Source organism: Theobroma cacao, chromosome 6 (genome assembly GCF_053813885.1).
Source record: "Theobroma cacao isolate CCN51 chromosome 6, ASM5381388v1, whole genome shotgun sequence".
Taxonomy (NCBI): Eukaryota; Viridiplantae; Streptophyta; class Magnoliopsida; order Malvales; family Malvaceae; genus Theobroma; species Theobroma cacao.
The window spans coordinates 4531919-4592866 of record NC_142644.1 but is presented as its reverse complement, the minus strand read 5'-3'; the positions used below and the strand labels follow the sequence as shown (position 1 = coordinate 4592866).

At 34.1% G+C, this 60948-nt stretch overlaps 11 protein-coding genes across 16 annotated transcripts in view; 7 read left to right on the top strand and 4 right to left on the bottom strand.

Moving 5' to 3' along the window:
- Positions 1-2685: 2685 nt before the first annotated feature.
- Positions 2686-5384, bottom strand: LOC18595448 (GAG1At protein). Its single transcript, XM_007023395.3, has 2 exons — positions 5033-5384; positions 2686-3040 (listed from the first exon to the last, which is right to left on the bottom strand). Exons 1-2 carry the CDS (start codon positions 5205-5207, stop codon positions 2961-2963), a joined length of 255 nt encoding a protein of 84 aa, XP_007023457.3. The 5' UTR covers positions 5208-5384; the 3' UTR covers positions 2686-2960.
- A 720-nt stretch (positions 5385-6104) lies between these two features.
- Positions 6105-9504, top strand: LOC18595447 (Tetratricopeptide repeat (TPR)-like superfamily protein). The gene is made up of 2 exons (XM_007023394.3): positions 6105-6730; positions 7811-9504. The coding sequence occupies exons 1-2, from the start codon at positions 6123-6125 to the stop codon at positions 8865-8867; spliced, it is 1665 nt and encodes a 554-aa protein (XP_007023456.3). The 5' UTR covers positions 6105-6122; the 3' UTR covers positions 8868-9504.
- A 448-nt stretch (positions 9505-9952) lies between these two features.
- LOC18595446 (putative 12-oxophytodienoate reductase 11) lies at positions 9953-12196 on the bottom strand. The gene is made up of 5 exons (XM_088807482.1): positions 11952-12196; positions 11513-11653; positions 11236-11366; positions 10915-11091; positions 9953-10786 (listed from the first exon to the last, which is right to left on the bottom strand). The coding sequence occupies exons 1-5, from the start codon at positions 12050-12052 to the stop codon at positions 10188-10190; spliced, it is 1149 nt and encodes a 382-aa protein (XP_088663608.1). The 5' UTR covers positions 12053-12196; the 3' UTR covers positions 9953-10187.
- Positions 12197-14447: 2251 nt separating this feature from the next.
- On the top strand, positions 14448-16776 carry LOC18595444 (12-oxophytodienoate reductase 2-like). The gene is made up of 5 exons (XM_007023390.3): positions 14448-14710; positions 15021-15161; positions 15308-15438; positions 15582-15758; positions 15898-16776. Exons 1-5 carry the CDS (start codon positions 14610-14612, stop codon positions 16410-16412), a joined length of 1065 nt encoding a protein of 354 aa, XP_007023452.3. The 5' UTR covers positions 14448-14609; the 3' UTR covers positions 16413-16776.
- Positions 16777-17629: 853 nt separating this feature from the next.
- Positions 17630-18661, top strand: LOC18595443 (early nodulin-like protein 19). The gene is made up of 2 exons (XM_007023388.3): positions 17630-17913; positions 18229-18661. Exons 1-2 carry the CDS (start codon positions 17748-17750, stop codon positions 18573-18575), a joined length of 513 nt encoding a protein of 170 aa, XP_007023450.3. The 5' UTR covers positions 17630-17747; the 3' UTR covers positions 18576-18661.
- A 1033-nt stretch (positions 18662-19694) lies between these two features.
- Positions 19695-21994, top strand: LOC18595445 (putative 12-oxophytodienoate reductase 11). The gene is made up of 5 exons (XM_018123992.2): positions 19695-19947; positions 20243-20383; positions 20530-20660; positions 20805-20981; positions 21116-21994. Exons 1-5 carry the CDS (start codon positions 19847-19849, stop codon positions 21712-21714), a joined length of 1149 nt encoding a protein of 382 aa, XP_017979481.2. The 5' UTR covers positions 19695-19846; the 3' UTR covers positions 21715-21994.
- A 4416-nt stretch (positions 21995-26410) lies between these two features.
- Positions 26411-27497, top strand: LOC108660460 (early nodulin-like protein 19). The gene is made up of 2 exons (XM_018122635.2): positions 26411-26695; positions 27017-27497. The coding sequence occupies exons 1-2, from the start codon at positions 26530-26532 to the stop codon at positions 27361-27363; spliced, it is 513 nt and encodes a 170-aa protein (XP_017978124.1). The 5' UTR covers positions 26411-26529; the 3' UTR covers positions 27364-27497.
- Positions 27498-30849: 3352 nt separating this feature from the next.
- Positions 30850-33495, bottom strand: LOC18595442 (Protein kinase superfamily protein). The gene has a single exon (XM_007023387.3). The coding sequence runs from the start codon at positions 33270-33272 to the stop codon at positions 31107-31109; it is 2166 nt and encodes a 721-aa protein (XP_007023449.1). The 5' UTR covers positions 33273-33495; the 3' UTR covers positions 30850-31106.
- A 10024-nt stretch (positions 33496-43519) lies between these two features.
- LOC18595441 (Pentatricopeptide repeat (PPR) superfamily protein) lies at positions 43520-46058 on the top strand. The gene has a single exon (XM_007023386.3). It carries the CDS (start codon positions 43611-43613, stop codon positions 45540-45542), a length of 1932 nt encoding a protein of 643 aa, XP_007023448.3. The 5' UTR covers positions 43520-43610; the 3' UTR covers positions 45543-46058.
- A 546-nt stretch (positions 46059-46604) lies between these two features.
- Positions 46605-54973, top strand: LOC18595440 (putative cyclic nucleotide-gated ion channel 8). Its single transcript, XM_088807759.1, has 8 exons — positions 46605-46779; positions 48460-48591; positions 49386-49971; positions 50907-51119; positions 51831-52144; positions 52544-52655; positions 53361-53597; positions 54067-54973. The coding sequence occupies exons 2-8, from the start codon at positions 48533-48535 to the stop codon at positions 54802-54804; spliced, it is 2259 nt and encodes a 752-aa protein (XP_088663885.1). The 5' UTR covers positions 46605-46779; positions 48460-48532; the 3' UTR covers positions 54805-54973.
- A 700-nt stretch (positions 54974-55673) lies between these two features.
- LPA3 (Low PSII Accumulation 3) overlaps positions 55674-60948 on the bottom strand; it is an 8341-nt gene continuing 3066 nt past the window's right edge. The window contains exons 2-12 of one of the 6 annotated variants that reach the window (XM_007023379.3): positions 60166-60196; positions 59723-59815; positions 59581-59643; positions 59084-59195; positions 58784-58869; positions 58071-58129; positions 57878-57980; positions 57721-57781; positions 56512-56594; positions 56343-56423; positions 55674-56019 (exon numbers count right to left, since the gene is read on the bottom strand). In XM_007023379.3, the coding sequence (XP_007023441.3) occupies positions 55960-56019; positions 56343-56423; positions 56512-56594; positions 57721-57781; positions 57878-57980; positions 58071-58129; positions 58784-58869; positions 59084-59195; positions 59581-59643; positions 59723-59815; positions 60166-60196 (832 nt within the window). In that variant the 3' untranslated portion in view covers positions 55674-55959. Of the gene's footprint in view, positions 56159-56342; positions 56424-56511; positions 56606-57720; positions 57782-57877; positions 57998-58070; positions 58130-58783; positions 58870-59083; positions 59196-59580; positions 59644-59722; positions 59816-60165; positions 60197-60948 lie in introns of those variants that run through there. The other 5 variants (XM_018123852.2, XR_016027178.1, XR_001928570.2 and 2 more) reach the window with 5 other exon arrangements.

Sequence of the window (60948 nt, the reverse complement as noted above, 5' to 3'; positions counted from 1 at the left end):
TACAAAAGATATTGACATTAAAAAAAATTTTGGTATTACACCTTATACAAGGCAGTAACGTGTTACTACCTAAAGCATTACTAACTAAGGTGTTACTGTCTAAAGCAATACTGCCCAAGGCATTACTGCTCAAAGTGATACAGTACAATATGTTATAGTACAAAAAAAAATTTATACTTTAAATTAATACATAAGAATTTTTTTTGACAAAGAATTCTTATGTAGGGGGTAAAATGTAAATACTTGATTTTAGTTAATAGCTATTCTCTAAAGAATTATGTTACAACATAATATTGTACAAAGAACAATTAAAACAAGTGAAGTGTTACTTCACACAGAATAACTAGAACAAGTGAAGCGTTACTTCACGCAGAATAACTAGAACAAATGAAGTACTACTTAGAGTATAACAATTAGAATGAGTAAAGCATTACTCAATATGGAACAACTAATACAAGTAAAACAGCTATTTCGAATAGAATAACCACTTCACTTGGATGACAGTGAAAGTAACTCAAAATAAGTGGCAAGGTTCATGGGTTACTTTTATCTTGGGATGTTCCGGAGAGTTTGGCTTGGTGGCTTAGATATGGAGGTAGTTAAGAGGTCTTCTTTTTAACCCTTTCCTGAAGTACAAGTATTTCATCCTCTTACCTTGTTCTTGTATACTTATTTATATACAGCTTCTTCTCTTGTACTTATTCTCGTACAGCTTCTTCTCTTGTACACATTCTTGTACACCTCTTTTCTATTACCTTTACTTGAGAACAAGTCTTATTACATCCAATTACAGTAACGGTTACTCACATTAATATTCTTCATAATAATATCATTCATTATGCGCATTAAAACCTATTCTTGTATAACCGTCACTTTTGGCACTATATATAGAGCCTCACAATTCATTTGGAGTGACTCTTCTCTTCCCCTCCTCTAAGCTAACACATTCTCGGCTTGACAATTTCTCTCTCTAAATTTTCTCTTTCTAATTCTTTTCTACTCTTTAATTCTCTTCTTACTTTATTCTACTTGCCATTACACTCAGTACTTCAAAAACTGTTTCAATTTTCCTCTCCGTCGTCTTCGACACATTCTTTTACTTATTTGCAATGTTTTCTCTCTCTATCACAAGAACCCTCTTTACAGTTACAAAGAAGAAAAATTAGTAAAGGTAGTTAGTAACTAACGTCCTATTTACAACAGGTAAACACAAAAGTAAAACTGTAAAGTTCGGTAAATAAGCTTAAATATTGAACACGTGTCTATCTCCTTCACACGCATCCTTTTTTAATTGAACACAAAAGCTGCACATGCTTTCTTCTTTACTCAATTTTGCAACCATTTCTCCACAGTTGTAATCAAGTTATTCACAATCTTTAGCCTAGATTAATAAAAAGTAATAAACATATGTGATACTTACAATTAAAGTACAGACAAAAAAAATAAATAATCATCAAAATAATATAAAATACAAAATTCATAATAAGAATGATCACTTTAAAATTTAACAAATACAATTACATCAATCATCATCAAAATAATATTTACTATAACAACCCTATCACATACATTAAATTCATTATCTAACAAAATAATTCTACATATACATTTTATTCATAAAAACATCCATCGGCCATACAACAAACATCTTTTTACGGTCCATCGTTTTCTACTGCCTGAATTGATTACATTTGGAGCAATTTTAGCAACTCATTTGGTGTTCCAAAGGAAAAAGATTTAGAAATTGAAGCATATCCATTGCTAGAGGCGCTTACATCAAAGATCAATACCTTAAACTTGGAACGTGCTCGCAGATTAAAGAGCAAAGTTGTTGCATTGACTCGTAAAGTTCAGAAGGTTTAGAATGTTCACATCTCTCTCTTTTCTTCCCTTTTGTACATGCAAGTGAACGTAGGTGGTTACATGTTTTTATACATTTTCCACTTTGGCAACCCATTTAGATTAGAGATGAGATAAGTAATGAATGATGATCGTAGATATGGCAGACATGTGTCCTGCTGATAGGAAGAGAAGGATGGAGTCATCGTTTTCTGATGATCAGTCTTTCATGGGATTCGGATCAAATGAAGGAGTTCCTGTTTCCTCAACCTCTGAATCCATCAGGCCAGAGACAAGCTTAAGCAGTTTCGAGAAGCCGCCACAAGAGAATGAGAAGTTCTGACAGCTCTGTAGAGAGTGTAGAAGAGCTGGAGATGTTACAGGAAGCATACTTTGTTTCCTTCGATAGCAGCCTGCAATAGCTCGATATCGGTATGAAGAGAGTACCTTTCAACGTGTTTAAATTCTCCTTAGCTTCCTTTGTCTATAATGGAATAATTTATTTTTCATCTTCTTCCTCTGTTTCAGTATTAATGACTCAGAAGATTTCATCAACGCTAGAAGTAGGAAAAGGAGTAACACATTGCTTCAATTGGAAAACTGTAGCACATTTTCCAAAATGTTATCATGCTTGGTTTTTGACACAGCGAGCATGACAAAAAATATGAACCAGATAGTCAGCTGGAAGACAAATTGGTACTTTATAAAGTTAAACCAATCTTTTAAGGTTTTTTTTTTATAGGTAAGAAAAAAATATTCGAATTCTACTCTTTATGCAAGAAGATCATGCACTAATTAATAACCTAAATATTCGATAAATTCTTGAAAGAAATAACAAACTCCAGGGGCAAAACTTTTGATTCATAATCAAATTTATAATCACAAATATGAAACAAATGTTCACCTTGAAGGTGACCTTCTATTACTACTTTCCACAAGTCAAAAGCAGCATCTAGTAGTATATTATTTCTTTGACCTTTACCTTTTTTAGCATTCCAGGTTTTACAGTTTTAGTGCATCAAGGATATAAAAGAACAGAGTAGCATGCAGCACGAGCTTCTATGCTGACTATCAAAAGGTTGATGAAGGAAACTCTTTAACTTGATCAAAGAACTCAACTATTATTTAGAAGAAGAAAGCCGTTGACTCCGTGCTTTGTCAGCTTTTTCCAAGTAATCTTGGTGTGACTGATGCTTCGTTCCTACAAGGAATCAGGCATTTGTTAGATTAATTTTAAGTGATCAACCTACCAACATAAAATTTACAAGGAAATGAAACAAGCACCCATGAATCTGCTCATGCAGCTGTTGGACTAAACACTAAGAATGCGACATCTTGAAAGACCACTAAATTTGTTAGCCTGGAATAACTTTCCTGCAGTTATCCACTTATAGCGTCAAAAACGTTTCATACTGACTCTGAAAAGCATATATAGCAAAAACCAAACGGTTTAGGTAACAGTAGCCCCCTTCCATTGGGTTAATATGCAATATTTAAAGGCAATCTACAGTTAGTGTAGTTAACTAGCAAGTGGCACTTTATGTTGACAGCAGCCAACAGCCAACAGCATTATCATAAACCTAAATATATTATAAGTTATGGGCATGTTATGATCAATTGCAATTTCCACAATACCTGGAACAGTTGATCTGAGAAAAGCCAAAGAAGGAAAGTTAAATTTACATCATCAAAAGATTGAAGATAAATGGTTTTAAACATTTTTACTTAGAAAATGAAAATTCAAGTTTAATAGAACGAAACACAATTTCTGAGAAATAGTTCAGACCAAAAACAAAAGTAAACAGGCCCCCCAAATAAATTTGTAATGAGGTAAACCCAGAATTTATCAAGAAATAATAAAAATGATCACTGTATTCCTTGAAAGTTACAAATATATTCTCCACCAGAGTCCTAAGACACACCTTAGAGTAACCACATTTACTATCTGCTTAAAAATGAGAAAGACCTACCATGAATGGGTTTCTCTATTAAAGTGAAAACTATCTCCAAAGAACTAGAGATTACTTGTAAAATGAGCCAATAATCAAATAATACTCTCATGAGAAAGAAAGAACAAGACAATTTCCTCTAATGATCATGGCAAAGTAAAAGTTTTTCCCCTTCAGAAAAAACTTTACCTCACAATTCTAATAGTGAACTCACATAAAAAATGTGATTTCTAAGGACAGAGCAGGAATTGCCATAGAGGCACACCCTTGCTAATCCTAGCCAAGAAAAGCATTTTCAAGGTCTGCTAAGATGTGATAAAGAAATACAATAGGCAACCTCTTTCAGATTTAAAATTTGCCTTCATTGTCCTCCTGCTAAATTTATCAACTTGTTTATAATGTCAATTTTCTAGAAAAGGAATATATATATGTATGTATGTATTTATAAAATTTATTTATTTATAAACCAGCAACCAGTTCCATCAAGACGAGTACTGCTATTTCCATACGAGTTTTAATTACCCATGTCAACAAAAACCAACACATTCTTTTTATTTTAAGATAAAAACAGAAAATTTAAAAACATTTAAAATCAACAATAAAATCATAAAAATGAGAGTGATTGAAGGAAATCACTCTGCTATCAGCTGATTGAAGGAAAAGTAGCCTCTACTGCTAACAGAAATGAGTTAAAAAAATAGTCACAATTGAGCTTCAGTATAGCTCTCCAACAACCTTAACTTTCATACAATCATTTTCATTTTCATTTTTCTTCTTCTTCTTTTCATTTTCTTTTTCAAACCCCAGTCGTTGATAAAATGAAGGCGCCAATAAAGCAACTTCAAAGAAATGACGTGTTGCCATTGCAGCAATTTGATTGATTCCTTAACAAATTCTTTAGCATCACTGAATGGTTAGAATCATTCCCAAAAACTGCAGATTCGTTCACTCAAATCACGCAGGAAATTTTTCCCACCAAGAAAATTTCCTGTTCTCAACTACTAACCATTCTTTAACTCAATAGATAAAAGGGGGACAAGGCATTTTTTTCACTTAACAAGAAAATCAGTCAAGCAAATGATGCTATATGTCTAGCTTTCATTAGTTCATTACATATATATAAATCATAAAAACTTTTCATTCATTCCAAAAAATAAACCCAAATCCTTAAACCCCCAGAAAAGTAAATGCAAAGCTGGAAAAAAAAACAAACAACCCAAGGAAGAAGAAAAGAGAAAACGAACCTCGGTTCATGAGAAACCAAGGTGCACCAAAAACGACGGCGATGATGGCGATGCCAGCCATCACGTGCTTCTTCTCACCGCTGTAAATGTAATGCTCCATTCTCGCCCTGAATCCTCCTCCTCCTACGTTGCTGCCGCTGGCGGTGGTAGGGGTGGTTTTTGCTTCGTTTCCCATTTTGCCCCTAAACCCACTAATTAATTGGCTCAGGTTGTGTTTTTTTCTTTTTTTTTGGCTTTCCTTGCTTTCTCTCTCCGTCTGCTGCTCTCTGCTTCAGCAAAATGCTTTTGCTACTTGGAGGTTTTAGGCAATGGGCATTCTCTTGGTGGAGTGTTTGGTTATTAGGTTAGGTTATGCCAGCCAAGTGTAGCCTTATGCTGGGTGGACAAGTTGGGCTTTATTTCTTTTTTTTTTTTCTATGTTGGATTATTAACATTTAAATATATGCAAAAAATAAATAAATAAAAATTCAATAACAAAAAAAAAAGAAGAGGGAAAAGCTTACTTTAATATTTAGTAAATATTATGACAACAACATTTGTTAGTATAGATTTTAATAGAATTTAAAAAAGGCAGATACAGTATATGGTTCTATTAATAAAAATCAATAAGGTCCATATACCAAAATTATGTAACAGCAATATATCTTAAATATAAAGATATTTAAAACTACATTGGTTAAATGTATTCTATAATATATCTAGTTACTTTCAAAGCTTTTTACTGCCCTACATTACAATTTTACTTCTTATTGTCATATGATAAGGCATTATATGGTTTAATTATTATAAAAATAAATTATATGGTCTAATTAGAAATATAAATTTTGTTTTTCTAACATAAAATAGCATTTCTTTTCTTTTTATTTATCCACAATTTGGAAAAACTTTTTCCACCATTTCCTCCAATTATTAAAAATCTCCTCTTAATACAAATTTAAATAAATTTTGACATCATTTACCATAAATTTATAATTTTAATGTAAGAAATATAATAAAATTATTTATAAATTCAAAAGTCATTGCCATATAAATATCCATGGGTTAAAATTTCCACAGCAAAATGTCACTCGCCTTGATACACTCTGTATAAATGCTCATGGCTCTCCTTTCTCTAGCAAGAAGGCTCCAAAGAACCCACTCTCAAATCCTGTTCCCGTTTCTTCTCCACCACCCTGCCGCCATTTCCTCACCTTCTCCTTCTCCCTCAACCCAACAACTCTTGTTTCCTTCTTTGGCATTTCATCAAACACTTTTTATATCCTCTCGGACCCTCCTTTTCACTTCTCGTTTCTCCACTCTACAATCCCTCTCAACCCAAACTCTCAACTACCCATTTGAGTTCACTCCACCAGCAATCCATGGCCCCGACTCGCAAGAACAAGCTCTGCTACATTTGCTCAAACGGGTTGCCCATTTTAGCTCTGAAGCTGAGGCCATGGCTTCTCTTGATGAGTCAGGGATCAAGGCAACTCAAGATTTGGTATATTCAGTAATTGGGACATTGAGGGAAGAGTGGAGACTTGCGTTTTTGGCTTTTAAATGGGGTGAGAAATGTGGAAATACTGGTGAAAATACTTACGAGTTGATGATCTGGGTGTTGGGCAATCATAGGAAGTTCAACATGGCTTGGTGTTTGATTCGTGACTTATTTCGCTCTTCCATGGATACAAGACGAGCAATGTTTATTATGATTGATAGGTGAGCTTCTCTTGTGATTCTTTTAATCTTGGCCTGGTATGGCTATGTTTGTTTGCCTGTTAGTTAGCATATAAGTGGTTGTACAGCATAGCCTATATTATGCATACTGCTGTGATTGCTATTTTTGGATACAACTATGATTTTTATTTTGATATGATTACATGCATAGGTAGAAATTACAGTTACAATCAAATAACAATTAACATTTATGACTCAATTATTACATACAAGAGAAAAAACCAATAAAGAACGAAACTAAACCAACCAGTATATTACTGGAGAAAATCCATGTAAAGTGGGACTTACTTGAGAATGCTAGATCCAAGGGCCTTCAATTTACTGTTGAGGCAAGACCTCATTGATACAGTTAGAATTGATATGAACTGAATTAAGTTACAAACTTATAATGCTGTTAATAAGCGTACAAGGTAATTATAATGCGTCCAGTATATATGTCACTGTAACTCTATGTTGCTTGCTACAAAATGTGTTCTTTTCTGGCCAATAGATCTACAATTATACTTGAAGCTTGATGTCATTGTTGACTCAATGCCTTGTGATCATTCTTGTTGTATTCACTCCCACCTCCCAATCCTCTTCTTCACTTTTTGGCTGTGTTCTTCATTCATTGATGTTAATTTAGTAGTGGGCCACATTGATAACTTGATTCAAATCAGATGTTTTTGGACTTTGGTATGTGTTTTGAATCTGATTGAAATCGATGGATTCTGTTATGCTTTCGCAACATCATAATATGTTTGATTTTCTCCTTTCAACTTTTGGTTTTTAACAGCTTAGAGAATTGGAAATTTTCTCTGTGAATTTGCTGCAACTTTGTCTATAACTTTTCATTGTTGATATCCTCTTTTGATGGAATGAGTTCCTTGCTTTTTTTTTATTATTATTATTTCTACTTTCGGTTTTGAAACATTTAATATGTACGTTTCCAAAGAGTAGCTATTCACAAGAGTTACCATTTACTCGCCCATAAGTTTATTTCATGAATATTCATATAGGGTATATCATTCTAACTTTTACTCGCCCATAAGTTTCTTTTCCTTTCCATTTGATGTCAATTAGATATGCTGCTGCAAGTGATCCATGCAAGGCTATTCAAACTTTCCATACCATGGAGAAGTTCAGAATGACTCCAGATGAAGAAGCATTTCGTACCCTCCTAAATGCTCTGTGTAGATATGGCTATGTTGAAGAGGCTGAAGAGATAATGCTTCAAAATAAGAAGCTCTTCCCTCTGGAGACTGATGGCTTTAACATTGTTCTGAATGGTTGGTGTAATATTTTGGTTGATGTAGTTGAAGCAAAGAGAGTTTGGAGAGAAATGTCAAAATACTGCATTATGCCAAATGGTACTTCTTATACTCACATGATTTCCTGTTTCTCAAAAGATGGGAATCTCTTTGACTCACTGCGACTCTATAATGAAATGAAGAAAAGAGGTTGGGATCCAGGCATTGAGGTATACAAGTCTTTGGTTTATGTCCTAACTCGTGAAAATTGCTTAAATGAAGCGCAGAACATCCTGAAGAAAATGAAAGAAACTGGGTTGCAGCCAGATTCTGCCACTTACAACTCAATGATACGTCCTCTTTGTGAAGCAGAAAAGCTTGAGGAGGCAAGAAATATATTGTCCACCATGAAAGAAGAGAATCTTAGCCCAACCATTGAAACCTACCATGCATTTCTTCATGGTGTTGGTTTTGAAGGAACTTTGGAAGTTTTTAACCGTATGAAGGTTGCCAATTTAGGTCCTACCAGAGATACCTTTCTTTTAGTTCTTGGTAAGTTTTTCAAAATGGAGCAACCCGAGCAAGCATTGAAGATTTGGGCGGAAATGAAGCATTTTGAAGTACTCCCTGATTCCAGTCACTACATAGCATTGGTGGAAGGTCTAGTGACATCTGGATGGTTAGATAAAGCCAGGGAATACTATGATGAGATGAGATCATATGGTTTTTGGGATGATCCAAAGCTTAAGAAGCAATTAGAGGAGCCAAAGCAATGCAGTGGCAGTAAGAGACAGAGGGGTCCAAGAGAGGGTAAGAGAAGTAAGAAAGTAAATCTGTGGAAAGGAAATAAAGTGAGACGGAAAGAAGAGGTCAATGCTAATAAAAAATGAGAAGAGCTCTGAAAAGGATTCTATTTAAAGTCTACATGTTCAAAGCTAAAAATTTCTGTGCAAGTTTTTATTAGAGGCTGAAAATTGCATTTCTTCCATTTGGGGATACTTACTGATGCCTAGGACATGAGGAGCTACTGGTGGTGCATCTGAAGTAGGTGGAGTTTATGAAAGGGATACTGCTGCAATATGTCAGATTTAGAGAGGGAGGTTGAAAGTGATGAGATGTGTGGTTCTGGTCAAGGATGTTTATTTCTTCTATTAATGAGATAAAAAGATCTGGAATGCCTCACAAACTCACCCACTTCTTGGTGTAGCCTAAAGAAAAGAGTTCCAAAATGGATGTTTAGGCAGGCATGTTAATAGAGAGGTACAAGTTACATTGTTGGCGGCTAAGAACAGCATGAAGCATGTGAAATGATGGGCAGTCATATAATGTCGACTGTTCTACCCACTAAGAGAATGGGCAAAATAAGCATTTTTGCACTTTGAGAAACAAATTAAAGCCAGGGCCAGGTGCATGGTTCAAACTGACTTGATTGCAGAATGCATTTTGCTTTCTTCTAGATATTTATCTAGAATTTTTACTCCCATTTATAAAATATCCTGGGCTGCTTGTTGCCTTGCTTTTCTGGTATTCACCTGTTCAAGCAAATGTGGCTTATATTATGGTACTAGGAGAAAACTGAATGCTTTTAACACTATGGGTCACCATAAGTCACATTACTCATGATGCTCTTTTTGGTTTCATCAGTAAAACTATTTTTGCAAACATATGGTGACAAGCCATGACTAGAAAACAGAAACATCTAAATATAGTCACCTCTACAAGATCATCAGTAACTATCTATGAAGCTGCTTCGACCTTTTCTTTTTTATCTTTGATTGTTTTTCACACAAATTTTTTCTAGGTCTAGTTACTATCTAAGTTTTTTCACTTGCATCGGCATTGCAAGTATGTCATTTTTTTTAGTAGATGTGATTAGCTTGTAAATATCAGAGGAGAAGAAAGAGAAAAAGAAAGAACAAAGGAAACTAAGTGACAGGCATTGCCAAATGCTTTTTTTTTTGTTTGACAAATGAGGTACAAAGCTCATAAAAGATGCACGAGTTTGGATTAAAATTCAGACCACTCCATGAATCACTTACAGAAACCCATAGCCTCTACTAATTACTTGGTAATTGGCACTCGGATTTTACTAGTAATACTGCATGTATTGTGATACACATGATTTTATCACTAAGAAAAATGAAAAACAAAAAGAAACATACATTCCTGGAATTCAACTGGACTAATGATTGTTATCTCCTGCTGTGAACTTAAGCATCGCCATTGGCTTCAAGAAACGGGTAATCAGTGTAACCAATGACTGGATCTGAGGTGTAGAAAGTATTTCTGTCATACTTATTAAGAGGCGCATTAAGCTCAAATCGCCTTGGCAAATCAGGATTTGCCAAAAACAATCGACCATAAGTAACCAGATCCGCACGGTTTTCAGCCACAGCTTTGTTTCCATCTTCTTTGGTGTAGCCCCCGGCAGCAATGAAAGTGCCATTGAAAGCTTTTCTCATAGGCAGAAGAGTATGAGAACATTCACTTACATCTCCCATCATTTTCAACCTTGGCTCGATCATATGGCAGTAGAGAATTCCATATTTGTTCAAGGCCTCAACCATGTAGAGGGCTAACGCTTTTGGATCAGAGTCTACTGCTTCAATAAAGTCTGTAAAGGGAGATAACCTTATTCCAACTCTATCTGCACCTATTTCATTGGCAACAGCTTCAACTATCTCTAATGCAAATCTGCAACGGTTCTCGAGTGATCCACCGTATTCATCTGTTCGATCATTCACTTGATCTTTCAAAAACTGGTCTATAAGGTACCCATGAGCTCCATGAATCTCAACCCCATCAAAACCTATAAATCAGAAGGTAGCATTCTAAGAAAGTAGGACATCAAAAGGGAAGCATTTATTGTTCCATTATGTCTGGAAGAATTTGAGAATCCTCAAATATTTGTTCACAATCTAGGAGAAAAAAACTTACCAGCTTCCATAGCATTCCTTGCTGCAGTTCTGAAATCATTGACAATTTGAGGGATTTCATCTGTCCTTAATCGCCTAGGAGGTGAGAACTGAGCAACATCCACTCCATTAGCTCGAATTTGTGGTGTCAATGACTTGTCTGTAGAAGAGATTGGAGCTTGTCCATTTGGCTGAAAACCTGTACGTATATAGACATTGACAAGGGATAAGAAATTAATTGGGGCCAATGTCATCACATGAATATGGGAATAAATATTAAGCATATAATTCCATCATAGAATCAGAAGAGAAGACAAAATGGAGGTCTAAGGCAAGAACTGACCGTAGTTTGAAACCCTTCCAACATGCCAAATCTGACAAAAGATAATTCCACCTTTGGCATGAACAGCATCAACAATGGGTTTCCAGGCCTCAACTTGCTCTTTTGTCCATATACCAGGTGTATGGGCGTACCTTCATAAATTAGAAAGAAACAATTAAAGAAAGTCTCATTAAATTAGTTTTTGAGGTATAAAAAAATGTAAAATTTTAACTGTTTAAGTAGTTGCGGTACATATGTTATCTTTTTTATTTAAAAAAGAAACAGGTTTAAAAATTACCCTTGAGCCGTGTCAGAAACTCCAGTAGCTTCAGATATCATAAAACCTCCTCTGGAAGTTCTCTGGGAGTAGTATAGAATGGCATGTGGTTGAGGAACATTATTGTAAGATCTTTGTCTTGTCAATGGTGCCAATACAACTCTGAGAAAAAAAGAAGAAGAAAAAGAAAGAGGTAAATGATAGAGTAAGTTATTTATGCATCAAAATTTCCCAGACGAAGAACAAAGTGATGCACATAGTCAGCCAATTACCATTGGTTTTCCTAATGAACAACATTCAAGTTATGCAAACTTGGATTTTTCAACTAATCAACTAGCCATGGCTTGACAAAGAAAAACAATATGCTGACGGGGATTATCCAAAAGTTATACAAATATCTACTTGGACGAAAGTAAAAGTTGTGCTATGAAAAATGCAGGAAAATTTATGCCTTTATTACCTATGAGAAAGATTGAATTTGCCAAATTTGTAGGGAGTGAGAAGAGGTTGAGTGGTGACATTTTCTTGCTGTTGTTGTTGGGTTTGCTTTGTGCCTCCCATATCTGAAACTAACTGATTTGCTTGCCTTTGGCTTTGGATATTATGTAGTTGAGCAGCAGTGCAGTGGAAATGGGTAGAAGTTGTTTCTGCTACCAGAAGAAAAGAACTTTGGTTTTGGTTTTGGTCTTGGTTTGGGATATTTGCTGAGTTGAGTTGTGTAGCGAGAATGGAGTATATATAGCCTTAGGATGGGCATCTGATGACGTGCGAGTGTACGTGAGCCGTGTCACTTCACAGTCTGCTCGGCTTCACCTTCCTTTGGCACACTCCTGTTGACCAAGAAACAGACACACAGTTTCCTTCCGTGTTAATTCCTGTCCTGCCCCTTTCGTTTCTTTGGTCAAACATAAAAATATTTTGAGTTTAAGATAAAATTAATAAAGGGTGATTAATGATCACGGCACAGTTTAATAATAATAATAAAAAGCTTAGCTTGAAATTCTAATAACTGCTAAAGTAAATCGAGACGTTGTCGTCATGCATGAGGCATCCGCCAAAGCCCACAGGCAGTCATGCAGTGTGACTGAAAATGAAATGTCAAACCCTGGCATTATGAATTTGGTCATTAAAACTTCAATTCAATGCATTCTGACCAAAAAGTGTTTCATAGTGTGAAGATGCTTTGCTGCCTTCTACCACCGTGACCACGACGTCACTTGCATGGTCCAATGTGCATCAAAACTTCAAAACCTATTTTTCTTCATTATAACTTTGTAATGATCAAGTAATAGGATCAAATACAAATGTTCTCCTCAATATTTTGTGTTACCAAAACCTAAGCGATCTCGCACTCTTTCCAAAAGTAAAACCACTAATTAAGTATGAAAAAGATATATATCATTAATTGATGAAATAAATAAACTCAAATACAAAATAAATACTTATATTTAATTAAATCTATAGCATGAATTCATATCTTTTTATTACAATCAATCAAATTCTTAATCAATTAGTTACAATCAATTGAAGTCTTATTTAAGAGAAAATTTTAACACCATTAATTTTTTGAATATCCCAACATCAAGCATCGTTTCTTTTTTTGAACCCCTCATTTCTATCTTTTAATTTATTTTTCATGAATTTTTTATTTTTTTAACATTAAAAATCATGAAATAACAAATTTAGAAAAAAAATTAAAATTTTAACATAAAATGGATTGGCTTATGGGGTGCCTATAAGCAATATTAAATAGTGTATGATACAACCAGAAGTTTTGGAAATAAAGGTGCAAGATTTCTAAAGTTATCGTGGCACACTTTAATTAAAAAAAAAAAAAACTGCTCAACTACTATAGGATTAGTCAGTTACTATTGCAATAATTTTTATTAATTAATGCCAACAAAAAAATAAAATTTTGATTTTCTATGTATAAAAAGAACACAAGAAATTAATACCTTGGCATCCAAAATTAAAATATAAGTTATAGAACCCTAGAACAAACTAAACATGACTTTTATCTATTTGTTATATAATTAAATAAATAATGGATGCACAGACAGTTTTATTTTTTACTCATATTTCCAGAAGATTATGTCCCTCTCATCTTATTTGCACTGTTGTTAGATTTACTAAAGAAATATATAAACATTTTCGTTTTTATTAATTAAAAAAAACACACACAAAAGTTCAAAAGCAGATAAAATGGGCACAAGAAAACAGATTTTCTAGTACACTTTATGGTCGGCATGCATTAAATTGAACCTTTTATATATATTATATATTATATATTATATTATATTGAGATGACCAAATTAATTATGGGATAAATTGACCCTTTTTATTTTTGTTGAGTGTGCATAAATTCAAGGCTCAACCTTTTGCTGCTGCCGGCTTGTAGGGCCCTGCAGCGGCCATCCAGTGAGGAATATATGATGTCTCCTGCATGACGACGTTTGGAATCACTTTGGCACTTACAGAAAAACTTTTGTAATTACAAAAAAAAAATTTGTAATTCATCGAGTAGCTAAATTAATCATACTAGACTAGACTAGACTAGACTAGGTATATCCATTATTAATTTATGAAATTATAAAAGATTTTCTCTGCATAAAATGTGTAATTTTCTTCATATTTAAATTTTTTCTATACATAACTTTTTTTACTCTTGCTTTTTAAGTTTCTATTTTTTACAATCATCCAATACCCTTTTATAAGTTATAGCATTTATTTCGTTGGAATTTAACTTTTATAATTTTTATAAATTACAAAATAATTGTTATGATTTACCAAAGAAAAAGAAAGAAAAAAAGGGGCAGGAATTAGCATATGGAAAGAAACTGAGTGTCTGTTTCTTTGGTCAAGAGCGGTGTGCCATGACGATGACATGACACTTCTCATCACGTACACTCGCACGTCATCAGATGCCCATCCCAAGGCTGTATACACTGCATTCTCGCTGCACAACTCAACTCGGCAAATATCCCAAACCAAAACCAAAACCAAAGCTCAGCAAAGTTCATTTCTTCTGGTAGCAGAAACAACTTCCACCCATTTGCACTGCACTGCTGCTCAACTACATATCCAAAGCCAAAGGTAAGCAAATCAGTTAGTTTCAGATATGGAAGGCAAAAAGCAAACCCAACAACAACAGCAAGAAAATATCACCACTCAACCTCTTCTCACTCCCTACAAATTTGGCAAATTCAACCTTTCGCATAGGTAATAAGAGCACTCTTTTCTTCATAAATTTTCCTGCTTTTTCCATGGCACGACTTTTGCTTTCGTCCAAGTAGATATTTGTATAACTTTTGGATAATCCCAGTCAGCATATTGTTTTTCTTTGTCAAGCCATAACTAATTGATTAGTTGAAAAATCCAAGTTTGCATAACTTGAATGTTGTTCATTAGGAAAACCAATGGTAATTGGCTGACTATGTGCATCACTTTGTTCTTCGCCTGGGAAATTTTGATGCATAAATAATTTACTCTATCATTTACCTCTTTCTTTTTCTTCTTCTTTTTTTCCCAGAGTTGTATTGGCACCTTTGACAAGACAAAGATCTTACAATAATGTTCCTCAACCAGATGCCATTCTATACTACTCCCAGAGAACTTCCAGAGGAGGTTTTATGATATCTGAAGCTACTGGAGTTTCTGACACGGCTCAAGGGTAATTTTTAAACCTGTTTCTTTTTTAAATAAAAAAGATAACATATGTACCGCAACTTCTTAAACAGTTGAAATTTTACATTTTTTTATACCTCAAAAACTAATTTAATGAGACTTTCTTTTATTATTTCTTCCTAATTTATGAAGGTACGCGCATACACCTGGTATATGGACAAAAGAGCAAGTTGAGGCCTGGAAACCCATTGTTGATGCTGTTCATGCCAAAGGTGGAATTATCTTTTGTCAGATTTGGCATGTTGGAAGGGTTTCAAACTACGGTCAGTTCTTGCCTTAGACATCCATTATGTCTTCTCTTCTGATTCTATGATGGAATTATTTGCTTAATGTTTATTCCCATATTCATGTGATGACATTGGCCCAACTAATTTCTTATCCCTTGTCAATGTCTATATACGTACAGGTTTTCAGCCAAATGGACAAGCTCCAATCTCTTCTACTGACAAGTCATTGACACCACAAATTCAAGCTAATGGAGTGGATGTTGCTCAGTTCTCACCTCCTAGGCGATTAAGGACAGATGAAATCCCTCAAATTGTCAATGATTTCAGAATTGCAGCAAGGAATGCTATGGAAGCTGGTAAGTTTTTTTCTCCTAGATTGTGGACAAATATTTGAGGATTCTTATATTGTTCCAGACATAATGGAACAATAAATGCTTCCCTTTTTGATGTCCTAGTTTCTTAGAATGCTAATTTTGCTTGCTGATTAATATATAGGTTTTGATGGGGTTGAGATTCATGGATTTAATGGGTACCTTATAGACCAGTTTTTGAATGATCAAGTGAATGATAGAACAGATGAATACGGTGGATCACTAGTGAACCGTTGCAGATTTGCCTTAGAGATAGTTGAAGCTGTTGCCAATGAAATAGGTGCAGATAGAGTTGGAATAAGGTTATCTCCCTTTACAGACTTTATGGAAGCAGTAGACTCTGATCCAAAAGCATTAGCTCTCTACATGGTTGAGGCCTTGAACAAATATGGAATTCTCTACTGCCATATGATCGAGCCAAGGTTGAAAATGATGGGAGATGTAAGCGAATGTCCTCATACTCTTCCGCCTATGAGAAAAGCTTTCAATGGCACTTTCATTGCTGCCGGGGACTACACCAAAGAAGATGGAAACAAAGCTGTAGCCGAAAACCGTGCGGATCTGGTTGCTTATGGTCGATTGTTTTTGGCAAATCCTGATTTGCCAAGGTTATTTGAGCTTAATGCCCCTCTTAATTAGTATGACAGAAAAACTTTCTACACCTCAGATCCAGTCATTGGTTACACTGATTACCCGTTTCTTGAAGCCAATGGCGATGCTTAAGTTCACAGCAGGAAATAACAATCATTAGTCCAGTTGAATTCCAGGAATGTATGTTTCTTTTTGTTTTCATTTTTCTTAGTGATAAAATCATGTGTAGCATGATACATGCAATATTACAAGTAAAATCCCAGTGCCAATTATCAAGTAATTAGTCCAGGCTATGGGTTTCTTTAAGTGATTCATGAAGTCTTCTGGATTTTAATCCAAACTCGTTCATCTTTTATGAGCTTTGTACCTCATTTGTCAAATAAAAAAGGCATTTGGCAATGCCCGTCACTTATTCCTTTGCTATTTCCTTTTCTTTTTCTTCTCCTTTGCTATTTATAAGTAGTAGGGTTTAAGCCATTTAAAAAACTTGACAAAACCTTGTCGCCCTCGTGCTAAAACAGTGAAAATTGATTCCAATTAAGTTAAGTCAACAAGGAAAAATACATTCAACTGTAAAACTTAAGATTTCATTTTAAAATTCTCAAATTCAAATTATAAATGAACAAGTGAAAGTTATGATACGAAATAAAAATATTTCTCGTTGCATATTAAAATAAGATAAACAATTTTTATACATATTTACAAAGGTAAAGAACTCATGGAAGAAAGTTTAGAGTGAAAGTAGAAACTTTTAATTACCATTGTTCTTGAAATTGCATAATTTTGTCCAATCTAATCTAAATGAAAAAAAAAAAAAGAATTGGAGAGAGATAAAAAACAATTAAAAAAATTAGAGAATAAGGCTCTACACATTGAAACCAACCAAATCCATATTGGGGTAAAGGCTACGGCCCTACAACAAGTCTTGCGCTCACATGAGACCCATTATGAACATTGGATAGTCAAATGCCTACCTTTCAGAGGGAGATGGGCTTAATGGCCCTAAAAGGGAAGCCCACGAATGAAGGTCCAGAATGGGAGGGACCACCTGGCACCGGCAATTAAAAGTGTGCTTCAGCTTTGGGTTCCACCTTGGATTGAAATAATGGAGCAAAGATTCCATGTTGTGATGGAAATGATTTTCCGGGATTAAAAAATTGGAGAAAATGAAGTTGGTCACATTTGGATTCAAACCCAACGGGTAAGAAGGGGACCCACGGTTCACCCACATTACTCAAAATTATCTTTGAGTCCCTCACAATAATTGTTCGTTCTCCCCCCCCCAAAAAAAAAAAAAAAACAGAAATCAGAAAGAAGAGAGAAGCAAAAGAGGGTAACCAAACCAAACTGCTAACTGCTAAACACCAACAAGTGAGCCAAAGAATGTTGAGTTCGACCTCAAATCAGCTTATCTTGTTGTCCTTCGTTCTAATCTTTGGCACTGTCACCGCCACTGACCACATTGTCGGTGCTAACAAAGGCTGGAACCCTGGCATCAACTACACCCTTTGGGCCAACAACCACACCTTCTATGTTGGAGACCTCATCTGTACTCTCTCTCTCTCTCTAACCATCTGTGTTTGTATTTGTAGTTTTGTACCATTTCATTTTCTTGTCTTTCAGAGAAATGAAGGGAACGGTGGGTTTTCTAAGTTAAACACTACTAAATGATTATGGGTAGTATGAAGTGCAAAACATTGATTTTGGGGTAATACGAAAGTACCCATCTGTCCTGAATCTGCTTTCTGATTTGACTGCCTTTATTTGTGAATGTTTATATTGCATCTAGTCTTTGTATTTTGAGGCTGACATAAGCAGAGGGTCCTTGGTCTAATACCATCATCAACTCTGTCTTTCCTTCCAGCCTTTAGGTACCAAAAGAACCAATACAACGTGTTTGAAGTGAACCAAACTGGGTATGACAACTGCACAACAGAAGGAGCACTAGGAAACTGGAGCAGTGGCAAGGATTTTATACCTCTCAATGAGTCCAAGAGGTACTGCTTCATTTGTGGGAATGGCCAGTGCTTCAATGGCATGAAGGTTTCTGTCCTTGTCCATCCACTGCCTTCACCAGCTGCCTCACCCGTTGCCAACCATACATCGAACAGCTCTGCCGCTGCGCCGGTAGTTTTGCCTGGGGGCGTGGTCGGTTTGAGGGCTTTGGTTGTGGCATTAGCTTCTATATGGTTTGGATCTGGGTGGGTCTAGCAGGAGTTTCAGTTGGTTATCCACGCTTACTATTGCAATAATTTCTATTAATTAATGCCAACAAAAAAAATAAATTTTTGATTTTCTACAAATAAAAAAAAACAAGAAATTAAGACTTTAGAATCCAAAAGTAAAGTATAAGTTATAGAACCCTAGAACAAACTAAACATGACTTTTATCTATTTATTATTTAATTAAATAAATAATGGATGCACAAACAGTCTTATTTTTTACTCATTTTCCAGAAGATTATGTCCCATCAACTTATTTGCACTTTTGTTAGATTTACTAAAGAAATATATAAACATTTTCGTTTTTATTAATTAAAAAAAACGCACACAAAAGTTCAAAAGCAGATAAAATGGGCCCAAGAAAACAGGTTTTCTAGTACACTTTATGGTCGGAATGCATTAAATTGAACCTTTATATATACATATATATATATATATATATATATATTATATTATATTATATATATTGAGATGACCAAATTAATTATGGGATAAATTGACCTTTTTATGTTATTGAGTGTGCATAAATTCAAGGGTCAATCTTTGGCTGCTGACGGCTTGTGGAGCCCTGCGACGGCCATCCAGTGAGGAATATATGATGTCTCATGCACGACGACGTTTGGAATCACTTTGGCACTTACAGAAAAACTTTTGTAATTATAAAAAAATAATTTTGTAATTCATCGAGTAGCTAAATTAATCATCTAGACTAGACTAGGTATATCCATTATTAATTTATGAAATTATAAAAGATTTTCTCTGCATAAAATGTGTAATTTTCTTCATATTTAAATTTTTTCTATACATATTTTTTTTTACTCTTGCTTTTTAAGTTTCTATTTTTTACAATCATGCAACACCCTTTTATAAGTTATAGCATTTATTTCATTGGAATTTAACTTTTATAATTTTTATAAATTACAAAATAATTGTTATGATTTACCAAAGAAAAAGAAAGGGGCAGGAATTAGCACATGGAAAGAAACTGTGCGTCTGTTTCTTTGGTCAAGAGGGGTGTGCCATAACCATGACATGACACTTCTCATCACGTACACTCGCACGTCATCAGATGCCCATCCTAAGGCTATATATACTCCATTCTCGCTACACAACTCAACTCAGCAAATATCCCAAACCAAAACCAAAGCGAAGCAGAGTTCTTTTCTTCTGGTAGCAGAAACAACTTCTACCCATTTGCACTGCACTGCTGCTCAACTACATATCCAAAGCCAAAGGCAAGCAAATCAGTTAGTTTCAGATATGGAAGGCAAAAAGCAAACCCAACAGCAACAGCAAGAATATATCACCACTCAACCTCTTCTCACTCCCTACAAATTTGGCAAATTCAATCTTTCTCATAGGTAATAAAGGCATAAATTTTCCTGCATTTTTCATAGCACAACTTTTACTTTCGTCCAAGTAGATATTTGTATAACTTTTGGATAATCCCCGTCAGCATATTGTTTTTCTTTGTCAAGCCATGGCTAGTTGATTAGTTGAAAAATCCAAGTTTGCATAACTTGAATGTTGTTCATTAGGAAAACCAATGGTAATTGGCTGACTATGTGCATCACTTTGTTCTTCGCCTGGGAAATTTTGATGCATAAATAACTTACTCTATCATTTACCTCTTTCTTTTTCTTCCTTTTTTCTCAGAGTTGTATTGGCACCATTGACAAGACAAAGATCTTACAATAATGTTCCTCAACCACATGCCATTCTATACTACTCCCAGAGAACTTCCAGAGGAGGTTTTATGATATCTGAAGCTACTGGAGTTTCTGACACGGCTCAAGGGTAATTTTTAAACCTGTTTCTTTTTCAAATAAAAAAAATAACATATATACCGCAACTACTTAAACAGTTGAAATTTTACATTTTTTTATACCTCAAAAACTAATTTAATGAGACTTTCTTTTATTATTTCTTTCTAATTTATGAAGGTACGCCCATACACCTGGTATATGGACAAAAGAGCAAGTTGAGGCTTGGAAACCCATTGTTGATGCTGTTCATGCCAAAGGTGGAATTATCTTTTGTCAGATTTGGCATGTTGGAAGGGTTTCAAACTACGGTCAGTTCTTGCCTTAGACCTTCATTTTGTCTTCTCTTCTGATTCTATGATGGAATTATATGCTTAATATTTATTTCCATATTCATGTGATGACATTGGCCCCAACTAATTTCTTATCCCTTGTCAATGTCTATATACGTACAGGTTTTCAGCCAAATGGACAAGCTCCAATCTCTTCTACAGACAAGTCATTGACACCACAAATTCGAGCTAATGGAGTGGATGTTGCTCAGTTCTCACCTCCTAGGCGATTAAGGACAGATGAAATCCCTCAAATTGTCAATGATTTCAGAACTGCAGCAAGGAATGCTATGGAAGCTGGTAAGTTTTTTTCTCCTAGATTGTGAACAAATATTTGAGGATTCTCAAATTCTTCCAGACATAATGGAACAATAAATGCTTCCCTTTTGATGTCCTACTTTCTTAGAATGCTAATTTTACCTTCTGATTTATAGGTTTTGATGGGGTTGAGATTCATGGAGCTCATGGGTACCTTATAGACCAGTTTTTGAAAGATCAAGTGAATGATCGAACAGATGAATACGGTGGATCACTCGAGAACCGTTGCAGATTTGCATTAGAGATAGTTGAAGCTGTTGCCAACGAAATAGGTGCAGATAGAGTTGGAATAAGGTTATCTCCCTTTACAGACTTTATTGAAGCAGTAGACTCTGATCCAAAAGCGTTAGCCCTCTACATGGTTGAGGCGTTGAACAAATATGGAATTCTCTACTGCCATATGATAGAGCCAAGGTTGAAAATGATGGGAGATGTAAGTGAAGGTCCTCATACTCTTCTGCCTATGAGAAAAGCTTTCAATGGCACTTTCATTGCTGCCGGGGGCTACACCAAAGAAGATGGAAACAAAGCTGTGGCTGAAAACCGTGCGGATCTGGTTGCTTATGGTCGATTGTTTTTGGCAAATCCTGATTTGCCGAGGCGATTTGAGCTTAATGCCCCTCTTAATAAGTATGACAGAAAAACTTTCTACACCTCAGATCCAGTCATTGGTTACACTGATTACCCGTTTCTTGAAGCCAATGGCGATGCTTAAGTTCACAGCAGGAAATAACAATAATTAGTCCAATTGAATTCCAGGAATGTATGTTTCTTTTTGTTTTCATTTTTCTCAGTGATAAAATCATGTGTAGCACGATGCCTGCAATATTACTAGTAAAATCCCAGTGCCAATTATCAAGTAATTAGTAGAGGCTATGGGTTTCTTTAAGTGATTCATGAAGTCTTCTGGATTTTAATCCAAACTCGTTCATCTTTTATGAGCTTTGTACCTCTTTTGTCAAATAAAAAAGGCATTTGGCAATGCCCGTCACTTATTCCTTTGCTATTTCCTTTTCTTTTTCTTCTCCTTTGCTATTTATAAGTAGTAGGGTTTAAGCCATTTAAAAAAATTGATAAAACCTTGTCGCCGTCGTGCTAAAACAGTGAAAATTGATTACAATTAAGTTAAGTCAACAAGCAAAAACACATTCAACTATAAAATTTAAGATTTCATATTAAAATTCTCAAATTGAAATTATGAATGAACAAGTGAAAGTTATGATATGAAATAAAAAATTTCTCGTCGTATGTTATAAAATAAGATAAACAATTTTTTATACATATGTATAATCTTGAATTATAACTCCATCGGATTTGGAAATTCAAATTAAATGAATATAGTGTTCTTAATTGCTAAAGTAATTTGAAACGTCGTCGTCATGCATGAGATCTATCCGCCATAAGCAGCCAGCAGCCTGATCAAGACTGACCCTTGAATTCATGCACACAGACTAAACATAAAAATGTCAATTTGATGCATTATGAATCTGGTCATCAAAGGTTCAATTCAATGCATTGCTGCCACTTTCTTCAAGCAACATTACATATTTTTCTTGGGCCCCATTTTTTCTGCTTTTCACCTTTATAATAACTTTGTAATGATCAAGTAATAGGATCAAATACATATGTTTTCTTCAATATTTTCTGTCAACAAAACCTAATGGATCTCGCACTCTTTACGAAAATAGATATAAATCACTAATTATTGAAATAATTAAGTTAAAATACAAAATAAATCCTTGTACTTCCAAATGAATCCATATCTTTTTATTACAATCAATTAAGTCTTTAATCAATTATTTACAATTAATTGAGTTCTTGTTTAAATGGAAATTTTAACACCATTAACTCTTTGAACCATGGGAAGAATTGTCATGACATAAAATATGTGAAAAAAAAAAAGTCACACAAAATTTTATAAACATGTGTCAAAATAACTATTAAATTAAAGTGCTTCCCATGAGTTAGGTTATTTTAAACTCTAGTTCACCCTTCGCCTAACCCTTCTGTTAATTCAAATTCAAGTTTACTTTACTTTGCATGTGGTTGATTGAGATTTGAAATCGAGATAAAGTTTGGTATTCAATTTAGAGTGAAATATTCAATTTAGAGTATGAGATCAGAGATAAGAGTCTTCAATCTAAGGTAAAGTTTGGTATGAAGGAAATGAAAGCACATTCTCTGCAATGTGCCTAATTAAATTATATTACAGTATTTGTATTACAACAAATCACTGCAATACAATATTACAATACAATTACATTATAATCAATGGATGTAATGCGATTACAGTCCAAAATCACTGTAATCAAATTATATTGCAATCTACAATATTTTTAAAGACAGTTTTACTTTTCAACTTTGTTAAAGACATTTTGTAATGTTATAATTTATTATATATATATATATGTATATATGTATATATGTATATATATATACATATATATATATATATATATATATATATATATATATATATATATATATAGATTTTGAGAGATGTCTCTTTATTACTCTTAGTAGTCATTCTCTTTTGGATGGTCGATAGTGATTGTCAATAAAATTTATATGATCTTTCAAAGAAAAAAGAAATTAAATAAACTATATAACATAGGAAATTATATTAAGAAATAAAAATAAAATGTACAAGATTATAATAAAAAATAAAAATAAAATATATGGCATTAAAAATATATTTGCGAGATGATATTATATAAAAATTAATAATAAAAATATATAAGTATAGTAAACTTACATTTTAATAGAGTTCTTTTCAAAAATACCTCTCATACATAAAGTGTTTTTGAAAATAACCATCTTTATAATTTTAACTATTTTTAGCTAAGAGAAATTAATTTTGAATGAAATTACCCTTAATGAAACTGACTCATATGTTTAGGTCCGTACTTCAAATCAACTCATATCTTTTGAGCTTTCTTTGCTAGACTATTTATCTCTTGAGTATTCATTGCCAGAAAAAAAAAATCTTTAAGTATTTTGAGTATTTTGAAGTGGTTTTTGATATACAAAGAAAAACCTTTGAGCGTTTTGAGATTTTAAGTATTTTGAAGTGATTTTTGATGTATAAGGAAAAACCTTTAAGCATTTCGAGCATTTTTTGCCAAGTAAGTATATTCGTTAATTATATTGTTAAATAAAATATGGTGTATTGTTTGAAGTTATTAATTTTATTAAATAGAATTCAGTAGTTTTGATGGTTTATAAGTATTGTGTGACTAGTTTTTACGCATTACGTTATTAATTTTTAAGCATTGCATGGCTGATTTTTAGATATTGCTGAACTGGTTAATATGACATTGTGTGACTTAGGCAATACCTAAAAATCAGTCACACAATGTCTAAAATCAGTCACGTAATGCTTAAAAACTAGTCTTGTAATATCTAAAAACTAATAACACAATGCCTAAAAATCAGTAATGCAATATCTAATAACTAATTAATTTGTTTGTTTGTAGTCAGATTTAAGTTGCCAAAGTCATATAATATTTTAATTTACAGATATGTCTAATCAATTTCATACCTTCAATTTTTTGGTTTTATGAATAAACCAATAAATCTAAGAACCTCAAACACATATCATGATGTCATCTTTGCTCTTTCGGATGGTGAGTTAGACAGTATTTGGCAAGAAAGAGAAATTGAGATTTAATTTTAAAATTTTTTTCTAAATGGCGAGATAGAGAAAACTAAAATCATTTTAATTTGTTTGAAATTGTTTAAAACGCATTATTGTCAAGTCATGTCAAAAGTTGACTAAAAATAGTTAAAATTATAATGAAAGATATTTTGAATTGGGCTTATGAAGAGAGTTATTTATCATAATTTTCTCATTTTAATAGATAAGGATAATTCTAAAAATTAAAATTACATTCTCAATAAAGTATTTATAAACCAAACCCTGTAATATTATCTTCCTTCATTGTAATAATTATTTTGCTTATATACCAAACACTACAATATTATTTTTCTTGCAATCACATTGTAATTATAAAATACCAAATTCCACATATATTCTTGTTATCGGTTAGCTACTTTCGTAGAATCATAATAGGGTATTACTTTTTATACGTTTTACAATAGAAGTGTTAAATTTTTTCAATACAAAATTATGGATTTATATTATTTATATTTATTTTGTCTTTTCTGAAATAGGCTAAGCTTACTTGGTCTTGATAAAGTTACAATTAATTATATCTTTTAATTAGATCTACGTATTCATGTATGTAATTAATAGTGATACATGAATCTATTAATTCATGCATGCAATAGTGATACATGAATTTGCTTATTCATGTATGCAATAGTGATACGTGAATATAATAAATGTAGACTTACTATGTAGGCTTATGTAGGAAACCTTATATCCTATGATAAGGGGGACTAGGGATTCATTATATAATGGAAAAGGTAGGTCCCTTCTCCTATCGAGCAAAATATAATAATCTTACTCATTAGAGAGTTACAAAGAAAAGAAGAGGAAGATCCTGTGCGTTGAAGATTGGTAATCAATTTGGTCAATATTGTTTTTGCTGTTAAATATTGGATTAGAAATTAGGTATGCTTTGTATTTTAAATTCTTATTATGGTATATCTTAAATTAGTACAACCTTATTTATACATAAAGTTTTATCAAGAAAGACTCATGGATTGATTTAACAATCTTGACTCCTTAAAACATGAGACATGCAAGATTTTCGTTTTGATTGGTTCTATGGCCATTTGAAATTCCACATGCTTACTTGAGTACTAAACATAAGTTATGCATGTTATACTATTTCTACAATCACCCTAGATTCAGATCTAAGAACAAGTAGAGATGATAATAATACAAAGGTGCAGAATTCATGGAAGAAAGTTTAGAGTGAAAGTAGAAACTTTTAATTACCATTGTTCTTGAAATTGCATAATTTTGTCCAATTTAATCTAAATGAAAAAAAAAAAGAATTGGAGAGTGATAAAAAACAATTAAAAAAAATTAGAGAATAAGGCTCTACACATTGAAACCAACCAAATCCATATTGGGGTAAAGGCTACGGCCCTACAACAAGTCTTGCGCTCACATGAGACCCATTATGAACATTGGATAGTCAAATGCCTACCTTTCAGAGGGAGATGGGCTTAATGGCCCTAAAAGGGAAGCCCACGAATGAAGGTCCAGAATGGGAGGGACCACCTGGCACCGGCAATTAAAAGTGTGCTTCAGCTTTGGGTTCCACCTTGGATTGAAATAATGGAGCAAAGATTCCATGTTGTGATGGAAATGATTTTCCGGGATTAAAAAATTGGAGAAAATGAAGTTGGTCACATTTGGATTCAAACCCAACGGGTAAGAAGGGGACCCACGGTTCACCCACATTTTTCAAAATTATCTTTGAGTCCCTCACAATAATTGTTCGTTCTCCCCCCCCAAAAAAAAAAAAAAAAAACAGAAATCAGAAAGAAGAGTGAAGCAAAAGAGGGTAACCAAACCAAACTGCTAACTGCTAAACACCAACAAGTGAGCCAAAGAATGTTGAATTCGACCTCAAATCAGCTTATCTTGTTGTGCTTCGTTCTAATCTTTGGCACTGTCACCGCCACTGACCACATTGTCGGTGCTAACAAAGGCTGGAACCCTGGCATCAACTACACCCTTTGGGCCAACAACCACACCTTCTATGTTGGAGACCTCATCTGTACTCTCTCTCTCTCTCTCTCTCTAACCATCTGTGTTTGTATTTGTAGTTTTGTACCATTTCATTTTCTTGTCTTTCAGAGAAATGAAGGAAACGGTGGGTTTTCTAAGTTAAACACTACTAAATGATTATGGGTAGTATGAAGTGCAAAACATTGATTTCGGGGTAATACGAAAGTACCCATCTTTCCTGAATCTGCTTTCTGATTTGACTGCCTTTATTTGTGAATGTTTATATTTCATCTAGTCTTTGTATTTTGAGGCTGACATAGGCAGAGGGTCCTTGGTCTAATACCATCTTCAACTCTGTCTTTCCTTCCAGCCTTTAGGTACCAAAAGAACCAATACAACGTGTTTGAAGTGAACCAAACTGGGTATGACAACTGCACAACAGAAGGAGCACTAGGAAACTGGAGCAGTGGCAAGGATTTTATACCTCTCAATGAGTCCAAGAGGTACTACTTCATTTGTGGGAATGGCCAGTGCTTCAATGGCATGAAAGTTTCTGTCCTTGTTCATCCACTGCCTTCACCAGCTGCCTCACCCGTTGCCAACCATACATCGAACAGCTCTGCCGCTGCGCCGATAGTTTTGCCTGGGGGCGTGGTCGGTTTGAGGGCTTTGGTTGTGGCATTAGCTTCTATATGGTTTGGATCTGGGTGGATCTAGCAGGAGTTTCAGTTGGTTATCCAAGCTTAGTGAACTGCATTTTTTTTAACTTCTAAAATGTAACATTTCTTCTGCTTGTTTCTCTATCATTTTCTTAATTTATTTAGCCAAATTGGTAGTCTTTCATTGATGAAGTGATCGACTTGAACTCTCACTAATTTGCCTCTTCTCTTGGCTCTTCACTCCAAGCCTGGAAGGCCAGTTTCTTTTATCAATGTGAGCGTGCTCTGACTCATTTGAAGTGCCTTTTGGCCATACCAGTTGGTAAATTTCCTCTATACATAGAATGCTATGGTACGGTGAGGGAGAGGACTGGTACTCTTGAATTTTCAATCACCCCTGCACCCTCTTTGGCCAGATTTTTCTCCAATAAGATTGACGTCTAGATTGGTCAAAAGGAAAAAGGATTGACACGCAAAAATTTAGTTACTGACCAATTGCATAAATTGCCTAAATCAATCTGTTTAGGCGTGCAGGCAGGGGCGGGCGGAGGGTGGCATGGTTATGGGGAATTTTTGAAAATTTTTAATTACTATATATAATTTTAATAATCTTGAAAAGTAATATATTTATGGAAGTTGTGGTCCTTTAAAAATTTGGAAATATTTTATTTATTATATATTTTTAATGCTTTTTAAAATAAATTTTTTATTTAATAATTAATATAAATAATAAATAATAAAATAATTTTATAAGTTCTAATAAATGTTATCTTAATTTAATTTTATTCACACTTCTTTCTTCCTTTCTTTCTTTTTCTCTTTTTCTTTTTTTTTGTTTCTTTTATTTTACTTTATTCTTCCTTATATTATTAATTATTGAAATACATCTTATTCTTTAAAAGTGAGATTTATGATCTTATGAACTTAAATAAGATAAAAATATTTTTTATCTTTTTTTTATTTATATTATTTAATTATTGTGTAAAATTTTATAAATAGTATTTAATTATTTATATTTTATATATTATATTTAATGAATCTAGAAAATATTATCGAGCATAATTTTTTTGTAAGTTTTTATTTTTTTATGTTATATAAAATTATATTTTATTATAAATTTTTTTATTATTGTTTAAATGCAATGTATTAATTTTAAAACTTTTAAACTTATATTTTTTTATTTTTGATTCCTAATAAAAATTAATTAACTACACTCCTGCGTGCACGTGGGTGTCACATATCTCCAGCAAACGTTCCTTTCGATAATAATACTGACTTCTTTTTAGGGGCATTGGTATCGGATTTGGGAGCCGCTGAGAAACAGCTTGACATATTCGTACTCGACATTGGGGCCACTGCACATTTGCCTCACTCATCAAAACAAGGCTATGCGAAGTTGATCCTTAATGGAAAGTTGCAGTAGGGTCGAACCTGACCAAACCATGAAAGCTTTTAGGTTCAGTGGGTTTTTATTTGCCTGGAGAATTATGTCCTATTTTTGTGGAATGAATTAGCAGGTAGCTGAAAATGGGAACCTATGACAATGGCCTGCTATTATGAAGGGAGGAGAGGATAGGTTTAAGGATTGCAGCTGAAGTTGGAAATGGGGTTGCATATCAGCTTTGCGAGGTATGGTGAATTGTTTCAAACAGAAGACAATCTACACTTCTTGAGCTCAGTAGGAAATGACTCTGGTATCAAAATATATATGTCTGAATCAATGGAGGGGCCCAATATTTTCAAAATCCAGGTTAGCACCCCACTCCCATCCAATAGTCATCAAGGCATGAACCATAAGTATAGAGCAGAGAAGAGGTGGTGTCAAACCCCATCCTCAACGTAGAGGAAAAAATATTTAATTCTTGGCCAACTGCTCTAAGACAGATCTATATTAACCCATTGGGCTGTTTCGTGTGATGGCATGTTTGAACCTATTGCTCCGAGGCTAGTGCTCCAAAGCAAATTTAAGATTTACGAGATGATAACTTACAAGAAAATGTCATGATCATCATAAGGTTTGTCGTTTCTGCTTTAAACTACAACAGGTTACAGGTACACTATCTATAAATATAGTACTGTGTTGGATGAACCACCGGGTTGCTGTTCTTCTGGTATTGATGAGGTTTTGTCAGAAAAGAAGGGGAAAGAAGATAGATAGGAGCAGGCAATGTTGCCCTTGCGTCAAGCATGTGTTTTCCTTGCCTTGAGACCCGACCCCGTCTTCTTTCGCAAAAACAAAGAAAAAACAACATACTCCTGATAACTACATTTCATCCACCCAAAGGAACCAAAACAGTAACAGCATCATTTTCAAATACAATACATGATTGAATTGCTATTTGTTTTGGTCTAGCAAATAGCCAAAAAGCCATGGTAGTCACATCACATTTTACCTCTAAAGAAAAAGGAAGTTTTGAATTCCTCACTCCCAAGTCCCAACCTCTCCAAGTCCTTTATAAGGCTAAGGTGATAGACATGAAATGCATCGAGTTTATCTCGTATCCTACACAAAAAAATAAATAAATAAATAAAAGGACAAAGATAAAGTACTCGTTTTTACTGTTAACACTGTTACCATGTGTGTTTACTCTGACCGGTAGCCATGGTAGTCCCCAAGGTTCAATGATTTATGGTGATTAGCTTTAGGCCGTGGTCATGATTATAGGAAAATGACTTGTGCGGGTAGCAAGGCAGCAAACAGAAACCAAAAATTAAAGCAGCAATCATCTGTGTCTCAAAGGAACTTAAAATGAGTGGTGAATTGAAACTACCTGAAGTAAAATGTGTTTAAAGCAGGTGGACCAACACACTTAAATATGGTATTGCACAAGTAGAAGCTTTTCCATTAATGCAGCAAAATATTCAACCCCAAAATTCAAGGGCAATGTCTTTGTCCTTATTATAGTGAGAGCTTGTTCCCTGGGAAAGCATTAAATGTGGAGTTTGAATCTTTCATTCTCGTTCTTTGATTGTGTAACCAGCTGGATGTAATTTGTTACATTTTTGTTATCTAGTGAAGAGAGTGTTGTTAATGGAATTGAACCATTACAGGTAAAAAGTTTTGCACCGAAATGCTTTTTGAAAATATGCACCAACAATAGCGAAAGCTGCAGAATCTAGCAGAGAGGAGAGGGACAGTACATGAGTAACTTGCAGAAAAACAAGACCCCATGCTTCCAGTTTTCAAACTATGCCACAGGCTGTGAAACAGGTTATGTATTCACATCAAACAAAAGAAATGAACGTTTGCTCAAGATTCTAAGACAAATTCAAAACTACTACCTAGAAAAACTATCAAATTATACAAGATTTGAGAAAATGGATTCCAGATTCAGGTGCAAAATTTTCAGCTGATATTAACTGAATTAACGGGCTCCGTTTCATGTCTCTCTTTCATGTATGTGACTGAAGGGGCATACCATTCTCCTATCAAATCAAGCTACAATTACATCATCAGATTTTCATAACTGGCTAAAGCTGCATATGGGACTTACAGGATATTGAGTAGATATACAGAATTTGTGAGATGCATATGGGAAACACAGACCATCAAAGCTTCAGAGATATATAGGATAGATATCGAACTTCAATTAAGTCATCAGCATCAAGTTAGTAGAAAAGAAAGTACAAATCATTCATATAATATACAAACAACATAATCATCATGATACACACCTTCAGTCCCCCATATACATTTTGAAGAACAGCTTCCACTCTTCTCTGCTATATTACACTCAACAGTCACCAAACCCCCCAATTTGACAGCAGAAACAGAAGCAAAATTGAAAGGATTACCAAAAACTACTCTGCATTTGCCTTCTGCTTTCTCCTTGATCTGCTGTATAATTTAGAAGGTGGAGATGGAGAAAACTCAAATGGGATTGGTGGGAGATCCATCTCCCCTTTCAGGATCCTTACAATCTCCCCAATATCTGGCCGCAACTCAGGCATTTTCTGCAGGCAACTAAGTGCCAAATTTATGCACAAGCTTGCCTGCTCCTTATTGTAATCATCTTTCAATCTCTCATCTACCAGTTCTAACACATTTCCAGATTGAGCTAATTGCCTACACCAGCTTATTAAGTTTGCTTTTTCAAGCCTCATAGGTGAAGCAAGAACGTGCAATGGCCTTCTACCAGACACAATCACAAGGATCAAAACTCCTAAACTGTAAATGTCAGCCTTCTCCATCAAGTAGCCACAGCCATTATACTCTGGCGCAACATAACACAAAGTCCCCCTCATGCTTGTTGTGCTGCTTAGCTCACGACTAAAAAGATCCCCGCTCCACATGTCACTTCCAACAGAATTGTTGTTCTTTCTCCTCCATCCCCTTCTAAAACTGAACTCTCCATTTGCATCACAGTCATCTTGATTTGGTTCCCCAAACTTCTTTCTCCGGTGAAAATAAAACCGCCTTCCCAGATCAAAATATGGCATTTTAAATCCTTTCTTCCACTTTGTCTTAAGCTGCTTCAGCTTACTATCCTTCTTGCTTATCTCACCTAAATGCTCGTCTTTCCACCATTCTTGCATCTTCCTATGTTTCTTTTTCCGATTTTTCCTTCCTTTTGGTTCTTTCTTCTCAAAACCCTTATCCAAAGCTTCAAAGCCAAGTCCTTGTACCTGGGGTTCATTAACATCGTCCAACTTCTCCAACTGAGTTGAATTGTCCAACTCAATTTTTTCAGGAGTGGCCTTTTTCTCATCATCCCAATCAGGATTTGAAGGACATATCTGACTCCCTATCCACTCCATAACATAATCTTTACTACACAATTCACCACTCCCGTCCTGCCTCCACCACCAATCCTTCCCCCATTGTTTTGTATTTGCTGCCTCATCAACACCCAAACTAGCGCTAGAATTCAACTCTTTACTATGATCAATGCTACCAAACTCATCATCATAAGGCACACACTTAGTGTTCCAATCATCACCAGCAATATCCACACCAGTAACCTCCTTCCCTTTTCCATTGTTCCCAACTTTACAATCACTCTCACTAGCTATGTTAGCATTGTAATTGAAAGAATTTAAATTCAGAGCCTTAACATTATAACATTTTTTACTATTTTTTGAAGAAGAAGAAGCTTGCAAGGCAAGTGCAAAGTCTACCTCATTGTTGTTACTGTCCACAGGAGTCCCAATTGCTGGAGTCTGTTCACCAGTAGTTCCTCCCAAATTCCCAGACAACTCTTGGCTCTTCCATAGCTCTTGACTCCTTCCCAAATCTTGACTAAAGAAATCCACTCCGAACTCACCCTCCACTTTAATTCTGGACAATCCAAAATCTGAAATCTTTGCTCTAAAATCAGAATCAAGCAACACATTACTAGGCTTAATATCTCCATGAATCACTGGCGGATCACAACCAAAGTGAAGAAATTCAAGAGCTTTAGCAACATCAACGATAACATCAAACCTTCTTTGCCAATTCAAGCTTAAATGACCATCTCCAAAAAGTGATTCTTGCAAGCTTTTATTTGGCATATACTCGTAAACAAGCAAACGCTTATTTTTTTCAACACAATACCCCAAAAGGGTAACCAAAAATGGTGATCTTAACCCACCAAGAATCTGCAACTCATTTTGAAACTCTCTCTCAGTTTGCAAAGAAACAGTATCAAGCCTTTTGATGGCAAACAGTTTACCATCTCTGACAATGCCACGGAAGACAGTACCTGAACCACCTTTTCCTATAATATTGGCATCATCAAAATCATTGGTAGCATTCTTTAACTCTTTGTAACAAAACCTTTGGAGCTTAAGAGGAGCACTAGAGTCAAAAGGGATGGTTCTAGCTCGGTTTGAAAGAGAGTTCCAAAGATGGTAAAGAAAGTAAATTATTGTAAAGAGAATAACCACTGAAGATGAGATGGTTAGGATCAGGAATATGACTCTTGTTTTGCTGATGAAACTTGGTCTTGGTAGGTTTGGACCTGGAGGTAAAGGCCTTGAAGGCATGGTGTTTTTTTCTTCTTGTTTCAGTTTCTGGGTATCTCAGTTTTTCTTGGTTTGGTTACTGGATTATGGTGAAGTGAAGAAAAAAAAAAGTTGGAAATGGGGTTCTGTTTTTGCTGCCCTATTTTCTTAATGTGTATTCTTTTTGTATTTTTCTTCTCAGTGTTCATGTCACTGCTGCCTGTATCCAATGTGAGGTTGCTTTACAGTTGGATAATGAGAAGAAAATCTGATAATGTGAGTCTTTGATAATATATTTTAATGGGATTTCCCTGTTTACAGTAGTGGTGATTAGGCAATGAGGATTATGAAAAGGAGAAAAGGAGGGTCCCCGAGGAGCTTTCGAGCTTTGACTGAAGAGGAAGTTTTATGCGGATAAAAGTCATACCTAAGGAATAAAATAAAAAATACAGATAAAGAAAATGGAGGGAATGTGTTTTACTTCACGCGCCATATTTTGCGCGTGCTCCACGTTAACTAAAGCAAATTCTAATGCTCAACCTCTGCTCCTTCGTGGGGATGAGGTACTTTTTCGAACAATTGTTTTTTTTTTTAAAAATTTTAATATTTTTTATATTTGGATGAGAATGTAAACAAATTATTTTTTGTTGTTCTTTGAATGGCTTTATAGAAAATATTTTTTTGTTTTTAAAATTAGTATCATTATTAAGTAAATCTAATATTAAAAATGCAATTTTGGACATTATTTTTGAAATGGATTATTTATGTATAATGTTAATTAAATGTGACCATAAGTCACCGGGTTAAATCTAATGGACATTTCTACAAAATAAGTTTAACATTTACGTTCGCCCCGTCAAGTCCGTCTACTTAATTTTTACTCACTAATTTTATAATTATTTTAAACATATTTAAGTCATGGCCAAGTCGGACTAAGTCACGCCGAGTGACAGGTCTAGCTCGAGAGGCACGAAAGCTTTTGAAAAACTAGTCTTCCATTCTTACGAAATGAAAAACAATTTCTATATTTTTGACCCATTTTCCATTGACTTTCAAACATTAGAAAATTCAAAAATAGATTTTTGAAAGCCTATTTGCGAGACAGCAGGATTTGGCTAGTGTCATGTCCGGTTCCCAGCAGTTGAGTTTAACCGTCTGATCTCAAAGGTTCCTATGCACTTTGCAGCAGACTTAAGCATTCAGTTGGCACTGGGTGTAAGCAATGATAGTCTTTTGAAGCAATGAAATATAAAAATGCTAGTAATTTTCCAACTTACTAGCATAAACAATGATAATTTATCAGTTAGTTACTAGCCTAAGCAAATAAGCATTCAACTTTGAATGATTTATCATTGGAGGATCAAAGTTTTCAGACATTATTGTTGTTAATATAATTAGACAATTGGGTTCTTATCAAGTTGTTGGTATAAGTTGAAAGGTTTCTATTATTTAGATAATCATTGAAATGTTGAAAAGATGTAAATGGATTGGGATTTAATTAATACTCTTAATAGCTCATCTATATGCTATTTTAAGTATAAATACAATAATGTTTCTTTCACTTATAAATTTATTTTAAATTTCAAAAGAAAAAAAAATAATCATAGCATCATCCCTATATAATAATTAGGAGGCATTTTGTGCCTTACAATATAATATGATCATAAGAATTTGATTGCTAGAAAAATAAAATTACAGCGTTTAATGTACATAAAAGATATTAATTAAAATAATATGAATCTTTCAATTCTAGCTAAAGTGATGAAGTGAGATAGGGAGCGGACATGCTATAGTCTTGGGTAAGTATATATTGAAGTTAGACCGCCTATCTCTCTCATCTCCACAATATCAACTTTTGGTCTAAGATTGAGTCTAAGTCTTCCCCACCTTCTCTTAACATTATGATTTGATGAATAGAGTTTAATTCCATTGGCAATGAACTAACATTGTGACGATGTTGCTGTCACTACCCTAGTTTTAAACCAATTTTCAACACAATAAGCATGCATCACAAAGAATTGTTTACATGTGTAACTTATAGAAGTAGCAAAAACTAACTTGTTAGTTATGGAAAGCAGCAAGATGTTATGTTGAAATGTCATTCTCCTATTATACTTGGTAAATAATTAAAGATATACAATTGTTTTCTTTCCATCAAGATGTAACCATTCCAACTATATTTGAATCCAAATGGGATATCACCAAAGGTCATGATGATTAGACAAACAATGTTTCACCCCAACTATACTGTTGTATTTTGTTCATAAAACCTTTTTTATTGTGTGGAATGATTGACTTTAGAACGTTTGTTTTTCAAAAGGTGATAATATGAAAAGCCTTCTTTTATGGTTGATCCCATTCACTACCCAATTCTCTCACATCGATTAATTTTTTCTTTTACATATGCTTATCATTGAATCGAATACTTGAATGTGAAAAGATTGAGAGTTTAAGTACTCACTTGAAAGGGGAAGTCACCTACCATACTAAACAAAAATTTCATGCATTTTGAATTGTTAAGAGTTATCTAATTTCAACTTAGATAGATGGAGCTTGGGTCTATGCTGGGGCCATTAAAATACCCTCACAGAGAATCAGTGGCCAGATCGACCACTAGTTGTGAACCAGATTTGCGATGTCGTTTCTGTCGTTTCTTTCTACTTATTTAGAGGTGTATACATCTTTTCCTTTACACTTTACACGCCTAACGAGGAAATGGCTGTAATTGTCAAAAGAGAGAAGAAAGGGAAAGGGAAATTTTGGCTTGCAAAAAATGGTTATGGGTGGCATGTTGCTATTGTGATAATGGTGTCTAGTGCACATTCAACTTTTGCTGCTTTTGTGTGTGTGTGCTTAGGCAGGTTGTGAAACACTGAACATGGATGGTGCTTATGCTTTGTGGGGTCTTTTGTTTTACGAAAAGGGGCGGTGGGTGGGGATGTTAGAGTAATCAGCCCTTTGGGATATTTAAACAGGGAAAAAAGGGGAGGTGACATTTGAGCATTCGAGAATGGATGCTTTGGATACTCTTTCCCTTATCCTCTCTCAAGTCCTAACCAATTGATGTCTTTGAAATTTACCTTCTTTACTTTACTAGTTGTGGGCTTTTTTCTTTGCCACCATCTGTCTTCGGGAGGCACCACTAATATATGGTTTTTTAAGGATACATGCTATTCGAGGGCATTGTGCTCTACAAAATTTAAATTAAGATGCATGAGGTTAATATAAGATGAGGAGAGATACTTCTGTTTATATAACTAATTGAAAAGTTAAATCCTTGGGTGTTCCCATGTATTAACACTTCTCCTAATGAAAACTACCAACACTTTTGATTGAGTGACTGTTTCTCAACCAAAGCATTTTCGTGTGTGATTGTTTTAGCTAGTGTTTGGTTTAAGTTTTTGAAATTAGACATGGATGTTTGAAAATAGATCGATTTGATTTGGTGCTTCTGTTTTTTTTTTTATCCTCAATGTCATTGCTCGCTTGTCTCATGAAACTTCATCATCGGTTCTTAGTTCTAAATGCGATTTCACTCTTTAAGTTTTTGAAATATATATGCAAACGTGAACATAAAATGACAATAGTTGAGACTACATTTCAAGATATATTGATATTAAACTTTCAAAGGATACGGAAAGAAAGGTTATATGAGAGGGGTAGGGTAAATTATAAAAAGACATGGGCATAAGGTTTGAAGCATGTATAAACAAACTGTACGAGGGAAAAAAGTTTGGATGAATCATCAGAAAACCATCCATGACAAATGTCTAGTTTGAAGGATAAGATCCATACACGAAACTTCCATGGAATGATAAAAAGAGGATTTAGATGGAGCCCATATTGAGGGATTCTGTTTTCCGCAGCTACAGTTGGATGTTTTCTTGTGAAATAATTACTAGTAAATGCTACATGTCCTATTTATTGATGCAACACTAGCTTCCCCATGTCTGGACAAAACAATACCATATATCTGTGGGAGAAAACTTTAAGAAACTTGACATAAGGAGACAGCCCCTATTTAGGATAAGTTTTCTCCTGAATTGATAACAACAATTCACAATATTGAACCATTATTGACTAAAATCATTGCAAAAGATTAGGACTTTTTTGTTGTGTTTTTATTTTTTAGTATCATTATCCTATCTCTTTTGCCTATTTTTAGGTGTTGAACCTTACGATCATGTGTCATGAAGTTAACCCAAAAAACAACAACAATAAAACCCAAACAAATAGAAAAATATAAAAACTTACGTGGTTCAACGTCTTGTCTACCTCCACAGATTAAAGAACAACAAAAATCTCTTTCAATGGTTTTCCAAATCAAGTCAAAAACCTTTGTACACCATCTCTCAATAACTTCATAAGAACACTCATTCACACCACCTTAACTGTACTTAAAACAAAATATAAGGTTACAAGATGTCTTCTCTTTTAAGATTCCGAAAACACTACCCACGTGATCTATTTTATAATATAAAAATTCAAAGTAAGATGAAATTATGACTTAATATAGAACAAAAAGTTTAAAACTCAACGTTGTTGTACGTAGATAAAAACTCTAATAAAATATGATTTAAAATTTCATATATATATCGGATTAATTTCGTGGTTACAAAAGTAAGAAGAGTAAACACATGCACCAGATGGTAGAATCAATAGTATGATTCCATTTAAGTGACACGAGAAACGCTTGCAAAAGCTAGTAGGACTCTTTTTGAAGCAAAAATAGGAAAAAGGGGAATGGGGCATAACTTTTGACTAAAGTTGTTGGTCGCAGCATGCTTTGCCATGTGAGAATGAATATTATTTGAGTGGTGGCTCATGCAAATCGAGTCAAAAAATATTCATAGGCATGGAGAATCTCATTGTTTCTTTTTCCGCCCCTCGTGGGGAGGACAACTATTGCCTTATCTACGCTACAGACCCAACTACCACAAATCACTTATCTATCAACTCATGTATGGGCAAATCTATATAACATAATTAAAGCGGACCCATCGGCCATGGGACACAATGTACTATATGTATAAAGGGCTCAAGAGAGATACTATTTCAATTTTCAACCAGTCAAGTCAAATTTAGCTTAGGTGTTGTTACCATTTCCATTAAAACAAATAAGATTAGACTAGGGAATAATGCTTTTTAAGAAAATTTTAAATTATTTACAAAAATTTAAATAAATTTTTATTTTTTTATTACGTTTAGTTAAATCTTTATATTTTTATTTTAAATCAAATAAATCTTTATGATTATAATTAGTCATTTTTATGTCACATGGTGATGATATGACACTAACATGACACTGATATAAAATCAACATGATGTTGACATCAGGGGCTAACTTAAAAATTTTTCTAAGTGGTGTCATTACTAATAATTAAAATTTTTTTTCTCAATCCAATCTGTCTAGAGAATCTTTAGATCAAATTTAACATGACTTTACTTGAAAGATTATTGAGTACCATCATTAGTACAATTATGTAATTGTTGCAAAGGACTTGAGACAATTTCTTGTGTTTTAAAATATCTTTTCATGACTTATTTATTCAAAAACCTGTTAACAATTACTATTTATTTCTTATTAGCATAAACTACAATATTAAAATTAAATAAAATATGATCTTGCATAGCAAATGGTTCAACAATTAACAATTTGACAAGTTTCTATTTATTGATCAAAATCAAGTATAAGTATCCACAAACCATATAAAGTTAAATACAAAAATAAAATATTCAAACAATATATCTACAAAATAAATCAAAAAAAGAAATACTTAGATATTATTTGACATGCAATACTATTTTTTATTAGATAGATTCTGTTTGGGTCTCAAACTCTCAAATTAATCAAAAATTATTTAGACACGAAGTATTTAAAAACTTAATTTGGGTTGTAAATTACTTATAATTGAAGTCTAGAAGAGTTATTTTGGGAAGGTGAAAAACATAGCCAAGGAGCAAGAAGAGGAAGGATTTGAATTTTTTGATAGGAAGAGTAGTTTAGGTTTTGACTTTTTTTAATAAAATCTTAAATTATAGAAGAAATTTTTTTTGTCTCTCTATGTAGAGTTTAAATATTAATATATAAATTACTTTTACTTGGAACCTTTGACCCCACTCTTTATAAAATTGTTAAAAAAATAGTGGGTTCATTAATATATTAACTACACAAAACCCTAAGTAAATAGTATAACAACTACTTTCAATAAAAAAAAATAGTATAACAACTAAAACATTTTAGGAAATGAGTGGTGTCGACACCACTCACTTCAACAGGTATGGACCAAGAAATTTTTTTGAGTGGTGTTATAACTAAAATAATAATAATTAAAAAAAAATCCTCAATTTAGGATCTTTTGGAAGAGTACTTAGATCAAATTTGATACCACTTTACTTAGAAAATTGTTAAGTACCATCATTAGTAGAATTATGTTATCTCTTGAGTCTTGTGAGACAATTTATTGTATTTTAAAATATTTTTTCACGACTTATTTATCCAAAAACCTGTTAAAATTACTACTCATATCTCATTAGCATAAACTATAATATTAGAATTGAATAAAATATAATCTTGCCTAGCAAATTATCAAGGTCAACTACTAACAATTTGACAAATTTCTATTCATTGATCAGAACTAAGTATAAGCATCTACAAACAACATAAAGTTAAATACAAAAATCAAATAATCAAACAATATATCTACTAAATAACTCAAAAAAGAAAGACTCATAATTTCAAAATATTATTTGACATGCAATACTATATTCTCTTAGATAGAATCTGTTTGGGTTTCAAACTATCAAATAAATCAAAAAATATTTAGACATAAAGTATTTGAAAACTTAATTTAGGTTGAAAATTACTTATAATTAAAACTTAGATGAGTTGTTTTGAGAGAGTGAAAAATGTAACCAAGGATTGAGAAGAGGAAAGGTTATTATAGGTTTCAAAAGTAGGACTTGAATTTTTGGAGAGCAAGGAGGAGAGTAGTTTAGGTTTTAACTTTTTTAATAAAAACTTAAATTATAGAAGGAAATTTTTTTTATCTTTTAGTATTTAAATATTAGTATATAAATTACTTTTTGATAAATTTACTTGGAATCTTTAACCCACTCCTTACAAAATTGTAAAAAAATTAGGGGGTTTATTAATGTCGTTAACTATATAAAACTCTAGATAAGTAATATACTTGTATTGATTTTTAACAATTGAGTGGTGTTAGATGACACCACTCCTACAAAGTTGGGGTCTGCCCATGCACTTCAATGTGGGTTCGTCCTTTGGTTGACATGGAGAGTGAAATGTCATATAACCATGTCATCATTCCACATCAACATATCACGTCATCATTTACTATAACATATTAGTATATTACATCAACATTGGGTGATATAAAATAATAAGTGACATTTAACTAATGACAGTTAATCAACCATCAAATATTTGAGTTTATTTGATTCAAAATAAAAATATAAGAGTTTGATTAAATATAATAAAAGAATAAAGGTTTACTTAAATTTTCCTAAAAAATTCATTAACTTTTTTAGATATTAATGTTAACCTTTTAAAGAAAATTAAGATTTATTATTCTAATTATTTTCTTTTTATTTTCAATTTTTTCTATATGTACAACAAAAGAATTTTTATTAAATTTTGTTAGGGATTGGATAATTTTCAGTGTGTTTCAATATTGTGTAGTTAATGGAGCAAGACTAAGGGAGGAGTATAAGAGGAGAGCTTAAGAAAATATTGGGAAGTAAGAAAAGTAATAGTAGGAAGGTCAAGAAAAGTGGTAATAGTAATGGTTGTAAGGTTAAGAGAAACTGAGAAAGTGAGATAATAAAAAAATCTTAAGTGATAAAGGCACGATAATGAAAAAGGTAAAGTAGGTTAGAGATAAAAAAAGTTAAGCTTAATGCTCAAATCGAGCCTAAACATTTAGGCACTTTTACAATTAGTTGCCAAACGTTTCAATTGTAACAATCAAGGTCTAAATATTTTCGATTCCTTACAATTAAGGGCTAAGTTGATAGGTGGATGGTGTGGCATCCATGTACATGCATGGATGTTGACTTGGATTTTAGCCTATGACATGGCAGGTGAATTGGATTTTTGGCAAATGACGTTGTTTTGTCCAGGTAAAAACAACTCTGTTTTCCCTTATTTGATTACTCTTATCTGTTAAATTTTTCCACCATTTTAGTTTTCCCACCATCGACCCAAATTATCCACGTTCTGCGTTCTTTCTTTTCTGATCCATCTCTTATCTCCGATTGTTTTCATCTTTATGATCTCATTGTTCAACTTGGTATCTGTTACCGTTAGATTATCAAGCGTTGCCTGTTTTTTGGTTACCGTCGTCGTCAACTTTTTGTCGTTTGCTAAACCAGAAATAGTTAGGTATGCCTTGCATTTTCATGTTCATTTTCTATCTTTAATAGTTGTCATTAGTAAGGTTACCATTGAATATTTTTTCTACATGGCATGTAATAAATTTTGTAAGTGGTGTGTAGCTTCTCTGTGATAACTAGTAATGGCATGTAGCAAGTTATTGTTACACGCTATGTTGAAAAATGATATTGTTACACGTCTTGTTGAAAAAATGATACTGTTACACGCCATGTTCAAAAAAATTACCTAATCGTGACAATTTTTATACTTTGAACATAATGGATGATCAATTACGCATCATAAGGTTTCATTATGGCGGTGGTTTTGTTGGTGGAGGGAAGACCTCAAGTATGTTAATGGTTTAGTGGAGGACTTCACATTTGACCTAGACAAGGTTAGTTATTTTGAGTTATTAAGCACGTGTAAGGATGCTGGTTATCAAAACATAAAAAAGATTTATTATTTAAAGCTTAGGTGTACACTTGCTAATGGTCTTAGAGCAATTGTCGATGATGATAGCTTTTTGGATATGGTAGGATATATGGTAAATCATGATCTAATAGAGATTTTATATCAAGCATACTATAGATGAGATTGTATTTATTAATGAAGAGGAGAAAGAAGAGGCTAGAAAGGCTTATTTTGTAAATGTTGAAGAGAATTTGATTGGTAGTGAGGATGAAGAGTTGGTTTCTGTCAGGGAAAAGTTTAGAATGATTACAGAAGAGATTTAAGGAGTAGATGAGGGACTCCTTGCATTTGTAATTGCAGGTTGGGGATGGATTTAATCCATCAAAAAAAGGGAATGAGGGAATTCATAGTGAGTACTATGACTCTAATGAGTTTGAAGACATTGCTAATGATGAAGAGGACATGGTTGATGATGCTAGTAGGAGGAGAGGTAGGTTTTCAGTGTATAACCTTTCATCACATAGCCCTTACATTGAACTAAGCATGTTGTTTAAGAATTCTCATCAGTTTAAGCATGTTGTTTCATTAATGTCTATTAGGAGTAATAAAGAGATTGTTTGGGCAAAAAACAAAAGAACTTTGTTAAGGGCTAATATGTTGCTCCCAACTATCCCTGAAAAATATATAGAGCTTTTGATAAAAAATTGTAATTTTTTCAAGTGAGGACTTTTAGGGATACACATGATTGCAACAAATTGTTTAAAAACAATTAAGATGACTTAGGGATACACATGATCTGAGGCTACTTCGATCCTAATCTCTTATGAGAGGTCTCACATCAATAAAGTTTGATAAGTTTTAATACCATTAGTCATGAGTTCACATTTTCAATCTAAAAAACATACCTATTCAGTGTATGAAAGCCTATACTTATAAACCTAAAACACATTTCATTTCTTAGTGATGTGGTATTCTTGATATAGTCTAATTATATATATATATATATATATATATATATATATATAACATATGAATATTTATTAAAAATATTAAAAGTAATAAACGAAATAATCAAAGCACCATACTAAATATTTTTCATAATTCAAGTGTCAAATTAAATAATTAACCTATTGTAAAGTAATATTGCCTTCATAGTCCATTCTATTTTATTTATTCATTTTCTTGAAGGTTTTAAAAGTATGTCTTCTTCCCTTCTATAAACATCTAATACTCATACATTTTTTTTTATTTTAAATTGATTTTGAATGAATTTATTTTCTCATTTTTTGGTATTAAAAATCATAGAATATTACTTTTATAAAAAAATTAAAATTTTAAAAGAAGGTACTAAATTAATTTTTTAATATCTATAAAAAAAATTTTTAAAAAAGGAAATTCCTAATTAAACCTTAGAAAATGAAAAATTGTAAATAAAAAAAATGAGAATATTTATTCGCAGCCCTCTCCGCATGAATCCATGAATCGTCCCGCCTAACTGCCATTTGAAAATTTGGCTCTAAACAAACTGCAAAGAAACGTATGATAGCATTCATCTTTAGATCTTTTCCTCTTAAATGAACAAACGAGCTATCTTCCCCAAACCCTCAATCAACAAAAGGAACAACAAACCCAAATCGCTTTGTCCATTCTGCTGTTCCTCTTCCAAATTTTCTTCCTCATCATCACCCACACCACAGCGTTACACTCTCTCCACATGCATTGCCTCTATCCAATCATGTTTCCACCAAAAAAACCTCACGGGAGGCAAGCAACTCCACGCTTACATGCTCAGAAATGGCTTCCTTCAAGCCTCCCCCGCATCCCTCACGAGCCTCATCAACATGTATTCCAAGTGCAACCAAATGACCCATGCCCTTTCCTTATTCCAAACCACCATTCAAAACCCGAATATCTTTTCTTTTAATGCGATAATTTCTGGGTTTGTCACAAATGAAGATCCCTTAAAAGGGTTAAACTTTTACAGGGAAATGAGGGTTCTTGGTGTTCTCCCTGATAAATACACGTTTCCCTGTTTGCTTAAAGGTTGTTGTGATATTATGGAGGTTTTAGAGGTTAGGAAGATACATGGGTTGGTGTTTAAACTAAGTTTGGACTTAGATTTGTATGTGGGTAGTGGTTTGGTTAAGTGTTATTTGAAGTTTTTATTCACGGAGGATGCCGAGAAAGTCTTTGATGAATTGCTTGTGAGAGATGTTGTGCTCTGGAATGCTATGGTTAATGGGTATGCTCAGGTTGGGCGGTTTGATGAGGCATTGGGAATGTTCAGAAAGATGTGTTTAGAGGGGGTTGAGATGAGTAGTTTCACGGTTACGGGTGTTTTATCGGTTTTTGCAATGATAGGGGATTTTGAGAATGGGAGGGCAGTTCATGGGGTTGTCATGAAAATGGGGTATGATTCAAGTATTACAGTGTCAAATGCTTTGATTGATATGTATGGGAAGTGTAAGTTTGTTGGTGAAGCATTGGAGATTTTCAAAATGATGGCTGAGAGGGATATTTTTTCATGGAATTCGATTATGTCTGTTCATGTACAATGTGGTGATCATGATGAAACGTTGAGACTTTTTGGTCGAATGTTAAGGGATGGCATTCGGCCTGACTTGATCACTTTGACCACTGTGTTTCCTTCTTGCACTCAGATGGCAGCATTGATGCATGGTAGGGTGATTCATGGCTATATGATTATTAATGGGTTGTCAAAAGATGGAAATTCTGAAGATATTGGTGATGTTCTTATTAACAATGGTATTATGGATATGTATGCAAAATGTGGGAGTATGAGAGAGGCTTACTTGGTATTTGATAAGATGAGCCATAAGGATGTTGCATCCTGGAACATTTTGATCATGGGTTATGGCATGCATGGTTTTGGAAGTGAGGCATTGGATATGTTTTCACTCATGTGCGAGAGTGATTTTAAGCCTGATGATGTCACATTTGTGGGAGTCCTGTCAGCCTGCAGCCATGGTGGCTTTGTAAGCCTAGGGCGTCAGATCCTGGGGCAAATGAAGTCAAGATATGGTGTTGTTCCAACCATAGAGCATTATACTTGTGTAGTTGACATGCTTGGTCGGGCTGGGCAGCTTGAGGAGGCTTATCAATTGGCACTAACATCACCTACTGAGGCCAATGCAGTTGTATGGAGGGCCTTATTGGCAGCATGCCGGCTTCATGGAAATTCAGATATGGCTGAGGTTGCTGCAAAGCATGTCTTTCAGCTTGAGCCTGAGCATTGTGGTAGTTATGTATTGATGTCCAATGTTTATGTAGCTGCTGGCAAATATGAAGAAGTATTGGATGTTAGAAATATGATGAGGCAACAAAATGTGAGGAAGCTACCAGGGTGTAGCTGGATTGAACTCAAGAATGGAGTTCATGCCTTTATTAATGGTGATTGTACGCATCCTGGATCAAGCTCTATTTATGATGGATTGCACTCATTGACTGCTTTGTTGCATGAGCATGACTATGTGCCAGATTTATAGTGACAACTCCATGCTGGATATTTCTCATGGCAAAATGCTTTTCCCTCTTTTCTTCATGCTATATAATTGGTGGTATACAGATACATCCTTAGAATCTCGGGAACTGATAAGATAGGAATGAGAAATAAAACCAACATACTCAATAATTCATGGCTCATTATGGAGCACTCCAAGGGAAGAGCTTGTGTGGAGTAGTACAAGCAACTCATAATTGTCTGGTTGCATGGCAGGCAGCATTGGATGACATAATTTGCATAACAAGATAAAACTTTTGGGTATAATATTTTCTGGGAAAAGAGCTAGCCTGGCTTACTTGTATACTGAACATTTCAGCCTTTTTGTCTAGTCTAATTGTGAGAATATGTTTTTGGAGTTGCCCTCATTTCAAAGCTATGTCGAAGGGGGGGATGAACAGTAGTTGAAGGGTACATATATATATACACATGTTATGTTGATGTATTTACATATTTGAGCTAGCTCAAGTAAATTGATTTATTGTTTATAATTGTATTTAAATTAATTTGATATTTCCTTGGAAATTCATAATGAAGTCCCTCATTTTACCTTTTGCTCGCACAATCATCTTCAAGCACCTTCAAAAATGTCCATTTTCGCATTAAGCATACCTTGCAATGTCACAGGAGCATTATACCAAAAGGTTGTTTTAATTAATTATTTGGGTAACAGAGAAGATTTTTGAATACTATAAATTAAACTGTTTTAAAAGTGGAATGTAAGTTCAAAAGTATCTAATTTAGTAATCCTAAATCTTTTAATATTTATGGTAATGTAGATATTAATATTATCATAACAATCTATAATTAATGTTGTCCTTTTGATAAAGGGTCAAGATTCAAAATTGAATTTTTACTCTTTTTGAGATCTTATTCAAATGTAACAAAAAATTTTGTTACTTATTTATAAGTTATTATTGATTATTGTTACATTATCAATTAATTTTAGCATTTAAAATAGTATTATTGGGTGGTTTATGGAATGCCCCTTTCCTTTTTTCTTGGCACAACACATGTTGATATGAATGGAAACCATGCCTGTGTTTGCATGGAACTTTTGGGAAGGACAATAACCATAATAACTGTCAAATTCTCAAGCCTCCCATAAAACAAACTTTTGTCTCTCTTTTGGCACATTCTTTGCCTTCTTCAAGCCCTAATTTTTTCATCTATCATCCTCCTACATTGTGTATCAACATAGCACCAACCAGGAAATTATTGCTGTAAGTTATTTCATACATAATTTACTTTTGCTTTTAGAAGATTTCATATACAATATTATGCAATGTAACATATATGTCTTCTCCTTTTAACAATTTACCATGTTAGATGCAATTTCTTTTAGCTTGCATAAAACCCGGATAATCTTTCGGAATTATATATGATTTATCTTGGATTGCCAGATTTTTTCTTTTACATTTTTTGTTCTATCTGGTTATATAATCTTTGTTAACATTCCCAAAATTTTGGATCATGTGAAAGGGTAGAATGAATAAGAATACTCCACATATTACCAAATCTACGATCAATATGGATGAAATTGGAATTTATTTTATTTTACTTTATTTGTCTTTTCTGTTCTTTTAAAGATCAGCATCCTTCTAATGAATCCCAAGTGCCTATACTGTGCTACAAGATGAGAGTTGTTTGTAATTATAGATGTAAAATGGAAAAAGATAAAGAGTGCCACAAACTAGTAAAATTAAGAAGAAAAGATTTGCTGCATTTCACAATGGTTTTCCCTAATACACCAAATGAAACCTGAAATCATTTTCCTATTTAAAAATTTAGAAACCCAATGTTAAGAATTTCAGGAGTGATAACCCGTTAATGTATTAAGATGGCATAGATTTATAATGATGTTGGGATTCAATTTCCAGGGAAAAAACTTGAATAAATGTTAGGCCAATTTTGCACCTAATTTGAGAAGAAATTGAAAATGCCAAAATTCTTCTTCATACTATATTAATGTGGAGGATTAACCTTCTTTCTGCTATTCCGGATGTTGTTATGGTAAGTTAGAGCTATGTTTATGTAGTTTAGACCTAAATTCAATTTTAAGTGTCTTGAGAAGCCCCTGCCTTGGTTCTTGATGACAACCTCCATTGTTTGTTCTGCTCTTGAATCAAAGGGGAGAACTACTTTCTTCGGTTTAAGTACTGCTGAGGACTGGCAGAAAGAGCTTTATGCAAGAAATGGTTTAGTGAAAATTTTAAGGGGTAATATTTGTCAATTATCATTTGAGTATGTCATTAAACAGACAAGGTTGAGACATTTGAGGATCAGTTTTTGGTCCCTTGCTACATTTTATTTATACTTTTATCGAATTTCTGCTTGCTTACCAATCGCCAAACATTTAGTGAAAACCTCATCTCTTGGAGTCAATGATTTGTTTGTCAGAGTCTCTTGCAATAAAAGGGTTATTCTTCTAAAAGATCGCTAGGAATATTTTCTTGTCTAGGACACTTGACTTTGAGGTTCTGTAATTAAAGATCAGAAGTTTCACTGCAATACTTTACATGATTGCATGAATAACATCTCTTATCAAGAAAGTCATGATGCATGTGCCATTGAAAGTTACAGAGAAGCAATAGGTGAGAATGCTGTTGCTGATACTCTAGAAAATATAATACAACTTTGAAAATTCAATTGTCTCATTAATGCCCCTTAATATTCTGTTTTACTTTATAATATATCTTCTTGAGGTTATTGCACCGCTGTACTATAAACTCACAAAATTATGCTTAAGTTTACCACAGTTTACTGCAATTTTTATCAGCTAGCCTGGCAATGGTGCCCAAAGCATTGCAGTATTAACATCTTATTTAAGGATCACAATTCCATTGGCTGGAACTTACCCTCAGTGCTTTTTGTATTCATTGTTCTTTAAATTTGTTGCACAGGAGTTGATGTAATAATAGATACATCCACAAAACCGGGATTCAATGTTGGCATATATGTAATAAGTTGTGCAAAATGTTTGATTGTGCTTACAAGTCTCAGCTTATTGGAGGTCAGAAGGAGAAATTTGTAAGGTATTAACATATAGTATACAGCTTTCTGTTTGCTTCAGATGATTTATTAGTTTTTCATTCACATTTTAGCTGATGTATTTGTAACACCTGCTAAGGTTGATAAGTGGATGTAAATGAAAGTGTCATCATTTTTTTTTACCAAATGTAATTTTAGAAGTTGAATTTTTATTACTTTCTTCTCATGAAGGCTGTGCTTAAGGTTATTTCTTTCATATACCTTAGAATGCAGCTTTGATCTAATTGAAAGGCCTAACAACCTCATAAACTTTATAATTAGATTATCAAGTACTGTTGAATAAAGGCTACCCTTCATATGAAAATTTAACACTTCCCCATTTATATTCAAGATGGAGAATTACTACAATTAATCCTTCTTCAGTCCAACTGTTATGAATAGTCAGCATTTTGACAGAGTGTGCAGGTTTCCACTATGATTCTGGAGGGAAAGGAATGATGCTCATGGTTATCTCTAATGCAAAAGAGTGTTATCAACTAAAACTGGTCTCTGAAATAAATAATAGTTAGTTGACAGTGAGTTGCATTGTGAAACAGAAGAGTGAAGTCTATGAAACTATATATAATATGATTGTCCTGATAACGATTGCTAACAGTTATGATATTTCCTCGTGAAAGAATTTTTGGGAAAGCAGGCTGTCTTTTACTGTGACAATCTATTTGTAGTTCTTTGCTATCTGAATTTATGGTTCAGTAAATGATATAGTGAGGTTGAAGTTATTGGCTATTATTAATTTTTTTATATTAGCACCTGATTGTTGCATATGTTTTAACTCTAGGTTGGATGATTTAGACTCCACAATGTCAATGCAATCTGGGACTGGAGTAATGAAGAAATGTAGATTTAATATAGAGGGCTTGACATTTGGTGGCCGTGGAAAGAAGAATGCATCAAAATCTTTTAGAATGGGGATGAAGAGAGGATCAGAAGGACTTCTAACATTTGGTCGCTCTCTTAGATCTGGGGTCACACGAGCTGTGTTCCCAGAAGATCTCAAAGTGTCAGACAAAATGATAATTGACCCCCAAGATAGATCTCTTTTGTTATGGAATAAGTTTTTTGTTGTATCCTGCATTCTTTCAGTAGCTGTGGATCCACTTTTTTTCTATCTTCCCGTCTTCAATCATGTATCAAATTGCCTTGGTATTGATGTAAAGTTGGGAGTCACAACTACAACCATTCGGACAATTATTGATACTTTCTACCTTATTCGCATGGGTCTCCAGTTCCGCACAGCATATATTGCCCCATCATCACGGGTTTTTGGACGAGGTGAACTTGTGATAGATCCTGCACAGATAGCCACACGATATTTAAGTCGTTACTTCATTGTTGATTTTCTTTCTGTGCTCCCCCTGCCACAGGTTTGAGAAACTACTTGCTTCACCAATCTTTAGATGTTTATAACATATCTAGAGTTCTGCTAGTCAATTAGAAAATTCAATTACAATCAGCTACCTTATAAAATTCTTTTGGAAGTATAATCATCCAGTTGCACTGGTACTACGCAATATTTGCTGATTGATATTCCTAGTTGTTTGGAGAATATCTTTACCTAGAGATTCTGGTTGAGAAGTGATGCTGATGATCTGAGCATTCTTGCCTACACTTTAGGCTTTGTTACGTTTATTCCAAAGATAAAAATGTGAAATAAGCAGGGAACGTTTCCATTGTTGCATTTTACCATGAGTCATGAATCCTGATCATTCATATATCCTATTGAGAAAAACAATTTGTACGTGAAAACTCCATTCTAATGTCTTGAAGAGATATTATGATGGTACCTTGGACAAGCTTAACTTAAATTGTTGCATAGTGTTTAGTATGTCACTGGATAAAATGCCATTGGCCTTTGTTAGCAGAGACAGAATTAATGCACAGTAAAAGTGAGCATTTTTCTTGAAACTTACTGAATATGCTGAAAAGTTCGGCCTTAATATTGTCATTTCTTTGTCGTCTCTGAATCGTTAAATGCTTCAGGAAAATGAATTGTAGGTTGTTAAGTTAATCTGCATATGCAAAAGTCGCAATGACTTTAAAAGATGTTTTTGTTTTACCAAAAGATTCAAGTCTACATTTACATTGTAAAAGTAGCATTATAATTGCTTATATGATAAGCATCCTGCTAAATAATCCTTACATTTTCTACGGGTTATAGTTTCTTCTCTTTTCTATTTTTCCCTTGTAAAATTATAAATGTAGCATTAATATGTATAACATAATGCAGCTGTATCTGTTCCGAATCGCTTAGTAAGAGATAATGGTGCTTCATCTCCCTTAACTGCTTTCTTGTCTGCAGATTGTGGTGTGGAGATTTCTTCACAGATCAAAAGGTTCAGAGGTATGGGCTACGAAACAGGCATTGCTACTCATTGTATTTATTCAGTATGTCCCTAGGTTCGTCCGCTTTATACCATTAACTTCAGAACTGAAAAAGACAGCTGGTACTTTTGCTGAAGGTGCATGGTCTGGTGCTGCATACTATCTGCTATGGTACATGCTTGCTAGTCATGTAAGTTTTTGTTTGCAATTGGTATGCGCAAGCTGTTAAATAATTTCTGTTTCTCCTTTCCTTCTGTTCTGGATGCCTCCACCTTATCTGTAGAGAGAGAGAGGGAAAAGAAAAAGGGAGAAAATAGATGAGAATATATCAGCTGCTTTTTGCTTAAGAACTCATCTAGATGTGTTGCAAGAATTATATGACCTGTAATTTTTGGTATATTTTTCAAGGCAAATTTTATCTTACTCGTAGCCCTTTTTTTTTTTTAAATGTTATACTGAAACCATTTCAAAGAAAATGGATCCATGAGTAAATGAGAAGGCAGCCATGGATCATGAGAACTCTGGATGCTTGAACATCCCAGCTTTTGTAAGTAGAAGTCCAAGTGAGTGCATTATTCTTGCAATATATGCCTCTCACCTTCTGCTCCTTATGTGCACTGGCAAGTTCAGATGTAACAATAGTCTTGGTGTTCCCAATTTGTTATGAAACTGATCAACAATGACCTGGATCTCTCATTATAGATGTCTAACTATTGATAGCACAAGCACTCATGTCTTTGTGTCAGCACAATGGTCTGACTCAATTTCCTTGGAAGATTAAAATGTTTGATTGATTTTGAACCTTGTATTCCTCAATGTTTTCTGAATTCGCTAGTGCCAGCTCAATTTTTTATGACAGTTTTGAAGCAAATATCTGACTACTTTGAGATGGAATGTGCAGATAGTGGGGGCTTTTTGGTACTTACTGGCTGTAGAGCGTAATGACACATGCTGGCGAAATGCTTGTATCGGCAGTGGAAAGTGCAACATAGATTTCTTGTACTGTGGCAACAAGCATATGCAGGGCTACGCAGACTGGCGAATGGTCAGTGAAAATATACTTGGTAGTAAATGTTCTGGTATAGATGATCATGATCAACCATCACCCTTCAATTACGGAATCTACACACAAGCTATACAATCTGGCACTGTTTCATCCAACATCTTTTTCACTAAATTCTGTTACTGCCTATGGTGGGGCCTACAGAATCTAAGGTTTGCACTTTGTCTTCAAACACTTACAGACATAAGCATAGATGTTCCGTATCTTATCCTCAATTGTATGTTTGTGTTCAATGAGTAAATCTGAATCTGACTTCTGTTAAACAGCTATAAGGGCAAGACTCTCAATGACAACTCTGCACAGGATGAAACAAAGAAAATTAAGGCCTTGTTTACTGGAAAATGAATTTTATTTTTCTTGGCAACTTTCTCTATATATTTCCAATCGTATGCATGATGTTGCTTCTTGCATGATAAAATTATTATCTCCTGTGGATTTTGTGCAGTTTCTGTTTAACGCCCTCTTTTCCCTTTTCTTTTCTTTCTTGTTGCATTTTTCTTGGACTCCTGGAAGTTGTATTTGCTCATTGATATCCATTTTATTTTCTGCAGTACACTTGGTCAGGGGCTTATAACCAGCACATATCCTGGAGAGGTTCTCTTTTCCATAGCAATAGCTATTTTTGGTCTTATCCTTTTTGCACTTTTGATTGGAAACATGCAGGTAAATTTGAAAACCCTTGCAAGATGAGTATTAAATCCTTTGTTTTTTCTTTTTTTCTTTTTTTCTTTTTTCTGATAGACAATGTTTTGGGGGTCATGAGCCTGGGAGTGCTTGAACCTAGCATTGAGACCATGAACCCAGCACTTTGTCTGGGGGATATATGCCACTCAGACCATAAACCAATAGCATTCAACTTACCAGATGCTAGATATGCTCATGGCAGTGAATTGTTTGATTAATGTTATTGAGATACCATGTTGCTACAAGTTGCTTCAGAATGGTATTTGTGGATAATTTAGATAAATGCTTTCTATCCCCTTAATTTCCAGTGTATATTAACCAAGTATGGTTGACTTCAGATTAGTAATCGGTACGGTTGCTAATGAAGCCTTACATACCTAACCAATGTCCATTGCAAAGACAGAAAAGGATAGACCAAACATTAAATTTCTTTATAGAACTTATGTTAGGTATGATTGCATATACCTCTTCTTTTGTGAATTAGCAAAATCTGGCTTTGTTTGATTCTAAATTCTCTTCTTTGCTACTTTAGGAGCATGATTTCCTCATAGCTGCCAGAAATGGCTAACAGTAAAATTCCAAGTGAATATTATATGGTTATCTTTGAAAGAAGAGCAAACAAACAAAATAAAATGTTAGCTATACAACAATGCTGAAGTTTGAGGTCTCTTGTGATTGCAACAGACCTACCTTCAGTCTCTCACAGTACGTCTTGAGGAAATGAGGATCAAAAGGCGTGATTCTGAGCAGTGGATGCATCATCGTGCACTTCCACAGGATCTCAGGGAGCGAGTTAGGCGTTATGACCAATACAAATGGTTAGAGACGAGAGGAGTTGATGAAGAAAACTTAGTCCAGAGTTTACCAAAAGATCTGAGGAGGGATATTAAGCGTCATCTCTGTTTGAATTTGGTGCGAAGGGTAAGGATCTTTGTAGATTTTTTCTTGATTTCAATCAATAATCTTTTCATGTTATTTTTTGGTCATATATGACTTTACATAGTATTTTCATGGACTTGTAAACTATGAGATTTGAGCTATGCCACTAGATAGAAGAACTGTATGCTTCAAAGAGTATGGCCAAAGTTATCGGCATGATTATTTGTAAGGGAATGTGTATTTGTAACCGAATCTTAGTTTAACCATTTCATGTTATTGAACATAACTAAACGCTGCCAAGTAAATATTCTTCAAATCTGAGATACTGCTTGCTGTTCTGGCTACTGATGGCAGGTTTAAGCATGCTAGTGATTTTGTCAATTTCATTGTGATGAAAACTGCAGCAGTGCTGTCACAGACAAAATTCTTTTGGTGCAAGTATACCATATCCTTTGTGAGTGTATTAATATTTGTTCTTTGTCTGTCTTATATTGCATGATATGGTATGCAGGTTCCTCTGTTTGCCAATATGGACGAGAGGTTACTTGATGCAATTTGTGAGCGACTCAAACCAAGTTTATACACAGAACATACTTACATAGTTCGAGAAGGTGATCCAGTAAATGAGATGCTTTTCATTATACGAGGCCGCCTTGAGAGTGTGACCACGGATGGTGGGAGGAGTGGCTTTTTCAACAGAGGTTTACTGAAGGAAGGGGACTTTTGTGGCGAGGAGCTATTGACTTGGGCGCTTGACCCCAAAGCTGGTTCCAACTTACCATCATCTACTCGAACAGTGAAGGCTTTAAGTGAGGTGGAGGCTTTTGCCTTGGAAGCTGAGGAGTTGACATTTGTTTCCAGTCAATTTAGGCGACTTCATAGTAGGCAGGTTCAGCACACCTTCCGATTCTACTCACAGCAATGGAGGACTTGGGCTGCGTGCTTTATCCAAACAGCATGGCGTAAGTATTCCAGAAGGAAAATTGTAGAACTTCGTCGCAAGGAAGAGGAGGAACTGGACTATGATGAAAAGCATGATGATGAAATGGCCCTGGTTGAGCAAAGACATAACAGTGCAGAATCCTACAGCCTTGGTGCAACTATATTTGCATCACGTTTTGCAGCAAACGTTCGTGGCAATAAGAACCGAGGCACAACTAGTCCTAAGAGTTTGATGAAGCTGCCAAAGCCACCAGAACCAAACTTCAATGATCCTGACACAGATGAACTTGGCCATAAAATCGACTGAGCTAATGTTGCTGTAAAATTTACAAAAGTGTATACTAGATGTTAAACCTCTTTTGTTTTCCGTTACTTAACCTTGTATAGTAATACTGCCTTAGTTCACATTAATTTTGACCAGAAAACAGTTACTATTCATAATTCATAATGTATATATGAACTTTTCTTTTATTTCATTCAAATCTCAAACTCTTATATGTTTATTTAGGACTAAATAATCGATTGACAGTTGACTAATCGTCATTAATTAAAACTTCATTTGTCATTTTCTATCACATGGGACTAATGTGACATGTTGACATGTCATAGTAAATAATGACATAATATATATTAATATAGTATAATAACATGATTATATGCTATTTTTATCATCCATAGTAGTCACATAAACATGAAATGACAAGTGGCATGTCAACATCATATGAGTAAATAATAACGGACATTTTAATTAATAATAATTAATTATAAAAGTTTATTTGATCCATAATAAATATATATAAACTTAATTGAACGCAACAAAAGAATAATAAATTATTTGAATTTTATTTTAATTATTCAAAAGGTTTTTTCAAGCATTATACCTTAAATAAATTTAATAATGTAATCCATTCATAGATAACTCAATTCATCCATACATAAAAACATTACGATCAAATGAATAGATTAACAAGTCAACTGAGACAATAATACTGAAACAAAATTATAGGGAAAATTTTGTCCTTTCAAATGAATAATAATATATATACAATTTGTCCACTTTTACATTAAACATTGAATGGTTAGTATTTAAACCTTCAAATTCTAGTCGCCCACATTTCAAAAGCTAGAACAGGAAAGACTAGTTCAACATGGCATGAAACAGTTCACTGCAAAAACTAACAGGAATTTAAGTTTAACCTTACATAAGACTGATGTTTTATCAATAAGTCATATGAACAAACTTGAATTTCAGTTCTCTTCCCCCCATTAATGTCTTCTCCACTAGAGGGAATCAAGAATACTATAAGAAAGCAAAAGAATTTTCTTTTTACTTATTCTCATGAGTAAAAGAAGGGCATAAATTACAGGGAAATATAAGAGAAAAAGTTTGAAAGAAGATATCAAGCATCTTCACCATCTATATACGGTGACATCTCATTGTGGTTAACTGTCCTTCGGCTACTCAACTACGCCATGCTGAAGATGCTTCCAAGTCAACATCCTCTTCCCACCAAGTGGAAGTCTGCAACAATAGATGACTCGGTTACAGGAAAGGAAACCTAATTTCCAACCTGTTTTCCCTAGGTTCTTTCTATCAACGCTATGTTGCCAAAATATATGTGTGTTTTTGAGTAATCCCATGCAAGATGTGAACCTAATTTCTGAGAATAAGAAGCTCAAGTTCAGTGGAACATTACAACCTGAAGAGGCAATATTGAAAGGAAAAACAAGGCTGAAACTTTGTTCGGAGAGGTATAGAGGATATTGCTTTGAGCATTTAATTTAAAAATCTCAAAATAATATTCAGTAATATATATATATAAGAGAAATTAAAATAGATGAAACCTTGTAGCCTCTGCGAAGAAATTCTAGTTGGCTTCCTTGTTCCTCTTGTAATCCAAGGACCCTCAACAGTTCTTCCTTGGTCTAGAAAAAACCAAATAATAAGCCCAAAAGCATAGAATGTTTAACTGAGATAACAACCTGGAGCTGAAACGTTATAGAAGGTACATACCTCTCCAAGAGTGAAGCGTGTTGCACTCTCAGCTACACAGGCATAAGAACCATCTGATTGCTTAAGCATCACCTGCCAAGGTCCTGCACAAATTCTGAGCTAGATGAGGAGATATGCAAACTACATGTAGTCCCATCCCAGATCTGATTCCAAGGAATATGCATCCTTTTTCAGGTCAAATATTGCACATTGACAATGACAAAAACAGGGGATTTAAAGGAGAGACGCAAAACAGTATGGAAAAAGATAATGCCCACTATTAAAATTGTTTGCATAGATGGCATAACCCTGTATGATTGGTGTAACTTAGTTCAAAGACCACTTGGTAGTTAAATGGAAAGTGATCTCATTGAATTTGTCATTTTTCAATTACATGTCGAATAGGTCATTCTAAATGTTAGATAATTCCCAGAATTTAACATAAGAGTTTACACTTCTCTTCTATTCTTTTACTTTTTATATTTTACTCATTTGGGTAGCAGCAGAAAATACTTGCTCTAAAATGGATCCTCCAGTTCCTTAATGGATGGAAAAAGGTTTAACAAGCAGCTGATGCTAAACAGTTGACATCTATTCTTTCAAATGTCTCATAATCTTTCTCATTTGGAATACACCTCTTGCTCTCATTACAATCCTATCTGCATTCAGGCTTTCCCACTCTCAAGATTATTGACACCAAATTAACTTGGTGGGGAGCAGAGAATTTTGATAGCAAGTGCAAAATGCAGTACATAACTAGTGCCACCAAAGTAGTGGAGCAGTCCATAAAAAAAAGAACTTATTGATTTTGAGAGGTGCAGGCATCCAAGCAGGACATGGACTGTTAAGTTCCACCAAAACAATGGGGCAGTCCTAATTGCTATGCAATATAAGTTTGTGAAAAAGAATTATTTCCTATCATTTACAAACCCAAAAATATATTTAAAGATAATAAACCTAGTACCTTCTATTTATCAATAAACAAAATTCTGAGAAATGAGGATTCAGAAATGTACAAATTGATAAACATGAAACTTGAGGAACTATTACTGAAGAGGGGAAAAGGATGTTGTGGCATATGTTTTCTTTTACAAAAGAAACAAAAAGAATTAAGTTGCCTATAGTTGATTTGTATAACTTTTTCCAATCATTCTTTTATACTCACTCTATGATGGAACAAAAATAGAACAGTTAAAATGGCATAAATGCTAAGAAGGTTTATTTGCGCACCAGGATATTGGCGAAATAGCGCTCCACTGTAATTCACAACAAAAGGTGCTACTGCTACTGTCTTACAATATTTGAAAAGAAAATGTTCATTATAAAACTGTATCAGAAATAAAACTCAATGGAGCAAAAAGCTGTAGGCTGATTATCTATTAACTACCTTGGAGTACTCCCTGATTCGTATATAGAACGCTGGGATGAATTGAGAAAGAAATCGATAGTGCAAATCTTTGGGAGGAAATCCCAGAAGACCCAAGTCAGCACTGCAAAGATAAGCAGCCTTGGACAGTCAAAAGTAAATTCACTCATCATTGAATCATCATTAAAAGATGAACAAGTAGAAAAATTTATACCGCAAAGTGTCAAGTTCAAGATTGAATAGAAGTGTTGGGGTTGACAGGGCATACATCTCCTGCATATTCAGACCACAGTCACACAAAGGAGAAGAGGAAAAAAGGAAGGCAGGTGGGGGGGTTAAAGAAAAAAGGAGCATTCACTTGCAACTAGATGTTGAAGTCTGAAAACAAAGCTGCCAAAAGGTTGGTCAGAAAGGTTAAAAAAAACTTTTGGCAATTTTTTTGTGATACTAAGCACAGTAAATTTCTGGAATGCTCTCATAATTTACAAAAAGAATTTTAGATCACGATAAACAAAACCATCATTTAATTTAACTTTTAGCATAAAGTTGGTCAGAATTATTACAAGCTTCTTCCAACTTCTGATATTAAGCACAATAAAATTCAGGAATGCTCTCATAATTTGCAAATAGAATTTCAGATCAAGACCGCCCACAATCTTGTGTTGATATGTTATGCCCCTAGAACTAAGTTTACTGATCAATATATCCCATGGTGAAAGGCATCAAGTTTTTTCTTGTTTGAAATGCTCAGTGTCCTGACATGTTTATGCAAGTATATAAACTGATCGGATTTGCAGACCCAAGAAAGCAGAAGAGCTTAACTTGAAATAGCCAACAGTTTCAAGGTCAAGCATGAACCAACGTATAATTAGATAATAAATAGGCACATGAAAAGGGTTAAAGGCTGAATACGGTATAAGAACATACCACATACTTCTCTATAACAGAAAGTTCACGTGTGCTACAGTTAATAAATATATAAAGAGTTGGTGGCTCCTTAGGTTCCCAACGACCTGCATTCACCAGAGATGGCAGAATGTTAAAGTCAATCTCTCTGTGTGTGAAGGTAGGAAAATGGCAAGAGAATATTAATATTTGAAGCTTATGAAGTAAGCCAGTTCATTGCTTGGTAGGATGGATATTTGAAGCTTATGAAGTAACCCAGTTCATTGATTAGTAGGATGGCGAGGAAAATTCTCACATAGACCTGGATTTTCAGGAACAAACCTTCATTTTCATCTTGAAAATCAAAATCCAGAGTGTTCTTGATAGATTTGAAGAATGTAGTGACAGCACCACTAGGGACATCGTCAAGGGAACCTATAGATATACCATCAATCTGAAAGTGAAGAATCAAGAATTAAAATCACTTTAAAGTCCAAAAGGCAACTCTGCGTATCAGTAAAGGATTTTGATTTTAGGGCAAGAGGGTAAAGAATGTAGTGACTGTATGTGAAAGCTGTAACTGGATCAATAAACAGGTTTTAGTTTTCTACAGATCACATCTTTAAATATTAGCGTCAGTATTTATTGATATAAAAGCAAATCGAATAAATCCCTCAAAACTATCTATGGACTGAAATGCTTATGATGCCAATGGGCCAATGAGATGTCCCATACACTTCAGTGAACGATAAACAACAAAACCCTCACTATGAAAAGAGCCCACCTAGACAGAATAGCAACAAATATAGAAGGTAATCTTGCCTAAGTCATTTTATTACCGAGTCAAGAGCTGTTTTGAAAAGCTGAGAGGCCCTGCGTTTTTCTGGCTTATCAGGAAACACCTGAAAAGGCAGTAAGAAATTAAGCTCATCTTCGGAATGAAAAAAAGGAACATTTCTGCAAATGAAAGCCTCTTCTTACTATGCAAGCTCGAGCTTCCCTTTTTTGTTGGAGTTTCCTGACAACAGCCAAGGCAAGTTGTATGTTGGCATCAATGAACTCATCTGAAGATCCCTTCACATATTCAGACATTAGAGAAAATTATGTAGTAAGGATTTTATTTTTCTTTCTCTTAGTTTCAGAGAAAATAACATTTCAGCTTGATATAATCATCATCATCATACAATATATTATGATCCATGAATGTACTGCATCAAGAACAAAGCTAATAATACCATATTTTGGTTTCAACAAATGGACAGATTATGAATAGATGCAAGAAATGAAGTTTAACAAAGCAACATCCTATGCAATGCTAAAGACAGCATCAAAGAAATAATTGCAGTAAAATTTTAAAAATGAGCAAGAAAAATCATGAAGGGCCATTAACTAGCCATATAGAAATGTAAAAATGAAAGAGATACCTTATAAGAAGAAATGTTGCTTGGCAAGGGCCTGCAAAAGGCAGAAAAACACAAAATGGACCAAATTTTTAGTAAATAAAAAGGCAAATAGATAATCCACTCAAATAAGCATACATGAGAATTACAGGAATCACCACAAAACCCCTTCATGCAGTTTCATACCAGTAAGTTCTATAAGTTAAGAGAAACATCTTTACTTGCATGAAACTATAGCCAGCTAACTGCCTAGTGCCTAATGTCTATTAACATACTCCCCAGAAGTCTCACTGCAGAAAAAAGAGAAATTACCAAAAGAATTGTATGGAAATACACAATTTAGTTGATGATGAACAAATATTTTTGTTCGAGCAATGATCTGAGCAAGTCAACATGAAAGAAATAAATTCACCAGAAGAAAAACAAAACATGCACAAGAATAATATTATGAAAAATAACAACCAACAAAAACACCAAGATTTATGTGGTTTGGCACTCACTTCTCCCTTCTAGCTCAAATTGCAATCCAAAAAATCACTACCCCTTTTATCTGCACAGCTTTCTTTATTCTGATTCCCATAATTCCCTTTCTTTCACAAATTGCCCTTAAAATGCAAAAAAAAAAAATGCACCAAAATATTATGGGCATGAGGGGAATTTCAAGAGAGACAAGGACAACTAACTCGAAGTGGCAGAGCAGAAGGTGATGGGATGGGAGCTTTAACTCCAAGAGACTGAACTTTTCCAGTTAATTTACAACAAATCTCCACTTTGGCTTGAAAAATTCCTTCTAGCTAACCATTATAG

Bases quoted from the DNA above. Each gene is read 5' to 3' on its own strand.
- LOC18595440 (XM_088807759.1), top strand. From the start codon at position 48,533: ATGTTTGATTGTGCTTACAAGTCTCAGCTTATTGGAGGTCAGAAGGAG. The intron at 52,145-52,543 runs GTTTGCACTTTG...TATTTTCTGCAG, and splicing joins TGGGGCCTACAGAATCTAAG to TACACTTGGTCAGGGGCTTA. The intron at 53,598-54,066 runs GTAAGGATCTTT...TATGGTATGCAG, and splicing joins GTTTGAATTTGGTGCGAAGG to GTTCCTCTGTTTGCCAATAT.
- LOC18595446 (XM_088807482.1), bottom strand. From the start codon at position 12,052: ATGGGAGGCACAAAGCAAACCCAACAACAACAGCAAGAAAATGTCACC. The intron at 11,367-11,512 runs GTAATTTTTAAA...TAATTTATGAAG, and splicing joins GTTTCTGACACGGCTCAAGG to GTACGCCCATACACCTGGTA. The intron at 10,787-10,914 runs GTAAGTTTTTTT...TCTGATTTATAG, and splicing joins AAGGAATGCTATGGAAGCTG to GTTTTGATGGGGTTGAGATT.
- LOC18595447 (XM_007023394.3), top strand. From the start codon at position 6,123: ATGCTCATGGCTCTCCTTTCTCTAGCAAGAAGGCTCCAAAGAACCCAC. The intron at 6,731-7,810 runs GTGAGCTTCTCT...GATGTCAATTAG, and splicing joins ATGTTTATTATGATTGATAG to ATATGCTGCTGCAAGTGATC.
- LOC18595444 (XM_007023390.3), top strand. From the start codon at position 14,610: ATGGAAGGCAAAAAGCAAACCCAACAACAACAGCAAGAAAATATCACC. The intron at 15,162-15,307 runs GTAATTTTTAAA...TAATTTATGAAG, and splicing joins GTTTCTGACACGGCTCAAGG to GTACGCGCATACACCTGGTA. The intron at 15,759-15,897 runs GTAAGTTTTTTT...ATTAATATATAG, and splicing joins AAGGAATGCTATGGAAGCTG to GTTTTGATGGGGTTGAGATT.
- LOC18595445 (XM_018123992.2), top strand. From the start codon at position 19,847: ATGGAAGGCAAAAAGCAAACCCAACAGCAACAGCAAGAATATATCACC. The intron at 19,948-20,242 runs GTAATAAAGGCA...CTTTTTTCTCAG, and splicing joins AAATTCAATCTTTCTCATAG to AGTTGTATTGGCACCATTGA. The intron at 20,982-21,115 runs GTAAGTTTTTTT...TCTGATTTATAG, and splicing joins AAGGAATGCTATGGAAGCTG to GTTTTGATGGGGTTGAGATT.
- LOC108660460 (XM_018122635.2), top strand. From the start codon at position 26,530: ATGTTGAATTCGACCTCAAATCAGCTTATCTTGTTGTGCTTCGTTCTA. The intron at 26,696-27,016 runs GTACTCTCTCTC...CTTTCCTTCCAG, and splicing joins CTATGTTGGAGACCTCATCT to CCTTTAGGTACCAAAAGAAC.
- LOC18595443 (XM_007023388.3), top strand. From the start codon at position 17,748: ATGTTGAGTTCGACCTCAAATCAGCTTATCTTGTTGTCCTTCGTTCTA. The intron at 17,914-18,228 runs GTACTCTCTCTC...CTTTCCTTCCAG, and splicing joins CTATGTTGGAGACCTCATCT to CCTTTAGGTACCAAAAGAAC.
- LOC18595441 (XM_007023386.3), top strand. From the start codon at position 43,611: ATGAACAAACGAGCTATCTTCCCCAAACCCTCAATCAACAAAAGGAAC.
- LOC18595442 (XM_007023387.3), bottom strand. From the start codon at position 33,272: ATGCCTTCAAGGCCTTTACCTCCAGGTCCAAACCTACCAAGACCAAGT.
- LOC18595448 (XM_007023395.3), bottom strand. From the start codon at position 5,207: ATGGGAAACGAAGCAAAAACCACCCCTACCACCGCCAGCGGCAGCAAC. The intron at 3,041-5,032 runs GTTCGTTTTCTC...GATTCCTTGTAG, and splicing joins TTGGTTTCTCATGAACCGAG to GAACGAAGCATCAGTCACAC.